The 72089-nt window shown below is 39.6% G+C and overlaps 3 protein-coding genes across 3 annotated transcripts; 1 reads left to right on the forward strand and 2 right to left on the reverse strand.

Annotated features, from left to right (window-relative positions):
* Positions 1-8440: 8440 nt before the first annotated feature.
* On the reverse strand, positions 8441-8977 carry LOC110779070 (uncharacterized mitochondrial protein AtMg00810-like). The gene has a single exon (XM_021983599.2). It carries the CDS (start codon positions 8975-8977, stop codon positions 8441-8443), a length of 537 nt encoding a protein of 178 aa, XP_021839291.2.
* A 4396-nt stretch (positions 8978-13373) lies between these two features.
* On the forward strand, positions 13374-19037 carry LOC110777021 (uncharacterized). Its single transcript, XM_056835845.1, has 6 exons — positions 13374-13379; positions 13768-14006; positions 15465-16018; positions 16280-17556; positions 17667-18015; positions 18199-19037. The coding sequence occupies exons 1-6, from the start codon at positions 13374-13376 to the stop codon at positions 18882-18884; spliced, it is 3111 nt and encodes a 1036-aa protein (XP_056691823.1). The 3' UTR covers positions 18885-19037.
* A 3545-nt stretch (positions 19038-22582) lies between these two features.
* Positions 22583-23437, reverse strand: LOC110780068 (uncharacterized). Its single transcript, XM_021984501.2, has one exon. The coding sequence runs from the start codon at positions 23435-23437 to the stop codon at positions 22583-22585; it is 855 nt and encodes a 284-aa protein (XP_021840193.2).
* Between the last annotated feature and the right edge of the window lie 48652 nt (positions 23438-72089).

Below are 72089 nucleotides of genomic sequence, written 5' to 3' on the forward strand. Positions count from 1 at the left end.
CCTAATTGAAAAAGCACCCCTGCACCAGAACTAAAGAAAAGCATAAAAATAATATCAATATAAGAAACTCATAGACAATAGCTATGGACTTAAATAATACATATCCCTGCATAGGACCAATAATCCATAGAAAAACCGTCTAACCCAAGTTATGATAGCTAATGGAATTAACCTTCATTAAAACTCTCTTTTTAACTAACCTTGATCTTATAACCTGATACTCTATCAAATATCCAACTTCAAGCCATAAGATATGACAAATACATTAGAAGGGATCTGAGACATAGGAAAATTTATGGTAAAAAAAGAGGGATTTGGAAATTCCTCCTCACATGGGCCAACAATTAAAACAGACTAACGCAGTAAGAAAACCGATTGTTATACAAATTAATGATCTGCATTTACCATATAGGAGCCTCCAAAAGACCAAAACTAGAGTAATTAGAAGTGGACAATTAGTTAATTACAATAATTAGTAAAGTTGGAATCTTGGTAACCAATAATACAGATAAAACTCAAATCAACCCAGCAAATACATTACTGATAAAGTAAGTGCCCAAGATTCAAATTTGCGTAAAAATGCAGAATAGAAAGAGATTAAAGGGAAAGTTGAATTTCATGCAAGAATAACAACAACGAAGACTTGTAACCTTTTTTCTATAACTTTTTGTGATTCTTATTTCTTCCAGCTATTTTTTAAACATTCACATGTTGCAGTTTCTTTGTGGTTAATATATCCGCATAATCAAGCCTTGCTGATATTTTCATTGATGTATCTGCATATCCAAACCTGAATGATCTTTTAAATGAATTTGTATAGGTTAACACATTAAAAGTGTGATTATGGCTTTGAAATTTATAAAGTTATATAAATCTTAACATTTTGTGTTGAATTGGCTTGGTCTCTTACAGAATTGTCCAAGTTTTGATTCTTCAAATACCGAGTTTTCCTAACCTTACAGCTAGATAACTTAGACTATTAGCCTAGACTTGACTCTTCCCAACCTTACATCTACAAAACTGATACTATTTGTCTAAATTTGTGGTATGGTGTATTACAGGTTTGAGTTTATTTCATTATTAGGTTTATTTTTCGCCTTAAGATCTTTATTACGTCCCTTTTAGTGTTAGTGTGTATATGTCGTCAACCCCTAAAAAACTAGTAAAAACCATAACGCGGTGTCTTTTAGTAAGAAAGAACAAGAAAACAGCAATCATAGACTGTTGTGTAGAAACTTTTTCAATGATGAAAAATAGCAGAACGAGATTGTTTCTTAGATTTAACAGAAAAGTTGGACATCAGTAAACTAAAGGACTTGCATACCTAATGCAATCACAGATCATCTATGCGAAGTATTATTTTGTAGAAAGCATAAAGAAAGATAGTACTAAGAAAGAAACTTGGAGAACAAATTAAATTAGGACATCATATCTTAAATTTTGCTGGTTTTCTTAAGACTGCCCATGGCCTTTTCTAGTGATAACTGACTATACATATACCTTTAAAAGATCACATTCAATGTATCTGCCACATCCATTTTAGGCCAGGAGGTAGATCTAACCACCAATCCCTAAGACTATATATTTTATGTTGCATAATAACCAACTAGTCAAATCAAGAAGAGGACATATGATAATGGATATGTAAGGTTTCGGGAAGGTAGATTGACCTCTGCAGAGTTCACTAGCTTGATTTTTGGGATAATATACTAACTTTGCCAATTGAGGATTTATAAAAAGCATTATAAAAGAAAAGAGAGAAATTAAGAATCACATGACAATGGTACAGGGGAAAGCAACATCCCCAAAATCCAGCCTTGAAATAAATTGAAGAAAAAAACTACTTCGATATCTGCAATTTACAGAAGTAAGTAAGTAACACACATAAGAATGTCAGTTCTTCTCGGTGGAGGCACCAAACATTAATTTACCAAAATTGTACTCTCAATAGATGAAATATGACTATGATATTCTCTTAAACCATTAATTTACCCAAATTCGAAAGTAAACCCTTAATACACAAATCTAAAATTAACAAGAATAGAAAAAAGTACAAAAATCAACAAAAATATTTGATTGATGTATTGGTCGAATTACCCAGCGCCAAACCAAACTTAGGAAACCAGATTTCGTTGAATGTAACTGGAATTTTTTATCGTTCACCCGATATTTCTCTACCAAGGAAGACGGTAAGTCAAGAATCAAGAAAAAAAATTCTAAAAATCGGCACAATAGAAACCCTAAACTCATATAAATAAGAAAAAACTAATTTATCGTCCACAGATTTCGAATTGAGTTGCTAGATATAACAACGCAGCAAGAAAAAGATAAAACCTGCAATTCGCGCAATGAAATAACAAAGAAAAAAGAGCAAATCGGATAAATTCAAGATCCAAAGAAGATAAGAAAAAACTATGATAAGAGAGCTTGAATAAAGAGAGAAATTAATACCTGAAAATTGAGTTAGAAATTTCAGCGTAGGACTACATATGTGTTCATGTCGATTTGAAGCAGAGAAATGTTTTTGATTATCTAAATCTGGAAGCGGGGAAGTAAGAGAGAGAGAGAGCGCGGTGTTTAGGGTTGAATGTCGACATTTTTTGCCCCAATATTTGGACTTGAGGGATGTATAGTATGACCACGTGCGTCTCACGTGGCTATTTAGTAAACTCTCGACGCCTATATTAGCCGAGCATATTAGAGGACGTAGAAAGGCGTCGAGACGACACACGAACTGTCAAGCAGTTCAACGCTCTCCTCTTGGCGTCGAGGTCACGGCGTCGTGATGCCACGATATTTGTAGTAGTGGACGGATCTCGGTTCCAGTGGGAGGTGAAATCGTCAAAAGGCAAAATAAAGAATACTCCAGAAATAATGATATAGTTCGTAGATGTTACAAGAAACAGAAACATAGTTCGTATCGGGAAATATTATCGGAAATCAAAATATTGCCAGAATCGGAAATATTGCCGGAGACGGAAATATTACCAGAATCAGAAATATTGTCGGAAAAGGAAATTATTTCCGGAATCGGAAATATTAACGGAAACGTAGATATTTGTTCGAAACGGAAATGGATTCCGGAATCGAAAAACGAATCAGAAGCTCGACGAGCGACAAGCAGGCAAGCGAGTCGGCCCATTGCTCGACAAGAAAGCGAGCAAGGCAGCAGCGCCAAAGGGCCGCGCCTAGAAAGCTAGCACAGCAGCAGCGCCAATGGGTCGCGCCAAGCCAGCGAGCAAGGCAGCAGCTCCATGGGCCGCGCCAAGACAGCGGGCAAGGCAACAGCTCATGGGTCGCGCCCTGCCAACAAGCAATACAGTGCAGGCCCGCCGAGGCAAGGCCACAACGCGCTGGGCCTTTGGCCAGCTGCGGCTGTGCCTGGCCGAGGCAGCACGCACACCAATGTGGCCCGTTGTGGGTGCATTGGGTTGTTTTGTATTGGGCTCCAAGAAAGGTCTGATTGCTTAATTCCCAAGTAACCTTGGATTAAGTATTCCTAGTCCTACTAGAATTGGTTTAATTAATGTTGCAATTTTAAATTGAATAAGAATTTCAATCCTAGTAGCGTTGGTAATTCTATTCCTAGTAAGACTCAAATTCCTTATTTCCTACCCTATAAATATGAGGCTAGGCCCTCATAATTATACACATCAATTGAATTGAAAATTATATTCTTTATTCCCATTGTGTTCAAGGGAGAACATAATACAGCCTAGCCGGAATGCATAAAACCTTAAGTAAAATCCTAGTTGGTTGAACCTAAGTTGAATTCGAACGTGCTGTGGACTTTCTACGGAGGGGTAACGTTTGGGGCTCTAAAGACTTGTTCTTGTTCGGTTCGGGAGCAGCTAGGGAAGTCAGGCATCACATTGTATGTCACCTAAAATATGATAATTGACTATGTGGAAATTAATTTGGATTCTGGCTTTATGGTTTTTCCGCATGAATTATATTATTGTATTATTCATAACCTAACAATGTTATTGTTAAATCACTGATCCAATGAAGATTCTATCATTCTCATCCATCATAATGTTTGAAATTGTTAAAAATATAAATAAAATCACGTACTCAATCCGTAGTATTAAATTACTTATGACTTATTACTACAAGAAGTACCTTTAAAAAAATATTGACATCGAGCATCCTTTTTTTTAACAGTGACAATCTAACAAGAGAAAATATACAGTATGACCAAAGAAATTAGGATTTTCATAATTTTTTTAATTAATTATTTATTTTTTAAACCAAAATAAAGATGAATAATATATACCACTATACCTCAAATAATTTCTAAAACTTTTATTTGACAATAAATATCACGTAGAAATTGGATAATATGGATGTTTTTAACAATTTTGTTAAATGTTCGATCAGACATTTGTGATGAGATCTTGCAATGGGTATTAAATAATTGATTTATAAACTGTCTCGAAAACCTTAGGGAAATAGAGTTGTGTATTGCCTTAGGGGAGAAGTTGATTTATTATGGAAAAGGTGTGAGAATGCCTTAAGGGCTACTCTTGGATTTTGATGGGAATAATTCAAAGTTTCCTTAAGAACCAATTTTTTCCCACCTTACCTGAAAAAGCAGAAAGCCCAAGAGTTCATTGAGATGAAGATGGATGGTTTTCTGCGACGAAGTATTATTCTAAGTTCATCGAGCTATCTAGGTTGCACCTGAAGTGGTGGAAAAGGAGGAGCTTAAGGCTCAAAGGTTTGAAAATGGATTGTCAAATGGATTTACAGTTGTTACTGTCTGGAGAGATCTTTACTTCTCTAGATACCCTCTATATGTAGAAAGGCCGCTCATCTATTTGCACTACAAGTGAGGAAGAACAAGGTTGGAAGTGGAACTGGCATAAAGAGAAAGAATATTGGAAACCAGATTCATTGAGGTGCCCTAATTATACCAACGTGTAGTATAGTAAGTACCAAGATTCATAAGAATGTGCCTTTGACCATAGCCAAAACTGTTTTCCTGTTTAACGTGATTGAGATTAAATTAGGAGAATTGGAGGTGATTTTAGTGATGGACTGGTTGGCCATGTTCAAAGACAATATTGATTGAGAAAAGAAGAAGGCTGATTTGAGATTTAGCTTAAGTAAAGTAGTATCTATCGTCGTTTTGGTAAGCCTAGAAACATAGGAATTATCACGGAAATGGAACTCTTTAAGCTGGTCAATAAATGGAATCCAGTTTTCTTATACAACGTGAGAGACCTCGATAAGGAAGTTAAGGATAAACCTGAGGACATTACATTTGTGAATGAATTTCTAGATGTGTTTCCGAAAGAGATCCCGGGAATACCTCCTAATCGACCTATTGCCTTTACCATAGACTTAGTACCTGGAACCACACCTATTTCGAAAGCTCCATATAGAATACTCCATAAGAAATGAGTAAGTTGAAGAGTAATTTAGAAGAATTGTTGGAGAAAAGTTATATTAGACCAAGTGCATCACCATGGGAGCACCAATTATGTTTATAAAAGAGAAGGATAAGAGTATGAGACACCGTATAGACTACATGGAACTCAATAAGGTCACAATCAAGACCAAGTATCCTTTGCCTAGGATATATGACCTATTTTGACCATTTTAAAGGAGTAGGAACCTTATCGAAGATAGATTTGTGATCTGGTTATCATCAATTGAGAATTGCAGATAACCATATACCAAAGACTGCATTTAGGATAAGATACGGTCATTTCGAATTCACTGTTATGCCATTTGGGTTGGCCAGTGGTACAATATTCATGAATTTATAGAATCGTGTGTTCCATGCACTTATGGATAAGTTTTTAGTGTTTTTCATTGGTAATATCTTGGTGTATTCGAAGAACAATAAAGAGCATGTTGAACATTTAGGATCTATGTTAAGTACATTTAGAGATAACTAGTTGTACGCCAAATCCTCGAGGTGTGAATTCTGGCTGGAGAAGGTTGCATTTTTAGGACATTTTGTATCTAAGGAAGGAGTTGCAGTGGATCCTGCAAAGATCAAAGCAATTAGTGAATGGAGTTTATCTCTCTTGAACAATATATGTAAATAATATGTTTTGATGTATATAAATTATGAGGGCTAGCCTCATATTTATAGGGTAGGAAATAAGAAATTTGAGTCTTACTAGGAAAAGCATTACCAACCCTACTAGGATTGAAATTCTTATCCAATTAGAATTGTAACAATAATTAAACTCTTAATTAATCCAATTCTAGTAGGACTAGGAAAACTAATACTTAATCTCAAAGTTACTTGGCAATCAGACTTTTCTTGGAGCCTAAGACGAAGCAACCAACGCAGCCACAATGGGCCACGCTGGCGCTCGTGCCTGCCTTGGCCCAACCGCAGCCGCAGCTGGCCAAAGGCCCAGCGCGCTGCAGTCTGGCCTTGGCGGGCAGCTGCTGCCTTGGCTTGCTGCTCATGGCTTGGCGGGCTGCTCGCTGCTGTTACCTTGACTTGCTGCTCGCGGCCCACAACGCTGCAGGCCCATCGGCTGGGATATGGCGCTGGGCTTCGTGCTAAGTGCTATGCAATCGGCCTTTTTCTTGTCGAGCGATGGGCCGACTCGCTTGTCGGCTTGTCGCTCATCGAGCTTCCGATTCATTTTCTGATTCCAGAATCCATTTCCGTTTCGAACAAATATTTACGTTTCCGTTAATATTTCCTATTCTGGAAATAATTTCATTTTCCAGAAATAATTTTCTTTTCCGAAAATATTTTCGATTCCGGTAATATTTCCGTTTCCGATACGAACCATGTTTCCGTTTCCGGCAACATCTACGACTTGGATAATATTTATATTTCCGTTATGAGCCATATGTCCGTTTCCGGCAATATCTTCATTTCTGGAGTATCTCTTTACTTTGCCTTTTGACGATTTCAGCTCCCACTGGAACCAAGATCCTCATTTCCGAATGATCATAAATTGAGTACTTAATGAATTATATATTCACTTAAATTCTTGATCCGTTCACGTAATATTTGTGTGACCCTACGGGTTCAGTCAAGAGTAAGTTGTGGATCAATATTATTAATTCCACTTGAACTGAAGCGATCTCTAGCTAGACATTCAGTTGACTTGATCTCACTGAATTATTAACTTGTTAATTAATACTAAACTGCATTTATTAGACTTAGCATTAAATGCAGACTTGGACCAAGGAAATTATTTCCTTCATTAATTTCGCGTGGTTCCATTCTGAAAATGACTGTTTAAAAAGGTAAAAATGATGACGTGTACTGTGAGTACTACATGCATGTCATGTGCCATTTAAAAAAAAAATCACCCGTTCATTTAAAAACCCACCCATCCCTTAAATTAAAAAGGCAGGCTTTTTCTTTCACTTTCTTCCCCGTTCTTTCATTTTCACTCTTCCACCATTTTTTTTCTCTATTATCTCATCATATCAACCTTTTTACCTCGGCAATTGGCAGATGCTAATAAAAAAGCAAAAAAAGAAACAAGATTAATTAGTATCAAATACTAAGAATTCGGATTTCAAGAAATTACATCCAAACTATTAAAATTACCAACAGCCAACGCTTCATTAATTAGCCAGAATCTCAGCATTATGAACACTATAAGAATCATCATTATCAAGATTTATCATCCATGTTAACTTACAGTTGAAGGAAAAAAATTCCTAAACGCAAAGCCAATTACTCCCTTCGTCTCTTTTTGTTCATAACGTTTGGTATTTTTCACGCGTTTTAACGAATAATTAATTTGCATTGAAAAAACAATTCCTCAATTTTTTATTTAAACGAGATAAATTACGTTTATTTATAATGTTTCCACTTTTATCAAGATTCTGATATTGGGAAATGAGAAAATTTTAACGTCCCAATGGAAAGGTGTGAGAGATTAAATGACCCAATGAATTTGATTGGTTAAAATAATAATTGGACACAAATTTTGATAGAATACTAAGTCATTTATGTGATAGTATAAAAAGAAATGTAAAGAACATTTTGAAATATCCAAACAGTAAAACGTAAATGTGAGAATGTCATTCCGTGAGGATTGTATTACTGATTCTTCTAATATATACAAGATACATTGAGAATATTATGCCACTAATTACGCTAAGGGATATTGCTAACTATGCTAAGCAATCTTTGACTTACGTACACCATATACAATCTAATCAAATACAATCAAATATAAATCAGAATATATATTTCCATATATATTCTAATACTCCCCCGCAGTCGAAACGGGAGGCTGACGAGCGTTGAGACTGTCCCGAAAATCCTCAAACAGAACCTGAGGAAGACCCTTAGTAAAAATATCAGCAATCTGATACCGAGACGGAACATGGAGGACTCAAACCTGTCCCCGCGCCACCTTCTCACGAACAAAGTGGATATCCATTTCAATGTGTTTGGTTCGCTGATGTTGGACCGGATTTCCCGAAAGATAGATGACACTTACATTATCACAATAAACCAAAGTAGCCTTACGAACCGGAAAATGGAGTTCCAAAAGTAGGTTTCGGATCTAACAAGACTCGGAGACAACATAGCCACTCCCCGATACACTGCTTCAGCACTAGACCGAGACAAAGTTGGTTGTCGCTTGGACGACCATGATATGAGATTATCTCCCAAGAAAACACAATAGCCCGATGTGGACCGTCGAGTGTCAGGGCATCCACCCCAATCAACATCAGTATAAGAGATAAGATCAGTAACCGAAGACGGGTATAGATGTAAACCATAATCAAGAGTACCCTGAATGTAACGGACAATTCTCTTAAGATTCTGCATATGATCATCTGTCGGAGAATGCATGTGTAAGCAAATTTGTTGTATCGCATAAGAAATGTCAGGTCTGGTGAACGTAAAGTATTGTAGGGCACCTGCCAAACTACGATAAAGTGTAGGATCCTCAAATGGAGCACCAGAATAAGCACTAACCTTTGATTTTGTGTCGACGGGAGTCGAAGATGGCTTACAAGATGACATACCAGCACGTTCAATGATCTCCTATGCGTACTTGCTTTGTGAAAGAAACAACCCACCCTTGGGACGTTTCACCGCAATACCAAGAAAATAATTCAAAGGACCCAGATCCTGCATAGCAAATTCCGAGCCGAGGAGGGCCATAATAGAACGATGGAGAACATGTGAGGAAGATGTGAGAATAATAACATCAACATATAATAAAATATAAGCCATGTCGTCACCCTTGTGAAAAATGAACAAAGAATTGTCAGATTTGCTATTCACAAAACTAATAGATCCCACAAAATCAGCAAACCTTTTGTACCAGGCCCGTGGAACTTGCTTAAGGCGATATAAAGACTTACGCAACAAACAAACATAATCCGGGTGAGACGGGTCCCGAAAACCCATAGGTTGATGCATGTATACCGTCTCCTTTAGTTCTCCATGAAGAAAAGCATTTTTGACATCCAACTGATGAATGGGCCAATTCTTTGACAAAGAGATACTAAGCACAGTACGAATAGTAGCCGTCTTTACTACCGGACTAAATGTATCACCACAATCAATGCCCACCTGTTGAGTTTTGCTATCACCTACAAGACGAGCTTTATGCCTCTCAAAATCACCATTAGGTTTTTCTTTATGAGTAAAAATCCACATAGAACGAATAACATTCACATTAGGTGGACGGGGTACCAAGTCCCACGTCGTATTTTTAATAAGAGCATCAAATTCAACATCTATAGCCATTTTCCAATTTGGGTCACGAAGGGCGGCCAACGGGTTACGAGGAAGAGGGGATTTTGTAACCGAGGTATGTAAGTTAAATGTGCGTTTGGGTTTAACAATACCACGTTGGCTTCTTGTAATCATTCGTGAGGGATTGGGCTGCTGCATAAGCTGAGGAGGGGTGGGACTGACCGGGCCAGTAGGCTGTTGGGCCGCAGGACTGGCCAGGTCCGTTGGCACTGCCAGGGGAGACTCAACTTGTTAGGCCAATGGAGAAGCAAGGGGCCCAGAAGAAGAGGGGGGGCTGATAGCATGAGCCAAGGGGGGGTTTGGGTGTTGGGCCACGGTACCAGGGGGTGTGGGCTGTTTGGAGTTGTGGGAGTGGACACTAGAGGAAAAAACCTCAAGTGCGGGCTCATTTTAAGGGGTTTAGTGCGGGCTTTTACATGTGCATTACATGGCCTGCCCGCACTTGATGTTTCTCAAGTGCTGCCAAAATATTGGCAGCACTTGATGTTTCAAGTGCTGCCAATTTAGAAAATGAGCCCGCACTTGACATATTTTGTGCTACCAATTTTAGAATATGAGCCCGCACTTGATATATTTGGTGCTGCCAATTTTGAAAATGAACCCGCACTTGACATATTTGGTGCTGCCAATATTGAAAATGAGCCCGCATTTGACATATTTGGTGCTGCCAAATTTAAAAATGAGCCCGCACTTGACATAGAAATGGGCAGCACAAGCATATAAATGAGCCGCACTTGATATATAAATAAGCCGCACTTGGCCTATAAATGAGCCGCACTTGATAGATTTGTTGTATAACCGATTTCCCTGCTACATATTACAATTGGACCACGCCACTGATTAACCTCCATACGTCATATAAAAAGTATCCAATTATATAGATAATTAAATTAAATAGTATATAATTGTAAATATAAAAGTCAATTACATTACAATCATATGAAAAAATAGCTAGTATCCATAATTTAACATTCAGTACAAGAAAATATCAAAGACAATCACTTGTAATGAAGTTTGCCAACATTTTCGAACTTCATCTATCTCCTAAAAGGTGAAAGACCGCTCCCTCGGATTATTGAATACCTTAAAAAGATGGACAATCAAAAAATATATATACACTTTAGTTATATTATAAATTGAATCGTACAATAAATTAAGACTTAATTTGTTCATAAAAAAGACATAATGAACCGAATAATAATAAAATTGGTTAATTTCGGTCCCAACTTTCAACTAATGAACTTAAATGAGTATTTTAAAGTCTTTCCATGTTTAATACACTTAGTTTTATGTTTCAAAGACTCATGAAGTTATGCACATTTAAGATTCGTTAGTTCATTATCGGTCACGTTTTGACTAAAATGGCTAATTTTGGTCCCAACTTTCAACTAATGAAATTAAATGAGTATTTGAAAAACGTTACATGTTTAATATGAGAGGTGCAGTTGCACCACCTTAACGGGATGACGTGGATCGATGCTGGGAACTTCACGGCAAACCGATCTTCGACTTCTTTCCGATCGCTTAAGCTCAACTTCGAGCTTTAGGTTGTTTACATGCTCAGCCATTGAAAAGATTAGTTGACAACAGTAAAAAGATGAGCGAGCAAGAGCGACTCGCGAGATGTCATGAGCTTTTTAGGATGGTTTCTTCTCCATCCAGTAGAATCGATAAGTTGTAAACACGTAAAGAGTGGTGATTTCCATTCTTCTCTTCTCCTGACTTTCCAATATCTATCAAAGCACTCGTAGTTACACGGCAAACTGTAGTCAGCAGAACATAAATAAGAACAGGGCAGATCAGTGGATGGCAGGCAGGCCTATATTTCTTTGTTTTAATAGGACTCCTTACGAGCGTTCTTGGGCCAAGCAAGAATCAAAGAGAGGGTACAACAATAAAGTGAAGTAGTAAAGCGGGTAAAAAGAAGCGCAGTCTGCCCGTGGCAAGCAGACTTCTTCTGTACCATCTCAGCCTTGCCCGCCCCAGAAAGGAACGTGCCCACGAGGGCACCACCAGCGAGATTGCAATGAGATGAGCACAAATTCCTTGAGCAGATTCATGCTTCTTAACAACATGAACCCGTTCTTGGGCTTAAGACTATGCGCGTCGCGTGCTCGATCTAGCAATCCCGGAATGTGAGCAAATATATCATGTCGATTGCTCAAACGGAACATAACCTCCGATACGATGAACAAAATAAAACCATACACTTAGGTTTATGTTTTAAATACTCATTCTCACCCACTTGGTGAAGTTATGCACATTTAAGCCTCGTTAGTTCATTATCGGTCATGTTTTGACTAAAATGGCTAATTTCGGTCCTAACTTTCAACTAATGAACTTAAATGAGTATTTTAAAGTCTTTCCATGTTTAATACACTTAGTTTTAGGTTTCAAAGACTGATTCTCACCATTTTGGTGAAGTTATGCACATTTAAGCTTCGTTAGTTCATTATCGGTCACGTTTTGACTAAAATGGCTAATTTCGGTCCTAACTTTCAACTAATGAACTTAAATGAGTATTTTAAAGTCTTTCCATGTTTAATACACTTATTTTTATGTTTCAAAGACTCATTCTCACCGATTTTAGTAAAGTTATACACATTTAAGGCTCGTTGGATCATTATAGGTCATAATTTGACTAAAATGGCTTATTTCGGTCTTAACTTTCAACTAATGAACGTAAATGATTATTTTAAACTATTTACATGTTTAATACACTTAGTTTTATGTTTCAAAGATTCATTATCACCCATTTTCGTCGAGTTCTTCATATTTAAGGCTCGTTTGATCTATCATAGGTCATATTTTGACTAAAATGGTTTATTTCGCTCCTAACTTTGAACTAATGAACCTAAATAAGTTTTTAAACTCTTACATGGTTAATACACTTTGTTTCATGTTTTAAAGACTCATTATCAACCATTTTGGTCAAATTATACACATTTAAGGTTCGTTTGATCATTATAGGTCATATTTTGACTAAAATGGCTTATTTCGATCCCAACTTTCAACTAATGAACCTAAATGAGTATTTTAAAGTCTTTACATGTTTAATACACTCGGTTTTACGTTTCAAAGACTCATTCTCACCTACTTTAGTCAAGTTATATACATTTAATGCTCGTTTGATCATTATAGTTCATATTTTGACTAAAATGACTTATTTCGCTTTTAACTTTCAACTAATGAACCTAAATAGGTGTTTTATACTCTTACATGTTTATAATAAATTAAATTTAACCCCGTAAACCAAATCAAATAAAGCAAAATTAACAGGAAAAACAAGAAATTGGCCGAATAGAGAAAACCAGAGCTTTGAATCATTGATACAAATGATACCCAACATGCATACTCATGGCTTTTTTACATGCATCTAATTGGGTAAGAGTAGTTAGCAAAATAGATTCCTAATGTTATTCTTATGCCCACATTGGATTTTACTAAAGAAAAAGATGGACATAAAAAATTGATAAGAGAAACAAGCTAGAACAAAGTGAAGTTTTAAGTACATTTCGTTTTAGTGTAGTTATAGATGAGCATAAAAAACAATTCATGAATGCATTATAAAATCTTATAATGTATGCAACTTAAGAAATAAGAACATGACTAACACAGATAAAAATCAAGCACATCTAGCATAAACTGAATGTAGATGAAGGTTCCTATGTTTTTGAACATATATAAGATGTAATTACACCTCTAAAAAAATCATCACAACTAATGTCACATAAAAAGTTTATTCTTTTAATAAATAAGTAGTTCTAAAAAACTTAGCCCATTGATCTCAAATCTCGTTGATTATACGAGGTGCATCCCTTGCCATGTACTCCTTCAAACAAAACATTAAGCATGATATTACTTAGCATGTAGCCTTTTTTTTGCTTGCTCTTGCACGATGGTCATATGAAAACAAAAAACTGCTAGAATTTTTCCAGTTTTAATTATGTAAATGGCTCAACAACAATTAATAACTGTTTTATCTATGCTTCATGCTCTTAGAATATGTATTTACATACACCAACACTAGAAACCCCTAATGTTTACAGGTAACGGTATTAAAGCTACAAAAGTTACCTGATTGGCTACCATCACATGAGACATTCTGCCATCGTGTCCCCTCTTATGGCACTTGGGGCGGGCACTGTACTTCTTTCCTGAAGTTGCGGGTTAATCCCTCTGACTACACCTCATTGGACTTGTGGATTTCAGGTGAGAAGCTAACTCTTGGGAAGTCAAATGTGCTTGACCATCTAGGGCAACAAAGGACTAAAGGTTCACAACCTTGGTACCTGCAAACTCAAATGATTGTCTCAATCAATTGACTAAACTCATTGGTCATCCACATACTTATTTAAAGCCCAGCTCACATGATTACAAATCAAATTATGCCGCCAATCCAACAAGGACCAAGAAGAACACAAACCACCATGGCTAAAAACACAATATCTATTATTTTTCTAGACTTATAAAACAGTACCAGTAATCCAGGCATTGAATTTACAATAGTTCTTTGCCTCGAATACTCAAATCAAAATAAACAACATTGACAAAAGTATTACCATTATCATATCTATGAGACAGTCTTAGTAAACACTGAAAATGATTTCAGGTAAACAGGACTACATGAGTATTAAAAAGAGAACTATCATATCTTTACCTCCCTTCATCTAGTATACAAACAAGGGGTGCTTCAAATTACTATGGAACTAAGAATCACAATCATTGAATGTTAACAAGGAAGGCAAGGTGAGAGCATAAGCAGTTTAAGCTCATTGTAAACAAAAAAAACTTTGACCTTATGCATCAAGTCCAGACATTCAGCAGGGTCTGTACCATATGGATGCACATAAACGTGAAACCAGAGGATGAATCTGCAAATATAGTTTTCTGTTCTCTCTGGAATGAACTATATAATTAACAAAATAAACTTGAAAATTATCAAATTAAGAAATTAAATAATTAAGAACTTCAAGTAATTACTTAAATAGTATGGAACAAGAAGAAAAATTGAATGATTTCAATTAGAATACGGATTTTTCACCAAATGCCCCTGAGGTTTACTTTAATGCACCAAATACCCCTAAACTTTCCAAAATGCACCAAACACCCCTGACGTATGCAATAATATCATTAAATGCCCTTTTGTCTGACGGACGTTAACCCTCCGTTACCATGTTTTTACCTTGTTGCCCTTACTTGTCCTTTCTGGCGCCATATCAAAAAGAAAAAAAAAAAAAAAAAAAAATTCAAAACCTAACTTCCCAACTTCTTCCTCGACATTTCTCTCTGTTCTCTTACACCATTAGAGAGCACTTGAGTACCAAACCAAAGAGAGAGAAAGATCGAAATTCGCTGGGATTTGTGTAAAACAACTCGCAATAGTTAGTCGAAGTAAATCCCCCCGAAAAGATCGACAATTTGGTCCAAAAATCTGCAGTTTTCGCGAGTCCTACAAAAGTGGGTGCAAGGAGAGCAAAAGACTGGAATTTGTGGCTTCAACTTCATCAAAATTGTGTCAAGGTTAGTTCACTCAATTCGTTTCTTGTTCTTGGTGCTATTTTTTGCGAATTTTGCTTTGATTAGGGTTAGGGTTTTGCTAAAATCGTGATTTTTCCATGAGATGGGTTAACTTGAATTTTGGGGTGTTAATGGTAAAACATAGTGTCTGGTTGTGCTTTGTTGTTTTGCCTAATGATTTAGTTCATTAATTTGAATTTTTGTGTTGTGTTTATTGTTTGTATAGGATGGTCGCAATTTTGTTGTTATGTCATTATAATGATCGGAATTTTGATGTGAGGGTACAAGATACTGATGAAACGAACTACATGGATTTGGTTGATGACTTGTTTGATGATTCTATTAAGCAAGATGTTCTGATTCCCGATTTATTTAGATTGTTTTATGTTAATCCTAGTACGAATAAAAGAGTAGAATTGTTGAATGATGTTGGTTTGATGGGCATGTGGGGTTTATTTAAGCGCACAGATACTGTGGAAATATGGATAGAGAAGGCAAATGAGAAGGAAACTTCAATCCAATTTAGGACTGCAGTTAAGAAAAGGAAGGATAGGAAGGAAAGGAAGGCTGCAGAACTTAGAAGGAAAGCTGAGGAGTTTGAGAGGGAGAGGGAAGAGGAAAGGAGAAGGTTAGAAAGGGAGGCTGAGATTCAAAGGGATTTGGAGGAGCAATTGGCAAACACAGTGGCAGTTGAGGTGCCTGTGTATGATGTTGAGGATTTAAGCGTAGAGTACGTACGTGTTTACAGCTCACAACATGCTGACTGCCTTTCCCCGGGAGGTTCCCAACCACCAAATACACAAAAAGAGCCTTCACCACCACCAAGAGAGCCCTCACCACCACCAAGAGAGCCCTCACCACCACCAAATAATCCATCACCACCACCAAGAAGTCCCTCACCACCACCAAATAATCCATCACCACCACCAAGAAGTCCCTCACCACCACCAACCTCACCACAGACACAACCACAGCAACAACAACAACAGACAGAACATCAGCAACAACAACAAACAGAACATCAACAACAACAACAAACAGAACAACAGCAACACCAACCCACAGAACAGCAGCAACAACATCAAACAGAACACCAGCCAGATCAGACACCCCCTCCTAACAGGGCTGAGTTAAACAAAGGGAGGGGTTTCAGAATTTCCAGAAGTCATGCTAAGAAGACGGGTGAGTTTGTTCCTAAGAAGAGGGGGGGAAGGCCTGCTGGTTCAAGGGTGAGGAAACCCACTGCATACAATGTGGAGGAAGAAGAGCAATGGGATGATGAAAGTGATGATGAAAATTTTGAGGAGAGTGAGAGTGATAGTGAAACTGGTTTCAACTCCTACGATTTCATTGACGAAGAAATTGAAGAAGATGAAGAACAAGATGTTCTTAAGGAGGTAATTTCTGAGAGAAGTTTTGAGGATCATTTAGATGGGAGTAATAAGCTGGATAATTTGTATGCAAATGGGAAAGTTGTGGGAAGCATGCCATGGGGGACTATCAAGTTGCAACCATGGATGATATTCCAAAGCAAGACACACTTCATGGAGGTCTTCAGAGACTTCTGTATTCAAGAGGGATTTGTTGTGAGTGTTGAAAAGGCTGATACAACCAGATTCACTGCAATGTATCTGGTTGAGTCATGCAATTGGAGGATCCATGCCTGTGTGTTGTTGGATGGGGTCAGTTGGGCCATTAAAACTCTTGTCAGTGAGCACAAGTCTTGTGGGAGACTTGAGGAGAATCCCATGGTGACATCTCAGTGGCTATGCACCAAACTACTTCCTGGCATTGAAGCAAATCCAGAAATCCCAATTAAGACACTTCAAAGAAAGGCATTGGGGATTTATAGGGTACAAGTGAAACAGAGGTTGATGTACAAGGTGAGAAGCCTCGGGAGGCAGCAAATTTATGGAGGTTTTGATGAGTCATATGCCCTTTTACCATCCTATGCTGAAATGATCAAATCTACCAATCCTGGGAGTTATGCCTTGGTCACTTGGACTGCAGATTCTGGTAACGTGACACCCCGTTTCAAGGCTTGCTTTTTCTCCTTTGCTGCACAAGTTAGGGGTTTCTTAAGAGGTTGTAGGCCTATCATAGGCATTGATGGTGCACATTTGAGTGGATACTATAAGGGAATTCTCCTCACTGCAGTTGCTATCGATGGGAATAATGAGATTTTTCCATTAGCCTATAGCATTGTGACTACGGAGAGTATGGACACATGGTCCTATTTTTTCAGAAGTTTGAAGGCTTTGTTTGTTCAACATGGGTGCCAGAGGGATGACTGGACTTTTATTAGTGACAGAATGAGGGTAATTACTCCTCCCTTTCTTGGTTTTTATTATTTGTAGTATTGTTTATATTTTTTTCAGTTTTCTGGTTCACTTCCCTAGTTATTGAAACTTGGAATTGTGTTATGCAGGGAGTAGAATCTGCTTTGTATGATGTTTTCCCCAAAGCAGTCAGGAGGGTCTGTGCTCAGCATCTGTATACCAACTGCAGACAAGCTGGATACAGTGGCACAGCCTTCCATGACTTGTTCTGGGTTGCTGCTGATGCATACAATCCATATGTCTTCAACAAAGCCATGGAAAAGATTGGCAAACTCATCCCAGAAGCAGTGGGATATCTTGACAAAGTGCCTGAACAGTGGTCCAGACACAAGTTTGATGTTGGGGTCACTTGTGATCACAACACCACCAACTTTGTGGAATCCTTCAACGCGTGTACCAAACCCTTTAGGGATCTTCCTGTTTTGTCACTTCTTGAAGGTAATCCTTTACATTTTATCCTATTTTTGTGTCATTGGAACTTATTTATTTAGGTTTGTATTCAAGTGTCCGAGTCGGGTTTGTGTTCAAGTGTCCGAGTCGGGTATGTGTTCAAGTTTCCGAGTCGGGTATTTATTTTGCATTAAAATGTGTGATGCCAATTATTGTATTCTGTTATGTTAGAAATAAGGTCTTGGTGCATGACGAAGATCGGGGCCAGATTTGATAAAGCTGTTGACATTGGACCCGATCAATTGACGCCATATGCTACTAAGGAGCTTGAAGAGAGGAGTGCTGACTCGAGGTTCTGTTATGCAACTAATGCTGGGGGGGGTGAATTTGAGGTTTTAGATGGTCATGTGAAGTTCCCTATTAGGCTTGCTGCTAGAGTTTGTGGTTGTGGGAAATGGCAAGGGTGTGGTATACCTTGCAAGCATGCTATTAGGGTAATATACCATCAAAGACTCAATCCTACAGATTTTGTTTCTCCTTACTTCAAAGGGGCAGCCTATAAGCTCACATACTCAGAGCATATTCACCCCATGCCTGACTCAACACAGTGGCCTACATTTGAGCTACCTAGGATTCTTCCCCCACTAATGAGAAGGGCAGCTGGCAGACCAGCCAAGCAGAGAAGAAGAGGTGCTCATGAGAAGAAGAGGGGGAAAAGAAACACCACTGTCAAGTGTGGGAAATGCAAGCAAATTGGGCATAACTCAAGAACCTGTAAAGGAGGTTCCACTGCAAAACAGAGGAAAGAATCTGCTGCAGCTGCTGCTGGTTCTGCTGGTGCATCAACATCTGGTGCTAGGAAGAGGAAGGCTCCAACATCTAATGCATCGAGCAGCAAGAAGTCCAAAGCTGCATAACTAGAAGTAAGCTTAGGATTCAGTTTAGTATTTCTGTTTTAAAGCTTAGGTTTATTTTGAAAAACAACTTAGGTTGTGGCACATTTTGGCATTTTTTTGTAAAGCTACCCACAACTTGATGTTCGGTTTATTTTGGAAACAAACTATTTCAGTTACGAGTTCAAAGACTTGCATATTATTGATAAATGAAATTCATGCGCTCGTGCCATTACAACCATCATTGTTTGTCTTGATTACTTCTTTACTACAAACATTAGACACAAAAACATTACAATTCCTATTTTAATTGCTGCAGCTTGGAATTTTTTGAGCTCTTTCACTCTTTTCTTCAGTTTCTTCAGTTCGTCACTTATATTGTCGTTGTCTTCCGATGTTCCCTCATACTCTATATTGCTCTGTTGCTGTTGGTGTTGTTGATTTTGGTGTAGAACACTTCCTTTGCACCATATAAAATGGTTACAAGGATCACACTTGTAATATAGCCTCTGTGGATTTTTGGATGTCTCGGAGCTTTTTATTGCACATTTTTTGGAACAAATAGGACAACATTTGTTTGGAACAAGTATGTATGAAAATAGATTGGATGATGATGTATTGGAACAAGAACTCATGCTGTGTTGTTGTTCTTGCTGCTCTGTTGTTGCTGCTTCTGTTGTTGATGCTTCTGTTGTTGCTGCTTCTGTTGTTTGTTATTATTGTTGTTGTGTTGTGTTGTTCTTGCTGCTGGTGTTGTCTATTCTTGTTGTTGCTGTGTTGTTCTTGCTGCTGGTGTTGTGCTGTGTTGAAGTCCTTGCTGCTGCTGCTATTGGTGTTTGTTCTTGTTGCTCTGCTGTCTTGTTATTCTTGTTGTTGCTGCTGCTGCTGTTGTTGTTTGTTCTTGCTGTTGCTGCTGCTGGTGTTGTAGGGTTCTGCTTGTTGTTGGTGCTCCTGTTGCAGTGTTCTGGTTGTGCAGGTGGGGGTTTGGGGTGGACTGTTTGTGCAGTTGGGGGGGATTGGGGTTTAGGGCAGTGTGGTGTTGTTGTTGGGTATGGTATATATAAGGGAAATTAGTGTATGGGTGACTGCAACGGCTATATTATTCAAATTCAACGGCTAGTTTTTGGAAAAAAAATTACCAAACCTCAGGGGTATTTGGTGCTTTTTACCAAACCTCAGGGGTATTCGGTGCATTATGTTTTAACGAACTAACTGCCTAACGGAGGGTTAACGTCCGTCAGACAAAAGGGCATTTAATGATATTATTGCATACGTCAGGGGTGTTTGGTGCATTTTGGAAAGTTTAGGGGTATTTGGTGCATTAAAGTAAACCTCAGGGGCATTTGGTGAAAAATCCGATTAGAATATGCACCCCAGAGAGAAAGAAGGTACCAACACTTACTAGAATTTTGATGTCATGGTCGCAATCGCCCAAGGAGAAAGAAGTAACAACGAATAAGCCCTAACTTCATATGAAAATCCGAACATTACAGTTAGTTTTCGCGAAATTGAGATTGAAACCCTAATTTTAATAAGAAACCCAAGTTCAAAAAGGGATTCACAAACAAATTTCGACAGAAATATGTAACGAATCGCCAAAATAAAAAACGAAAATAAAAAAATCGAAGAACGAACCTGAATTAATTCAATCTGGAAGAAGCTAGAAGTAAAACTAGGACGCAAAGAAACAGAGAGGGAAATGAGCAGCGGCGGTGGGGGAACAGCAGCGACGACGCGACGGTGGGGGAACAGCAGCGGCTACACCGCGGTGGGGAACAGCAGCGACGACTCGTTCGGTGTGTTGTGAGTGTTAAATTTTGAGCCCAGAGAATCAGAGAAGGGAAGGAGCAGAGAAACCAAAGAAGGAAAGAAGCAATAAGCAGGAAAATGCGAAAATGTAGAAATATTTTGTGCGGCTCTTTCGTAAAATAGCCCGCACTTGAACTCAAGTGCTGCCAATTTTCTAAAATGAGCCCGCACTTGTGAAAATATATATATTTTTTTTTTTTGCTCTCAAGTGCGGCCAATTTACCAAATGAGCCGCACTTGAAGAGAAACACATGACAATTTTTCCTCTAGTGGGAATGCCAATGATTGATCAACAGTGGGGAAATTCCCTCGTCCAAAAATTCATAATTATGATTATTTGTAATTTTGAAAGTGGAAAATGGAAATATTGTTTCATCAAAGGCCACATGACGACAAATTATGATCTTTTTGGAGGATAAATCATAGCATTTGTATCCACGGTGGTTCGAAGGATACCCCAAAAATACACAAGGTGTGGACCGAGCTTGCAATTTATGGATGGTAGTGAATGGAAATAAGGGATAACAAAGGCATCCAAACACCCGTAAATGAGAGTAAGATGGTTTCCGGTGATACAAGACTTGGAGTGGAGACTCATGACTCAATAATTTGCTTGGTAAAATGTTTAGTAGATATGTTGCCATGTGTAGTGCATGATGCCAAAATGACGGGGGAAGCGAGGCATGGGCAAGGAGAGTGCGGGTGATATTATTGATAGAGAGAATTTTTCTTTCGGCTTTCCCATTTTGTGAGGATGTATGAGGACATGAAAGGCGAAAAACCATCCCATTTGACTCACAAAAATTTCCAAAATGACCATTATCATACTCCCTCCCATTATCACATTGGACATTTTTAATATGACGCTCAAATTGAGTGTGAACATGAGCCTTAAATGCTAAGATTTTGGCATACACATCAGATTTCTTAGCTATAGGAAAAGTCCACAAATAATTCGAAAAATCATCCAAGAAGAGAACATAATATTTATGGCCCATAGTACTCAAAATCGGAGAACTCCACAAATTGCTATGAATAATATCAAATGGCAACAAAGTCATAGAATTTGACAACACAAACGGAAATTTAATGTGTTTACCAAGAATGCAAGAACGTAAAATGCTAGAACCACTAGCTTTATTACAATCAATTCTATTGTTGAGTCTAAGAGTATCTAAAATGGAAGTTCCCGGATGACCCAACCGATCGTGCCATAGGTTTTGAGAAATTGCAGCAAAAGTTGTTGGTGAGGTTGAGACATTTTTGTTGGTTGAAATTGGATAAAGATCACCCCGGCTTTCACATCTCATGAGTGCCATCTCCGTCCGGAAATCCTTCACAGAAAACCCATAAGGATCAATATCAACAGTCACAGAATTATCACTAGTGAACTTACGGACTGATATCAAATTTTTAATGAGTTTGGGAGCATGAAGGACATTTTTCAAACATAAAGGGGGGTTTGGGGGAGTCAAGTTAGTATCACCACAACAACGAGTTGGAATAGAATGGCCATTACCAACAACAATACCATTATTATGATTGCTCAAATTAAAATAAGACGCGAGCGTACCATTGGACGATGTCATATGAGAGGTGGCACCGGTATCCATGTACCAATTAGGATCGGGTTGATTCATGGTCATAGTGTGCATTGCCGACTCAATATCCGTAGGAACATACTGGACCGGAGTTGCTGCTGCTGCATATGCTTGTGGTGGGCGCTGGCCCAAAATTCCAGCCTGCTGGAATTGGCCCATGTGTCCTGCAGTTGGCTGAAAGCTAGGAGGTTGGACATATCCCCTTACTGGGCCTGACATTGTTGGGCGAGCCCAACCAGTAGTAGGGTAAGGGCATGGTGGTGGACATGGCATCCACCCCCATTGTGGATACGGTAGTTGGGGTGCCCACTGCTACTGCACCGGAAGCGCTGCCGGATTCCCGCCGTTGCCACGGCCACCACCGCCGCGGCCAGACTTGCCGCCGCCGTTACCACGACCACCACCACCGTTTTTCTTACCAGAATTGTGCCCTTTAGAGTGCTTGTTGCGTCCCTTATTATGACCCGAATGCTCACCATAAGAAGGGGAGTCATCAAACTCCCTCGAAGACGCAGCCACCATAGCGGACTGAGAGTCCTCGTACATCTCAGCCAACGCTTTTTCTTCCAGACGAAGACTTGAGCAAGATTCTGTAAAAGAGGGCAGTGGTTTGCTTTGTCTGATGTTGGTACCAACAGTCTTGTAGGCTTCGCTAAGACCCAAAACACGTTGCAGCACAAGACGGCTTCCAGAATCAGGAGCACCAATACTCTTTAACTGATCTGACAAGGACTTCAGGCGTTGACAATATGCCGGCACATTAGGGTAATCCCGCATTTTGACATGAGAGAAATCATGCTCAATAGCCAATGCGCAAGAGTTACAGTTGTCTTGAAACAATTCACGTAGCCTATCCCATGCTTCCATAGCCGTGGAGTCGGGTTCAATCACAGTGAGAAACAGACCAGTCGAGATTGTAACATAAATCCATTGGAGGACAATAGCATCAAGCGTGGACCACAATTCCTTCTCGTCCTTGGTCGTACGGGGTGGTTCTTTCCCATCTGCCGGAGGAATGATATGGGCAAGAACCCTATGTGATCGTGCATGAAGCTTAAATAACTCGACCCAGGCCTCGTAGTTGTCCGTTTCCATCTCAAGAACAATGGAGACGTGGTTCTTGATATTCGAGACGGCAAGAGCCGGATGGAATTTAGAGTCGGCCATGAAAACCAGTGAGAAAGGACGGAAAAACAGAAAAGAAAGCAGAAGAGAAAGGAGACTAATGCAGCGGAAGAGAAGAGGTGGGAGAGGAAAATTAAACCCTAGTATCTGATACCATGTGAGAATGTAATTTCGTAAGGATTGTATTACTGATTCTTCTAATATATACAAGATACATTGAGAATATTATGCCACTAATTACGCTAACTGATATTGCTAACTATGCTAAGCAATCTTTGTCTTACGTACACCATATACAATCTAATCAAATACAATCAAATATAAATCAGAATATATATTTACATATATATTCTAATAGTAAAAATCAAAAAGAGACGGAGGGAGTATTTTTTTTTCCTGGGAAATATGCAAAATCAAATTAAGATTAATAAGGTTTAAGTTAAAGATGGAGAATTATAGTGGATTGCAAAAAAATTGGAGAATAAATATCTTGAATTTGTGTGAATTACCTACGAATAATTTGGACAAAAACAAAGAGCAGCAACTAAGTTGATGAACCCGAATTAGATCCTAGCATCATTCAAACTTCTATCCTAGCATCGGTGCCAAGGTGGTGGATGGTCTGCTAGAAGATCGACGCAATATTGGTGGTGGACAAGTTGTTGTAGATTATGGGTGGGGAGTATGTGCTGGTTGGGATATTTCAGCGGGAAAGTGGGTTGTGGCGACGAGTGGGTAGGAGAAGATGTTGCAGATGGTGAAGGGAAGGAGGCTGGCCTGCGGGTGCGAGGAGCGCGAGTGGTGGCGGTAGTTGAGAGGGTACTTTTTTCCCAGAGGAGTAAATGGAAGAGGAAGAAGAAGGGTTAGGGGAGTAAATAGAGGGTGAGAAGGAGGAAAAACACGAAACTTTGTCAATTAAGCCATTAAATTCGGCAACAAAAACGTAAATTAAAAATATTCAACGCTTTTAACTTATTTAGCCAGTTACCGGTTAAAAGGCCCACACGAAGTTACCACCGCATATAGTTGAGACCTGCCAGTAATAAACCGTAGTTGGGCCCTTTTAAAGATGAACGTCTATAGTTGGGACTGCCCTTGTCAATTTTTCCGTTGAAGTTCTATGTTTATATATTCCAAAAATACGCTTCAATTGTGTTACGAGTATATGTTAGGCATATGAGCATTTTTAGTTGATCTCAGTTCATGATTTGGGTGCTCCATAGTAGAATTGGGAGGTATGCAACAAACATTCCAAAAAAATTGAGAACAGGAACATGTTGCAACATGTTCCCAGTCTTATTTCCCAGAATCGGAACCTGAACAACATGTTCCAGTTTTGATTCAGGGTACCCTGACTTTCTGCTCACCCCTAATAATATTACATTTAATTATGTAGTACTCTGTATTAAACAAACAAGTACATAAGCTCCGTTCTATTCGACTCATTTAGTCTGAACTTATCTTATCTTATCTTAACTAAACTTATTTTATCTGAAAAAAATTTATTTTGTCTGAAATAAACTTATTTGTGTTTGAAAATGTTGGAAAAAAATTTAAGAACTTATCTGAACTTATTTTTTCTGAAATAAGCCGAACAAAACAAACACTTGCTGCCGATTTGGCAGCCGACCATAAATGGTGTCAACGATAATGAATTTGTATGTAAATTTGTAAGGGAAATCAATATCCATTCCCATGATAATGCTAGTTCACTCATATCGATATCTTTTAATTTCTTTAAAATCCACTACTAATTGGAGAGTGATATTAGGTTGGATTGCAAATTTATGAATAATAACATCAAGTTTGAGACAAAATTTAATTACCATGGACATCATGATGTTATTTGGTTGTCAAATAACACTTAGATTTATTCTCATTGCCACCATTTATTACCGGCTACCAAACTTGGCGTTGGTGTATTTAATCCAAGTCAAGTTATATAACTCCTTCATGCTGCTATGAGAACCTTTTATTGGACCGGAAGTCCTAGTGGCTTGAGATACTTTATGACCTCCCAAAATCTCATTTGTCTTAAACTCTGGAACGGAGTGGCAATTTGTAAGTGAGGAAAATTATTCAAGCTACTGAGTATCTGACGGATATTATAGCTAGTTTCTCCATAAGCAAGCGTTACCATACATGGAGAGGACCAGTTGTAAAAATTCCATGGAACTATGGAAGAGGATGATATGCAATAATACTGCTCCTATAAAATGCATTTTTATTACCTTGCGGGCACTTTATAGGGGAAGGATTGTAACTTGAAAATTGGAATTGTTTGTGACCCTGCATGTATTGTTTATGCTTTAGAGAAAATGAGTACGTCTCTTGAACATTTGTTTTTTCAGTGTGATTTTGGAGCTCAAATTTGGCATCATGTCCTTCAATGGGATGGCATTCAGAGAGGTATTATGGCTTGGCAACAGGAAGTCAGGAAGTCCTAATTCTTAATCAAATGCATACAAATTCTGCTACACACCAACTGTATAGATTGATGGTTGTTTACAGTATACCTAATCTGGAGGGTGAGGAACGTTATATAGGAGATTTCAACATGATCTCGCTACTCTCCTTAAACAGATTCAGGTGCTCATTTGTTCATGCAGACAACGAAACTTGAAGGTCTTATATATTCCTTAAGTTGGTCAATCATGAATTGACCAAATTCATAACTGGGAACATGTTGCAACCCTACCTGAATCGACCGAATTCATAATCAATCATGGCCGAATTTTAGTAAAACAGGTAACCTGGACCCGACCTGTACCCGACCCGAAAAAACCGATAACCGAATTTATCCCGATGATGTATGACTCGAACCTGACATCCGACCGAAAGATGACCGATAATCGAACTGATCCGACCCGACAATTATCCAAACCTGATTCGATACCCGACCAATTATCAACTCGAAACCGATTATAACTCGATGAAACCTACTAATGACCCGACCTGTGACTATCCGACACCCTCTTTACCGACCTTTCACTGACACGACCAAATAATAACCTATGTCATTGTCAACACAAGTCATCGGGTCGGGTCGGGTCCGGGTCCGGTCATCCAAAAGACACTACTACAAAAATGGGCAAAGAGACCCTTCTAAAATGCCATAAGAGACAGCCGCACAACTTTTTTCTTTCTCTTCTCCGGCTCTCTCCTCCAAACTCTAGCCTCCATTGATAATTTTTGAGGGGCTTCCTGAAGGAAATAATGCCCTTGGTCCAAGTATGCATTCTATGTTAAGTCTAATAAATGCGGTTCAGTATTAATTAACAAGTTAATAATTCAGTGAGATCAAGTGAGCTGAATGCCTAGCTAGAGGCCGCTTCAGTTCAAGTGGAATTAATGATATTAATCCACAGCTTACTCTTGACTGAACCCGTAGGGTCACACAAATAGTACGTAAACGGATCAAGTATTTAATGGCATTAGATACTCCATCTATGGATATTCGGAATCGACGGATCTTGGTTTCAGTGGGAGCTGAGATCGTCACAGGCAAGAAATGAATACTCCGGAAACGATGATATTGCCGGAAACGGAAATATGGATCGTATCGGAAATATAAATATTATCCAAGTCGTAGATGTTGCTGGAAACAGAAATATGGTACGTATCGGAAAATATTATCGGAAATGGAAATATTGCCAGAATCGGAAATATTGCCGGAAACGGAAATATTGTCAGAATCGGAAATATTATCGGAATCGGAAAATAATTCCGGAAACGAAAATATTAAATATTTGTTCGAAACGGAAATTGATTCCGGAATCGAAAATATTAAATATTGTTCGTATCGGAAATGAATTCCGGAACCGGGAATTTAATCGGAAGCGTATCGTACGAATTAGCATCGTACGAGGCCTGCCGGACGAAGGCCCAGCACGAAGTCGGGCCATCGCCCAGCAAGCCAAACGCGCGCCACAAGCCCAGCCAAGGCAGCGCCCAGGCCCACCGCAAGGCAGGCCCAGCGCGCGCCAAGGCCACGGCTGCGTGGGCCTCGTGGCGTGGGCTGCTGCTCGCACGCACGCGCATGGGCGGCCCTCGTGGCTGCCGCATGTGTGTGTGTGTTTGTGTTCATGCACGATTCCTAAAGCTATTAGAATTAGTATATGATTAAATTCCTATTCCTAAAAGGATAAATTAATTAATTAGAGTTCTTGTAGGATTCTAAGTTTAATTAATTCGTATCCTACTAGGATTCCAATTCCCTTTCCATAACTCTATAAATACGTGCCTAGGGTCACATATTTTCAGAGATTAATTCAACTATTCAAAGTGAGTTTTGAGAGAAAAATTCAGTCATATTTCTTACCTAAGAGTGCCGAAAATTCTAGTACCTTAAGGGCGATTCTAGTTGGTCAATCTTAAGGCGGATCCGGACGTGCTGTGGACTATCTACGGAGGGACGACACTTGGAGTCCTAAAGACTTGTTCTTGTTCGGTTCTGGCGCAGCTAGGGAAGGCACGCAACAAAGAGTATGCATCTAAACTATGCTATATGATTATGTGTAAATAATATGTATTCCTGGCTAAATGGTTGTTTCCGCATGATTTATGAATTGTCATATGTATCATAACCTAACAGTGGTATCACGAGCCTCTTATTATTTTCATAATCTAAATTGCATGAACATGGTTAAGTATTACAAATTTGCAAGAATTAAAAGGGGTGATTAATTTTCGTAATTGTTAATTAATTGCAAATTGCGTTTATTTAATTATATGTACGCAGTTTTTCGGCAGTTTCTTCGTTACTCATCCAAATCGAGTGATTTTTGTGTCAATTCCGCATGTAAAATTCGAACCCAGAATTCTCAAATTCGAAGCCTAACTATGACTTTTCGAAGGTTTTAGTTTTTCGAATGCAAAATTTCGTAAATTTAAGATGTTAAATTAAATATTTGCGATTCTTGTTGATAAATCTTGAATTTTTGATTGACCTACTGTATATGTTCAACAAGTTTGAATGCCTAGCCTTGTTAATTATGCAATCTAATTTGTAATTATGATTAATTAGTTGAAAATTAGAATAATTTAGAATTAATTTGATTTTCATAATTAATTATAATTTAATTAGAAACCTATGATTAAAAACCACCATAAAAAATTGTAAATTTATGATAAATTTTAAATTTTTATGACCTAGGCTTGAATCCATGATAATCGGAAATCAATTGAATAATAAATTTTCGATTTTTCGCCCTAAAATTGTGAAATTAATATTAATTTATTAATTTGTCATTAATTTTAAATATAAATTTTAAATTTTTATGCGATTCGTTCATATATCTTGCACGCACAAAGCAATGGACGCTTCGTGTTACCCTTAAGGGGTGTTGTATAGTGCGGGCATGCGACGACGAGCAAGGGAGCTCGTCGCCCGTGCGGCACGAATGCAATGAGCAAGGGCATGGTGCACGAGCACAAGGCAGCAGCCCTGCCTTGTGTCGTGGGCCACGAGCTATGAACAAATGGGCATGGGCGAAAGGCAAGCCAAGGCAGTCGCGTGTGGGCAGCAAGCGAGCTGCGCCACGACGCGCATTGCCTCGCGCAAGCGCGCGCAGCCTCGCCCGCAGCGAGCGCAAGCTCGCGTGCCACGAGCGCTGCGCCCAGCGATTGATCGCGCGCAATTGCTCGCGCGCACAGCGAGCGATGGCTCGCGCGCACAGCGAGCAATGGCTCGCGCGCACAGCGAGCGATGGCTCACGCGCAGCGAGCGCTGGCGAGCGCGCACAGCGAGCGATGGCTCGCGTGCGTCGAGCGCTGGCGCGCACGCAGCGAGCACCATATCGTGCGATGGCTTGCGATGGAAGATGCAGCAGCTATGCGACGAGCGCATGGGCTGCGCGCACATGGCCAGCGATGGCTGTGTGCGTGCGGCCCATGGGCGTGCAATGCGTAGGGTGTTTGCGTTGCGATTAGATCGTTTTGAATGTTTAATTTGAAATTTTTCAGTTTACGTAATTTTAATTAATTTTAAAATTAATAATTTAAATTATTTTCTTGGATTTTAATTTTGAATATTGTAATTATAATAAATTTTATTTATTCTAATTATTTTACTAAAATTAAAATCATGAATTAATTTAAATACGACTGAAATTAAATTAAACTTTTTGGATTCAATTATAAATTTATATGAGCTTTAAATGTTAAATAAATTTGTATGTTTCCGGTTAGACTTGAAATACATTTTTATGTTTAAAATTAGTAAAGCATATGAATTTATTGGTTTAAGTGGGAGCCCTTTTAGTCATAAAACTCTTGATTAGGTCTACAAATCCTTAAGGTTAAAACAACTTGATTAGAATTAATAAGGACTGAATAATTGGTAGATTATTGGTGCCCTTGATTAATTGCTGCAAATGTTTACGTGATGCATAATGTGTTTTACTAACCAGCTATGTGGGCCATTCATGATAATGAATGGGTGAATGGTATATATTGTATATGTACTGTTTTGCAGGTTATGAAGTGACTAGTATGGCCCAAATAGGATAGAAAATATGGTCTGCGTACCATTAATTTGAATGTAATTGGTCTAAAGTACCAAAGTTATTTTTCAATTCAAATATGGTCTGCGTACAATCAAATAGTTGTAATTAGTTTTAATTATAGCTTATCCTATTTGAAGATAAATGGTGCCTCCCACGGAGATTTTCAAGACGGACTTTGAAGTTAAAGCTTCAAGATGAAGTCGGGCCATACTAGATCACATTTATCTTATGCATGCTTTAAGTTATTTATTGCTTTAAATATGTCTTAATTATGCATAAGATTGTGGCTTGATTATGTTGCATGATTAAGGATTTTAGTTCACTTAAAATCTAACCAACATAGTAAGAGCCTTAAGTTCCAAACTTAAAAATTGAGTTAAAAGGTGCCATGCCAAAATATACACTTGCTTGGATATCCTTTACATCAATCTAGTAATAGTTTTCGCTCAGCGAGGTGTTACTTATTGGTCCTAAAGGGGCAAGGTACACAAATAATTGTGAGTACATGTTAGTTTTGGTGAAACTCAACGATATAAGTAAGGAGTCCTTTTATGTCGTGGCAAAATCGATAGGTTTACCTAATAAGTTCTTAGACGTACCTATCAACCAAGAGTAGTTTCTAGACTATTAGCAAAAGGCTTTTGCTTACCTAAAATGTTTTAGAATTGAGTCGACAAACTGTGCTTAATTCTTCAATGGTTTTAGGGTCTTGGAATCATTTTATTCACACCTGCTGGAACACATAATTCGAATAAAATGCTAATAACTTGTTTGAATTGCATGGTTGCTTTAATTTCAAGTTATTATTCATGATAAATGTTTAGACTTTGCATGCTTCAATGTATGTTTTAATTATTGTTTATAATTAAATATCTTGCACTGCAATAAATCCTTTTAGAAAGGTAACAGTAAATTTCCTCGATTGGTAGTGAATCCAAGAACGATTCACGGAAAAGAGAGAAAGTGAGCAATTTAAAATGTACGTTTCTTATATCGACTTTTATGGTTGTTTTCGAATATCAAAATCGAATGGCAAACCAATTGGTGCTTGTGAATTCAAAATACAATGTAGTTTTGAGATCATAAAGCATTGAGTTTAATACGCTCAGCTTTACCAATGGTTAACAACCTAATATCTTTGTCCATTTAATTCTCTTATGAGTCTAGTCCCTAGACATTCGAATAGATCGATGCTTAGAAGAACTTTAGAAACTTCTAGTAAGATCATCTAGTTGAAACAAAATATTCAACATAAATTAAAATGGTAAAGAACCTTGTTGGTGACATTGGACATGTCTAACAAAGTATAAAAGTCAACACTATAGAATTCAATTCTTAAGACTATAAGAAAGGGTACAAGAAATAGGAAAACAAGGATCAAATGAAAGGAATTTACGATTCCGTTCCTACCTATAAGTTTATGTTTAAAGAGAAGTGACCTAGCAATCAAACTTCCTTGGTATCATATACCGCTTGAGGTTCTTACTTCGGTAATAACTCAAATAATGGAAGCTAGGCTGCACTAATGGCCTACAAGTGGGAAATGAAGCATGGCAATGCTACATTAGCTGTAGGGTCATCTAGTTTGTTTTAAGTCCTTTCAAGGCTGGAACTAAATGGCTATTTTGTTCCATAATCAGCATGCCTAAATTTCTGTTTTCAAACACAGAAAGACTCACATTCAGAAGAACAAAAACAATGCTTGTTTGTTTGTTTATTTGAATGAAATGGTCATTTACGGGTTGAGTCAATATGCTTGATTAAAACAAACAACTCTTTAAAGAACTTTACTAGGTTCAAATCAACCCCTTGATTTGAGTTCCACTAATCTTTGGCATTGTTGCTTAGACCATATCAACAAGTTAACATTCAAAAGCTCTATTTTGATGGACTTTTAGAGTTGATTGATTTCTAGATCATTTTAAGACAAGCTAGTCTTACTTGTTGAAAGTAACAAAGAATATGAACTATTGTTAGAACGCCTAGACGATAGAGTTCAAAGCTAAAGAAAGGTTTTATGACTTAATTATTTCACATGGATTTGAGTGAATATAGGTTTATTTACTCAAATGTGATATAAGTTGAATCTGTTTGGCTAGTTCAAAGATTCAGAAGTATAAAATCCACTTGGCAAGAAATCATAAAGATCTAGGTTAGATCATGTTGATGATTACTTGAGACCAAATATGATCATCAATGATTGTGTGTTGTAATTTCACAATCTAGCTCCATAAGATATGGCATATCTACGTTGGAATGATCGAAGTCAATTAGTACTTGATTCGATCAATGATGAATCATAAAGACTTTTCCTATAATTTCTAAAACAAAATGCTCAACTACCACCAAACTAAACCAAATTCGTTAAAGCTATTGAAAAGTAATTTCAGGTTATCTTTTCAATTATATATATTTAAAGAGTTGCTAAACTCAGTGGGAGCTTAGTGTTTGTTATTCAACAAACTAAGGCCCAAGTCTAGATATATGTTTCATTGTGATTTATTCAAATGAGACACAAGGGTATTGTTTCTACCACGAATTTTTGAGAACATAATGTTTGTTTGCTCGAAATAATGTCCTTTTGGAGATTCGTTTCCAAAATGACAAGTGGGAGAAAATAGACCTCGAAAGTCTTCAAGGCGAACAACAAACATAAACGGACATTCCGGAGGCTTTTCGAAGTTCTTTAGAAAATCCGAACACGTATTCTTTAAGGACTTTAGAAGTGGCTTTAAAGAATAGACATCTCTTAGAAGACTTTACAAGTGCTTCAAGGAGAACAGAATATTCAAAGGACTTTTAAGTGGCTATTGATATTCTATTTGTTTGATGTTCTATACCCAAAGTAGGCATAGAGTTCAAGTCACTGGAACTATGATATTCTTCTATTGGATAGTGAAGAAACATGGAGTTCAGGTCACTAAAGCTATGCGATTCTTCTATTAGATAGTGAAGAAACCTACAACTTACAGTCAAACTATTATCATGTAGATTAATTAGTTTGTGACCTGTAAGAAAGCTATGATGAAACCCAGATTCCCTAAAATGGTTAGAGGCCATATATAGACTATATGTTTATTTGGTTAAAGGCCATAAAACATACTCAGTGTTTTGATGACAAAATTGAAATTTTGTTGATTTGCAAGAATAGTTTCACACCTATTGGTTGCAAAGTTTGTTTTAAGGATAAAAACCATCAAACATGAAATTGTGTTCACACACAAAGCTAGATTAGTTGCTAAAGGTTACAAGAAAATTCACGATGTGGATTGTGTTGAAACCTCGTGCAAAATCGTAATGCTTAAGTCTATAATTCAAGCAATGATTGCATATTGGTACATATGGCAATTGGATGACAAAACATCTTCCTCAGTCAAATGTTGGAAGAAACTATGTACATGGTATGTCATAGGATTTGTAGATCCAAATAAATGCTTGAAAAGGAAAGCTAGCTTATAAAATCTAAGTACAGATTTAAGCAAGCAATTGGGAATTAGAAATGTATTTTAGTGAAGCTAATAAGTATTTTAGTTTCATAAAATGTACATGATTCTTATAGATATATAAGAAGTTTAGTGGGAGTACATAAAAACTTAATTGGTCCTATGTGTATCACACACATATCTCTCTATTGTAAAATAACATTCAAATGCTAATGACTTAGATTTGAGATTATTCATCAATGATGGACCATGGCGAAACTTAGTACATACTGGGTATTAAGATCTATTTACAAAGATCTTATGATATTGTTTTGGATTAAGTAATGGCATTTACTAAATCAAACACGAAAGTCTCCATTGGAGATATTCGACCCATGTGAATAAATCTAAGTAAAAGATGTTTGAACTATGTATAAGCATTTACTAAGTTAAACATCAAAGAGTCTAAATGAGATTCTTAACCTATATTATATGTCAAAGAATTTAGCTGAATTTAGTATCTACTGAAACTAGATAAGCTAAAGTTACATGAATAGAATTCAATTGGGAATTATTCTGCAAAAGAATTTATCATGTATGATATAATATGAGGATTGCCAAAAACGTATCGTATGACTTTAGCCATGACGAACATATACCAATCTCTATTGATCTAAGTAAAGATCAACTAGATTGAGATCAAGAATACTTATGGTACTTGAAAAGGTACATAGGAATAGTTCTTGATTCAAGGAAATAAAGATATGCTAAATATTGATGCTACACGCATAAACACTGGCAAAGGATCAAGCAAGACCCTTTGGAGTTAACCATTGATAAGGACGAGCTATAGAGCATCGTGTTTGGAAAATGGCAACATGGGTTGGAGACCATGAGTTGTTGTGTGGGAAATTAAAATAATAATTTCTATGTTCTAAGATATAGTTGGAGAGTCTTCCACATATCTATAAACTGCTTGGATAGGTAAATCCAAACAAAGCATCACTAGCAACCTATACAGTTGAAGTAAAAGTAATTATTGCCTAAGAAGCAATAAAACAGGGTTGTTTAAAGTTCTTCACTGAACTTGGGTAGATCACCTATCTGCTGGCTTGATGGTTCTTCATTGAAAAATGAGTAGAACCACTCTTGAAGCAAGAAAAACGTCTGCTAACTTGATGGTTCTTCATTGCAAAATGAGTAAAACCACCATCGAAGTAAGAAAGACTAGATCACATAATAAACAAACTCGAAAAGATCTTATCATCATATCTCGAAGAACATTCGATGAAAAGGATATTAAGATTGGCAAAGCATGATAACTAAACCTATGCAACAAGTGAGAAGCAACACTCACGTTGTAGCACTGGAAATCAAGCATAGCTTTGAATTCCATGAAATGTTTTAAAGATGGGTTAGAGGCCCATGGTTGTAAAACATTAGGGGTTGAACATTTATCATATATGAAATGTATTTTCATATTCCATTTAATCTTGGTTTAGTATTAAATGATGAGTCCCTTCAATTTGACAATATATTCAAGATAGACTGTCAGGACCAGTCCTGTGACTAAGAAATGTCTATCAAGTGAACTTGAATGTCAAAGGTTGAAAATGGTCCCTAGTCGGAGTTTTCTATAAAATTGGACTTTAGAAAACGTTAGACGATTAGAATGCAAGATGACTAGTAGTTCTGTTTCTTGAACTATGTGGACATGGCAATGTCATAATCATTTGCATAGATACTTACTTTGGGAAGACTAGTATCGGACAAGACCTATGAAACTTTGCTGTAAGAGATGAAAATCTGTCATAAGTAAATTTCATTAAAATTATTAGACACTAAATCCTCAATACCTGAGTGATTTGAGATTACTTGTTTGAGAACTGGTTACTTTGACGTTGACCAACCGTCGCACCGTAAAAGGAGGCTATAAAGGCAACGCTCAGGTAATCACCTATCAAACGAAGTCTAATCTCAAGATCGCAAGATTGGGATTGTCCTCCCATAAATCGGGATGAGATGCTTAAAAGTTGTACAAGGCCACTCGGAGAGCTAGAAACTGTGAAATGCATGGCCGTGCTCGGATGAATCATAGGCTATGATTATCTGTTTATTTGATCAGTTGAACTCTGAAACCGAGGAACACCTCTGGACATAATAAGGATGACAACTCTTACCTTATGTTCAAGAGCAAGCATCGAGCGACAAAGGAATTAGGAAATGCACACTTGTCCCTAAGGACAAGTGGGAGACTGAAGGAAATAATGCCCTTGGTCCAAGTATGCATTCTATGTTAAGTCTAATAAATGCGGTTCAGTATTAATTAACAAGTTAATAATTCAGTGAGATCAAGTGAGCTGAATGCCTAGCTAGAGGCCGCTTCAGTTCAAGTGGAATTAATGATATTAATCCACAGCTTACTCTTGACTGAACCCGTAGGGTCACACAAATAGTACGTAAACGGATCAAGTATTTAATGGCATTAGATACTCCATCTATGGATATTCGGAATCGACGGATCTTGGTTTCAGTGGGAGCTGAGATCGTCACAGGCAAGAAATGAATACTCCGGAAACGATGATATTGCCGGAAACGGAAATATGGATCGTATCGGAAATATAAATATTATCCAAGTCGTAGATGTTGCCGGAAACAGAAACATGGTACGTATCGGAAAATATTATCGGAAATGGAAATATTGCCAGAATCGGAAATATTGCCGGAAACGGAAATATTGTCAGAATCGGAAATATTATCGGAATCGGAAAATAGTTCCGGAAACGGAAATATTAAATATTTGTTCGAAACGGAAATTGATTCCGGAATCGGAAATATTAAATATTGTTCGTATCGGAAATGAATTCCGGAACCGGGAATTTAATCGGAAGCGTATCGTACGAATTAGCATCGGACGAGGCCTGCCGGACGAAGGCCCAGCACGAAGTCGGGCCATCGCCCAACAAGCCAAACGCGCGCCACAAGCCCAGCCAAGGCAGCGCCCAGGCCCACCGCAAGGCAGGCCCAGCGCGCGCCAAGGCCACGGCTGCGTGGGCCTCGTGGCGTGGGCTGCTGCTCGCACGCACGCGCATGGGCGGCCCTCGTGGCTGCCGCGTGTGTGTGTGTGTGTGTTTGTGTTCATGCACGATTCCTAAAGCTATTAGAATTAGTATATGATTAAATTCCTATTCCTAAAAGGATAAATTAATTAATTAGAGTTCTTGTAGGATTCTAAGTTTAATTAATTCGTATCCTACTAGGATTCCAATTCCCTTTCCATAACTCTATAAATACGTGCCTAGGGTCACATATTTTCAGAGATTAATTCAAGTATTCAAAGTGAGTTTTGAGAGAAAAATTCAGTCATATTTCTTACCTAAGAGTGCCGAATATTCTAGTACCTTAAGGGCGATTCTAGTTGGTCAATCTTAAGGCGGATCCGGACGTGCTGTGGACTATCTACGGAGGGACGACACTTGGAGTCCTAAAGACTTGTTCTTGTTCGGTTCGGGCGCAGCTAGGGAAGGCACGCAACAAAGAGTATGCATCTAAACTATGCTATACGATTATGTGTAAATAATATGTATTCCTGGCTAAATGGTTGTTTCCGCATGATTTATGAATTGTCATATGTATCATAACCTAACACTTCCATCGGTTTTATACATGATGGGTCTCTTTTCATTTGTAATTTTTTTTAAAAATCGATAATAGCAGGTAAAAACCTATAAAATTTTCTTAATAATTCCATAATAATCTATATTATTACCGAAAAAAATATATTTCCCATAAATAATGCTCAAAACGCAAAATCTTTACATTGTAATTTCCATAAACGTGAAAGCTTTACATCATAATTTCAAAAAACGTAAAAGAAAAAGTTCTAAATCTAATCATTCACACCAAATTACTGATAATTGGAACCGAAACTCATGGAGTTATTTCCATACCATCAACTTTTTTTTCTTCATGTGCTTCTTGCTTGAGCAAATACTCGACCCATATGGCTCTAACCTCATCAACATTTTCCGATGAATAAGTTTCTTGAAAAAACTATAAATAAGTAACATACTGAGTATTTAAGAAAATGCATAGTCTTGTGGTATTGAAAGGATATAAAACTCAAATTCCAACATTGCCACCAGTTTGAATGGAAAATGTAGTGCTTCAATCTAGAAATAAGTGGCACGATAGCTTTGATGATCAACCAGATTTTTTGGATAATAATAATTTCTAGCTGAAACAAGAATATTAGATGACAGAAATTGAGCCGCCTTCTGAAGATAAAAGGCGTGATGAGATTGGAAGGAAAAGACCTCGAATTTCAGAGGAAAGAATGAAGTTTATATAGCCTTATAGTGGTCATTAATCATGCCACACAATAAACAATGTCTGATCATGGAATTATTGCAATGTATGTTCAGAAAGGAAAGAGGAACAGTAGGACAAAGAAGAATCAGAAAAATTATTCCGACGACGAAGATAATTCTCCTGGCCTTAATTAGCAGAACCCAAGTAGCAGTTCTGAAGAGGAGTCTCGGGTGAAAGGAAATCATTACTACTACTGTCATCTTAAATGGCAAAACAAGAGCTAGCATGCATGGGTGCTGCAACAGACCCTAAAAGTCGCTACGCGAGGATAAGCATTTCAATCGTACAATATCAATACCAATGGATGTAGCTAGGTATTTTGTTTGATCATTGATCATTGATTATTGGTTTCATTTAAATGTTCTGTAGAAAAGGAGAGAGTGGATAAATGAACGACTAAGAATCCTGCAAAATCAAAATAGATTGTTCGTAAATTTCCAGTGTACATTTTCTAGATGATAGAACTTTTAAAATAACTTCATTTACCTACATCTACTGAATTCATTGAAATTGAAACATTACAAGAAATTTTAACAAACCTGAAATAACATCAAATTTTAACAAATAACTAGATTATTACTAGCCCATAATAACCATCAAACTCTCAACCTAAACCAAATTATCTCTGTTAAACACACTATATTTTGTACCTGTTTTTACTTTTGCCAAATGTAGCAAGCAGCAGCGATGACGGCGACCAGAACACTAGCAGAAATAGCTCCAATAACAGGTAATTGACTCTTCAATCCTTTGAATTCGTTATCGCTTTGCTTCTCCTCAACAATAGCTTCTGGAATAACAGCTTCTCTCTTTGAAACTTTCTCCATCAATTCGCCGATCAATTTATCAGATTCTGTCGATTTCTTCACCAATTCATCCATTTTCTCATCCATTTGCTTCACCTTATGCTCGGATTCTTTCAATAAAGCCTTAATATCCCCAATGGACTCTTCAACTTCATCCTTTTAGCTTCAGTATCCACCTTCATTACCTTCCGAAATTCCCAGTAATCTATTGGGCGGCTGTTAAGGAAAGTACCACTATTTTTTTAGCAGGACTCTGATCTTATGAAAAATAAGGACAGCTTTCATTTCTTCATAGTTAAAAGATGCAAAGTTTGAATAGTTTTTCAGTGACCAGAATAAAAAAGAAAAACAGGATGTAAACTCCCAAGTTAACAATCTCCAATATGCAAATATCGCATAATATAATGTTATATTATTATCTGTAGACACCTACTTTTGTCCCCATTCCCGAAAGGGAAGGTTCGATGATGAAAACGTAAATCTCCACTTGACAACGCATCTCCTATAAAATAACGAATCTCAATTCCCCTTTTCATTTCACCCAAAACCTACTATTTATAGAAACCTGCTATTTATGGAAACCTGCTAAAAATAGTAACTGCCGTAATGGGTAGTTATTAAAAGTGGCAAGTCATAAAAGATGGAAACCTGTCAGAATTAGGTGTTGCACTCCAACATAAATCCTAAATGAGATAGAAATTGCGAGAGAATCCTATTCCTAATACGATTCGAAAATAAGAATTACGTATTAATTAAAATCCTAACGAGGCTAGAGTTCGTAACGGGCCCAGACGCATCCCGTCACAAGGTTAATACGCACTAAAAGACTCAATTAAATCTCAAATACTCCGGATTCTAGGAATCCGAATCTGACTAAGAAAAACAGCCCAGATCCTATTTTCAACGCCTGGCTCTGGGCGCCGAAATCTTCGGCGCCCAGGCCTGGGCGCTGAAAATACCTGGTACGTGTTTTTTCCTAATTCCTCGTGGATTAGAGTTCTGCAATTCTATCTTTCCACGAACTCTTTTCTATAAATAGGGCCTTAAGTTCGACGTGAAAAGAACACACAACACACAATTATATTCTGAGTATTGACTCTAAACCCCTGAGCCTAAGCCTCACGCTGCAAAACTGATCACGCGTTCTGTCGCAATCGATCCATAAATCGAACAGAACGTATCCCGTCCCATAATTTGAGATTCGTTAAATAAAAGGAGAAATAACAAAGTCAAAGTGGTTAGTTTTCTGAGAACCGTGACGCACTTCTCAAGGGTGCGTCGTAATGTGTCCCTTTTCCATGGTTTAATTGCTTTCCTCGCCCTTTTATGAACTGTTAAACTAACTAAAATCTGATTGTTCGATCACGCTTAATAAATATGATATTTTTGGGAAATTGGATTATCATGCTAGGTCCCTTAAAACAATCTAAATCAGATAATCGCGCTCGATCTAGTACTATATGTTGCATATTATTAAAATCAACTCAGATTAGTTTAATAGTTAACGCATGTCCCTTCAATTATTTATGCTGAGCTAGTAAGGATATCCTGCCTCTGGAGTTATCGAAGAGCGAGTACTCCTCTCGGTAGTTACAGTCCCCCGAACCCTCAATCTCTACCCTGCGGGTGTACGTTGAGCGATCCCCACCACCAGGGATCACAAGGGAACCTACGGCCGTCGTGGTCAAACATAATTGCACTCCCTTTATGTCACGATAACCGGGTTTTGTCAGTTTTTCTCATTGTCGTTAAAAACTGAATGGCGACTCCTATATTAATAGTCAATTGGGTGTAAACTCACAGGAAATCCAATTACACTTGATTTGACAAAAAGAAGCGTCACACCCACGAGGGACGAGGTCACGCATTAGCCTCGTGCTTTTTCGACCCCCTCACAGTGGCGACTCCACTTGGGATAGTGAAGGAAATACTCGTGCTTGTAGGTAATCAAAATAGCCGAAGGGTGAAACGATCCTACCCCGCGTTTATTTCCCCATCAAGTTGGGACGACCTGAAAATCAACATATTAATGTCACTAGTAGAAAAAACCCCTGTTGCAGCCCCCTTGTTGCAGCGTACATGTATAAATACGCTTCAACAACCAGTCGGTCAACGCGGGTCAAACCCTTTAAAGGGTTATCGCAGCGTACATTTTAGTTGTTCGCAGCAAATGTGTTTGTTGCAGCGTACAAAATAAAAGCCCGCAGCAACAACCCGACTTTATTGCAGCGTACATGTTATTGCCCGCTGCAACAAGTCCGCGTTTCAAAATTTTTTACTTTCCTAGGTTGCAACAAACCGCGCTCAAACGAGCGGGCTCAAACGTACGTTCCTTCTCTTCTAGCTCCAAGCTTTTTCCCTTAAACAAATATCCAAGAAGCCGTCGAACTCAGCCCTGCGTCGCCGTCGAACTCAGCCCAACGTCGCCGTCGAACCCAAGCGTTGCTCAGCCCTGCTCGGCGTCGTGGTTCCGGTGGTTTCGCTATGGTGTGTTCAATTTCTATTTTCGTTTTTTATTTTCGTTTTCAGATTAGGGTTCAATTTTAGTTTTTGATTTTCGTTTTCAGATTAGGGTTCAATTTTAGGTTTATGATTGACAAAATCACATAGTTTTGAGTTCGATGATTTATGGGTTTCTTAGGGTTTGTTCAAATGATGTTTATGGGTTTTTAATCATTCATTACTTCATACAAAATCTTGATTTGTGCGAAATGTTGGATATTTAGGGTTTAGTTTAAGAATATCCTGCAGCACATCAGATTAAAAGGATTTTCAACTTGTTTCCTTGTCCAGCAAGGATTTTATCCTTCTTTATCCGACTTGATGAATATTGATTTTTGCATATATTTGGCTCCTGAGTACTTCCAGCACGGGAAAGTATCGGATAAAACAGATGTTTATGCCTTTGGAGTTGTTCTTATAGAGCTAATAACAGGCTGAAAGCCAATTGAATCACTAAGGCCATCCAGAGAAGAGAACTTGGTTCAATTGGTATGCTACTGTTTTGATCTTGTATTTCTTTCATCAAGTACCTGTGACCATACGAGCTGAATTTGTGGTAGTTGACTAGTTTTAGTAAAAACTTAAGATGATATGGTCCTCTTTGGATATTTCTGAAACCAAATGGTGCACCATTAACATTGATAAGGCCCAGAAGCCGATTTGGCTTGATTCATTGATTGAGTACTGGACCGGAAGAGTTGCAACTGTGGTAGTTGACTAGTTCTTGGTTAAGATAAAGTGGTCCATTGCTCTTTTCTATTTTCCTGAATACAAGTGTGCACTAGGAGGGCTATAATTAGTTTCAGTAATGTTGACTAACGCTAACTGCCTGTACGGTGTATAATTAGTTTGACAAAGATATGCCTCATTAGTTCTTTTACATTTATATATTTGACAAATAGATGTATTCTCTGTTTTTCTGTCAAAAATTCCTTGACATTCCTTCATAATGGCCTACCATATTTATATAAATATGAAGCTCTAAAGGCAATAACATAATCCATAAATGCTCAAGTTGGATGATTTTGATCGAAAATGGTGCTAATGATGTATCAAAAAATGACCAAGAAACTTGTGGGAGTATCAAAACTGAGATTTCATTAACTGTAAGTAGTAAAAAGTTGAGGAATCATTTAATGGCCATTGATTTGTGTGCAGATGTTGGAAATATTTTCTGGAAACTAATCCTGTATTTTGTCTTCTGTTGCAGAAACTGCTACGGAGACAGAATAGCTTACAGACAACAGGAGAATCCATATCCCCTCTAATGAATCACATCCTCATGTTGCTCAAATTTTATGCTAAAGGTAGTAACCACATTTTAGCTTTGTCATATAAGATCTGTTTGTCTTCCAGTTAGTTGTTTAGTTTGTTTTTAAGCTAGTTGTTTACAGTGAATTCTGTATTTTCACATGGGCTCCGTTTGGTATGGTGTAAAATTCTTTTCATGAAAAATTATTTAAGGCTTGTTTGGTCGTTATAGGTCATATTAGGCTAAAATGAGGCTTTTTTGCTCCCAAATATGAAATAAAGAACCTTAGGACTCATTTTAAACATATTAAATGTTTTATATGATTAGTTTTAACTTTACAAGACTTAATCCAATCTATTTATGCACATTCATGACTTCTTTGGCCGTTATAGGTCATATTTAGGCTAAAATGACATTTTCGCTCCCAACTTTGATCTAAAGAACTTAAAAACTAATTTCAAACTTATTACATGATTCATATGATTATTTTTAACTTTGTAGGACTCATTCCAATCCATTTATGCACATTTAAGGCTCATTGTGTCGTTATAGGTCATATTTAGGCTAAAATGACATTTTCGCTCCCAACTTTGAACTTAAGAACCTAATGACTCATTTTAAACTTATTATATGATAAATATGCTTAGTTTTAAGTTTCTAAGACTTATTCTAATCTATTTATGCACATTTAATGCTTGTTTTATCGTTATAGGTCATATTTAGGATAAAATAAGGCATTTTCGATCCCAACTTTAAAATAAAGAACCTAAGGACTTATTTTAAACTTATTACATGATTAATATGCTTAGTTTTAAGTTTCTAAGACTTAATCTAACTACTTATACACATTTAAGGCTTGTTTGGTCGTTATAGGACATATTTAGGCTAAAATGACATTTTCGCTCCCAACTATGAACCAAAGAACCTAAGGACTCATTTTAAACTTACTAAATGTTTTATATGCTTATTTTTAACTTTCTAGGACTCATTCCAATCCATTTATGCACATTTAAGGCTCATTGTGTCGTTATAGGTCATATTTAGGCTAAAATGACATTTTCGCTCCCAACTTTGAACTTAAGAACCTAATGGCTCATTTTAAACTTATTATATGATAAATATGCTTAGTTTTATGTTTCTAAGACTTATTCTAATCTACTTATACCCATTTAATGCTTGTTTGATAGTTATAGGTCATATTTAGGCTAAAATGAGGCATTTTCGCTCCTAACTTTAAAATAAAGAACCTAAGCACTCATTTTAAACTTAATACATGTTTAATATGCATAATTTTAACTTTATAAGACTCGTTCCAATCTATTTATGCACCTTTAAGGCTCATTAGGTCGTTGTAGGTCATATTTAGGCTAAAATGACATTTTCGCTCCCAACTATGAACTAAAGAACCTAAGGACTCATTTTAAACCTACTAAATGTTTTATATTCTAGTTTTAACTTTCTAGGACTTATTCCAATCCATTTATGCACATTTAAGGCTCATTGTGTCGTTATAGGTCATATTTAGGCTAAAATGACATTTTCGCTCCCAACTTTGAACTTAAGAACCTAATGACTCATTTTAAACTTATTATATGATAAATATGCTTAGTTTAAGTTTCTAAGACTTATTCTAATCTGTTTATGCACATTTAATGCTTGTTTGATAGTTATAGGTCATATTTAGGCTAAAATGAGGCATTTTCGCTCCTAACTTTAAAATAAAGAACCTAAGCACGCATTTTGAACTTAATACATGTTTCATATGCATAATTTTAACTTTATAAGACTCGTTCCAATCCATTTATATATGCATATTTAAGGCTCATTGTGTCGTTTTAGGTCATATTTAGGCTAAAATGACATTTTCGCTCCCAACTTTGAACTTAAGAACCTAAGGACTCATTTTTAAATTATTATATGATTAATAAGCTTAGTTTTGAGTTTCTAGGACTTATTCTAATCTACTTATACCCATTTAATGCTTGTTTGATCGTTATAGGTCATATCTAGGCTAAAATAAGGCATTTTCGCTCCCAACTTTAAAATAAAGAACCTAAGGACTCATTTAAAACTTATTACATGTTTAATATGCATAATTTTAACGATCTAAGACTCGTTCCAATCTATTTATGCACCTATAGGCTCATTGGGTCGTTATAGGTCATATTTAGGCTAAAATGACATTTTCGCTCCCAACTTTGAACTAAAGAACCTAAGGACTCATTTTAGACTATTAGGACATTGTCATTAGTTTCTTGAATGTTAAAATGTGATATTTAATTTGTATTTAATCTAATGTTTAATTTAAATTTCTGTTTTTGTAAAGGTCTACACTCCGAGGATTGCGCCTTATGCGAGGAATTTGATGTGGTTCGTGAGTAATGGGCTAAGTTTTTTACCAACAAGTATTTATTATTGGCTTTAGCGCGCTTGATCGAATTGGTTTAGTTGTTATAGAATAAATTTTATATTAAAATGTATGTTTATGTTGAAATTGGAACATATATTTAAATGTAATATGTGCATGACATGTTATTATTGCCTCATGATGGAATGTTAGTTATGTGTAGCGAAATATATGATTGTGTGTGACAAACTATCCTAAAAAAAAACAACGACCTTAAAAATTACCCAAACATTCATAAACCAATTTGCCAAAGAGTTATACCGAAATACGTGTTCTGCAAACCCGAACGATCGCCACAAAAATAAGCGACGCTCGGGATGGCCTATAACGAATCCCACAAACGCTACACAACGCGTAAAGGACGTTATTAGGCAAGCACGCAAAATCGAAGTCGCATAAACAAAAGTAGACGCAAACAGAAAACGAGAACCAGCCAGGGACGCATTTTCAACGCCCCTGGCTGGGCGCCAGAACTTCTCACGCCCTACGCTGGGCGCTGATGTTGCTGCTTGGCCTTATGGTCAGGCGCAGCAGCCTCGGTGCCCGCGCAAAAGGAAAATCCGTAGCAAAAAAACTGTTCGTAAAAAGAATTGCTACGAGGGCGTAAGAAAAGCACTCGATTCTAAAAAGTGACTCATAAAAAATAAATAACTCTTTGTGTCGTTGTTAGGCCTCCTACGACGACAATGTTCGACACCAAAACCGAACATGCTAGTAACTATGAATGTCACACGGGCAAAGATTTTCGAAAATATAAAGAGTTCAAAGTGCACACATAGCAGTCCAAATATACTAGTTCGACTTAAGGGTAGTCATAAAATGTCAAAAAACCCGACTCACGAAACAAACTAATGTGTCTCCTACTCCACAACAATAATGCAGGGCCCCTGAATACCTACCTGTGATAGCCATCAAGGAATGCGATGGAAGAAGCATATCCCGAACATCTATACCTAGAGGTCGCACAAACCCAAGAGATGCATGCTCTGGAACACGACCCTTTACGTTCTTAAAGGCCACTCGCCTCAAAGAATCGTGCTATGCCAAAAATGCTCCCCAACTCACATGCTTTCGGGCTATTGTTTGGGTTAGAAAAGAAAAGAGCGAAGAATTAAACAGAAATTATGGCATTAGCTCTTCAAGATGAATTGGTCCATCCTACTAAATTGATCGCTCCATCACCCTCAAAAGATGGCCAATCCAACGAGGGTGGCGCAAGACTTTCAAATGGATTATGCTCGTGGGATGAAGTTCAAGATATCTGCGGGAGAGGGTCCGATGTACGAAGAATTAGAGTCTGAATCCGAGTCTGACTCCGAGTCCGAACCTAGCGAAATTGTAACCCCTCTCAAAAATAGTTTAGACCCGGAAATATCTACTCCGGGAGATCTTTTTGATGTAATGCTTCATGACTTTAATAAGATAAACAAAAATTTTGAGTATATGCCGCTCAAAAATCCGAGTAATAATGCAGAATGTCTCGCCACTAATGAGCGCGAAAAAGAGCCAGAAGAGGAATATACCGAACTAATAAAAGCTGTAAATGAACAAGAACTCAAAACTCCTATAATTGAGGACACATAATCGGTAAATATTAGAACAGAAGAAAATCCTAAAATCATTAAAATTGGCCTCACCTTAATTCCCACTGAAAAGGCCGATCTAATCTCCACTTTGCGGGAATTCGAGGGTGTGTTTGCTTGGTCCTACAAAGATATGCCAGGAATAGATCGAGAAATCGCTGAGCATAAAATTCCGCTAGATCCCAAAATGACGCCAGTAAAACAAAAGCTACGGCGGCTCAAACCAAAGATAGCCTTGAAAATAAAAGAAGAAGTCACTAAACAACTAGACGCCGGCTTCATAAAAGTCTCCAACTACCCAGAATGGGTGGCCAATATTGTCCCCGTAGCTAAAAAAGATGGACGAGTGCGAATGTGCGTAGACTTCCGAGACCTCAACAAAGCCAGTCCCAAAGATGACTTCCCTCTACCTCACATTGACATACTAGTAGACAACACCGCAGAACACGCGCTTCTCTCCTTTATGGACGGGTACGCCGGATATAACCAAATACTTATGGCAGAAGAAGACATGGAAAAAATAACTTTCATTACCCCTTGGGGTACATATTGTTACACTGTAATGCCTTTTGGTTTGAAAAACGCGGAGGCCACCTATCAAAGAACAGCCACCATGTTACTCCATGACATGATACACAAAGAAATCGAGGTCTATGTAGACGACATGATCGTCAAATCTAAAGACCGGCACGGTCACCTCCCGGCACTTAGAAAGTTCTTCACCCGAATCTTGAAATATAACATGAGACTAAATCCACAAAAATGTGTGTTCGGGGTAACCTCTGGAAAGTTGCTAGGATATGTTGTTAGTACGCGAGGAATCGAGATTGACCCATCCAAGATCAAAGGCATTACCGAAATGCCCTCACCGAAAACTGAAAAACAGATAAGGGGCTTCCTAGGAAAGCTGCAATACATTAGTAGGTTCATTTCCAATCTTACTATGACTTGCGAGCCAATATTAAAAAAATTAAGAAAAGAAGAAAAGGCCGAATGGGATGAACAATGTCAAATTGCCTTCGATAAAATCAAAGAATATCTAAGCAAACACCCGTCCTTTCCCCGCCTTTGCCCGGGATCCCTTTACGCCTATACCTAACCGTCACGGATACTGCAGCAGGAGCTATGCTCTCAGAGTGTATACATGGATCCGAGCGAGCCATTTACTACTTGAGCAAGAAGTTCATACAGTACGAGACGAGATACACGGAACTTGAGAAAACCTGCCTCGCCCTCGTCTGGGCATCCAAAAAACTCAGACATTACTTATTGGCCCACACTGTTCATATAGTGTCACAACTAGACCCCTTAAAATATATGTTCGAAAAGCCCGCCCTAAATGGTCGCCTGTCCAGGTGGCTAGTCATGCCCTCAGAGTTAGACCTAAAATTCATGCCAGAAAAAACAATCAAAGGAAGAGCGGTAGCCGAGTTCCTGGCCGAGCATGCCACGAATGAGGAAACCACGGAAGCTTACCTCCTCCCCGACGAGGAACTTCTAATGATACGAGACAACTATTGGACACTATACTTCGATGGCGCGTCCAATCAGAAGGGATGCGGCGTCGGAGTTCTCCTAGTGAGTCCCGAAGGGGCCCATATACCAATTTCCGTCAAACTTGACTTCGAGGCCACAAACAACGCCGCCGAATATGAAGCCTGCATAGTTGGGCTAGAGGCCGCAGTTAGCCTCGGAGTCAAACATCTACAAGTCTTCGGGGATTCTTCCCTAATAATCAACCATATATCCAAAAGATGGAAGGTCCGAAGCACTAGTCTCTCAAAATATCAAGCTCACTTAGACCAAATAGTCGAGCAATTTGAAAAAATCAAGTATACGTACTTACCAAGAGACGACAACCAATTCGCGGATGCACTAGCGAAGCTAGCTTCAATGCTCAACATCCCGAATGAATGGGACGGAATGACCCTTCGGGTCGAGCGAAGGAAAGAGTCGGCTTACTGCTGTGCCATAGACTCCGAACCTGAAAACACCGAAGAAGAACCATGGTATACGGACATCCTTCGTTACAAAACAAGTGGGGAATTCCCCCCAAACACCTCCCCGCGAGCACAAAAGGCCCTACGCCTCCTCGCTTCACAATATAGCATAATTCTGGGAGAACTGTACAAATACACGCCGTATAAAATCAAGTTACTTTGTGTCCACCAAAACCAAGCCCAGAGACTAATGGAAGAATACCATAACGGCGTGTGCGGACCCCATATGAACGAAAAAATGCTATCCCGAAAAATATCCCGCTCAGGGTACTATTGGACCACTATGGAAACCGATTGCCATCACTTTGTAAAAACTTGCCCAAAATGCCAAATCTTCAGTAACCTTAACCACTTGCCTCCCTCAGAACTATACACCTTCACTTCTCCATGGCCCTTTTCCACCTAGGGTATAGATATAATCGGCAAGGTAACACCAACAAGCGTAGGGGGACACGAGTACGTTTTAGTCGCAATTGATTACTTCACTAAATGGGTAGAGGCAGTCTCCTATGCAAAATTAACGGCCAAACATGTCGCTCGATTCCTAGAAAAGAACATATTCTGTCGATACGGGGTTCCACATGAAATCATAAGTGACCAAGGTTCCCACTTTAGGGCCGAAGTCCAAGACCTGCTCGAAAAATATCATGTCAAACATCATAAATCCTCTCCCTACAGGCCGCAAATGAACGGCGCGGTAGAGGCGGCCAACAAAAATATTAAAGTCATAATCGAAAAAATGGCCGAAAATTATAAGGATTGGCCCAACAAATTTCGCTAGGTTCGCTATCACCAACTCCGACGCCGGCACGCCAGTCCTCGAGTGGACCCTCCACGACTCGCCTATGGAGCGAGTAGACAGCATGGTCGCAGGCGGAGGCTTAGGCACCAAAAAAGCCCCGACCGTCTGCATACGTACCCGCTCTCCCAGGTACCAGACAGGGTCGCTGCGGCCAACGAACAAGACCCGCATCTGGCTCAGGGCATAACTATCCCTGACCGAAGCATAAGTACCCCTAAAGGAGAGCCATGGGGTCCAAACCACCTGTTTTGTACAAACACGGTCAGATCTCGCACATAGAAAATAAAAAGAATGGCGAAATACGAGATAGAGGATAAGATTCTGCACATGCTCAGGGTTCCCATCCCGAATCAGATCCCACACGGTATCGGGCGGTGGACGCACAGTCAGCTTCTTCTTCCAACCCCAACGACGACCGACAGGGTACTCCAAAGGCCTCTGCCCCTTTCCGGGAGCCAGCCAAGGCAAGTGCTCAAAAGCCCACAGCTACAAAAGGAAAAGACAATAATAGGTCAAAAAGGAAGAGGCCTGGTAAAAGCGAGAAAAATAAAAGAAAGGCTAGGCACATACCTCGATCAAACGCGGCACTCCCGCCAATGTATTGACAAAGTGACGTCTACTCGAGTCCGAGTCGCGCACCGCCAAACTCATCTGGCCGACGAGCGTCGCATAGCCCAAATCGCCCCAGCAATAGTCACCTAGTGTAGACACGACCTCCACCATGCCTATCCACCTCGGGTCAAAGGTGTCAGTCGGACCCGATAGAAAAGTGGAAGTAATGAAATGGAGGTAGAACAGCCAAGTCTGTCTCAAGACGACTCCTCTACCCCATGCTCCAAGGCCCACATCATGTCAGCGAAAGGTATCCCACGGGGCTGGTACAAAGGCAATCTCATGCCCATCCACGAGCCCAGGAGCCTGGTACCCTCAGCAACGGTCGGCGGTGGGCCATCCGACCTCAGACAAACGGGGCTCCCTGTAAAGGTCAAGCCCATCAAAGCCGTGTAATCCTCGGGAGTGATCGTCATCTCACCCCAAGGAAAATGGAAAGTGTTGGTGGTATCCCACCACCACCTCATGAACGACCGCAGAAAGGACAGGGAGATGTTAAGCCACAGTATCTCCCAGAAGGTCTCGACCACCGGAAACAGTGAGCTCGCCCTCACCAAAGCCTGGGCGTCCGAGCTTAGGAAACCAAAAACAGTCTCGCTCGTCGCTGCACCGTAGCCGCGAACCGTAGTCGGGTGGTCACGTGGTGCTCTAGGTCGTAGTGCAGGTCCCGACCGTCGTAGAGCTCAGGACCCACCCATAGGGGTCCCGCGCCAGTAGACTGACGCGTCATGCCACGCTCCTCGTGGCCACCAGAAGGAGGTGACGACTCGTCAGGCATGCTGATCAATAATACAACAAGGCATTATACCTTTAACAAAATTGGCACTCACACCAATCACTAAAGGAGTGCATTCCACTCATAAAATGGAGTCATACAATTTTTGTTCCCTAAAACATGATACTAAGTTCATATTGAGCAAAAATTCCCTAAGTAAAAAAATTAATTAACTTCAACAAAATGAAAATTCTTCCATAATTTGTCATTCATGAATTGTGAGGAACGCAAGCAATATACCAAAAACACCTACATTGTAAGAAAACACTAGAGTCGTAGGTATACTTGGGGGCCAGTATAAAAATGCCCAAAATCAACAAGAATCAACATACTTGCGAAAATTAACATGCACAAACTAATTAACATGTTATGTAGAACATTTCCAACTATCTAATTGAAGGAAAGGGGCACAAAATCAAAAACCCCCAAATCAATTTCATGCATAAAAATACTTGACAAAAATATTGAAATTGACAAAAAAAGCTAAAAATTACTGAAAATTACTTACATTGGGAAGATTAGGAAGTGATTTGGAGTAGAATTCGTGAAGAAAAGTGAAGAAAACGAGCCAAATAAGTTGAATGGAATGAAGAGTAAGAACGAAAATGGCGGAAATGGGAAGAAGAAGAAGAAGACGGTCGCGTCTTTTAAAGACCGTTCTGCCCTTCGCATTTTCAACGCCCAGCACTGGGCGTTAGAAATTCTCGCGCCCAGAGCTGGGCGCTGAAAGTGCTTCCCGGACAGCAAATATTCGCTGTCGGGCACGCACAATCCCCTATTTGTGTAAAATATCCGTTATCTTGATATTTCTTTCCCAAAAACGGTACTTTGCAATATCGTTAACAAAAAAATATATACACAGTGTGGACCCACTTGTAGGACACACCTAATCGGGAAATATTACGATCCACCAAAAGGTTGTAATCACAAAAGCCCTTCTACATAGGCAAAATAAAGAAAGTAAGAAATTCAATGGGCTCGCCCACCCTCAGCGGGCGGGGTCTGCGTCACTAGCCGCGCAGGTGTAGACACCTACTTTTGTCCCCATTCCCGAAAGGGAAGGTTCGATGATGAAAGCGTAAATGTCCACTTGACAACGCATCTCCTATAAAATAAGAAATCTCAATTCCCCTTTTCATTTCACCCAAAACCTGCTATTTATAGAAACCTGCTATTTATGGAAACCTGCTAAAAATAGTAACTGTCGTAAAGGGTAGTTTCTAAAAGTGGCAAGTCATAAAAGATAGAAACCTGTCAAAATTAGGTGTTGCACTCCAACATAAATCCTAAATGAGGTATAAAACTGCGAGAATCCTATTCCTAATATGATTCGGAAATAAAGAGTTACGTATTAATTAAAATCCTAACGAGCCTAGAGTTCGTAACGGGTACGCACCAAAAGACTCGATTAATTCTCAAACACTACGGATTTCAGGAATCTGAATCTGACTAAGAAATCCTATTCCTAGACCCTATTTTCAACGCCTGGTTCTGGGCGCCGAAATCTTCGGCGCCCAGGCCTGGGCGCTGAAAATACCTGGGTACGTGTTTTTTCCTAATTCTTTGTGGATTAGAACTCTGCAATTCTATCTTTCCACAAACTCTTTTCTATAAATAGGGCCTTAAGTTCGACGTGAAAAGAACAACACACAATTCATATTCTGAGTATTGACTCCAACCCTTAGCCTAAGCCTCACGCTGCGAAATTGTTCACGCGTTCTGTCGCAATCGATCCATAAATCGAACAGAACGTGTCCTGTCCCATAATTTGAGATTCGTTAAATAAAAAGGAGAAATAGCAAAGTCAAAGTGGTTAGTTTTCTGAGAACCGTGACGCACCTCTCAAGGGTGCGTCGTAATGTGTCCCTTTTCTATGATTTAATTGCTTTCCTCGCCCTTTTTATGAACTGTTAAACTAACTAAATCTGATTGTTCTACCACGCCTAACAAATATAATATTTTTGAGAAATTGGATTATCATGCTAGGTCCCTTAATGCTATTTAAAACAGATAATCGCGATCAATCTAGTATTATATGTTGCATATTGCTAAAATCAACTCAGATTAGTTTAATAGTTAACGCATGTCCCTTCAATTATTTATGCTGAGCTAGTAAGGATATCCCGCCTCTAGAGCTATCGACGAGCGAGTACTCCTCTCGGTAGTTACAGTCCCCTGAACCCTCAATCTCTACCTTGCGGGTGTATGTTGAGAGATCCCCACACCTGGGATCACAAGGGAACCTACGGCCGTCGTGGTCAAACATAATTGCACTCCCTTTATGTCACGATAACCGGGTTTTGTCAATTTTTCTCATTGTCGTTAAAAACTGAATGGCGACTCCTATATTACTAGTCAATTGGGTGTAAACTCACAGGAAATCCAATTACACTTGATTGAATAAAAAGAATCGTCACACCCACGAGGGACGAGGTCACGCATTAGCCTCGTGCTTTTTCGACCCCCTCACAGTGGCGACTCTGCTGGGGATAGTGAAGGAAATACTCGTGCTTGTAGGTAATCAAAATAGCCGAAGGGTGAAACGATCCTACCCCGCATTTATTTCCCCATCAAGTTGGGACGACCTAAAAATCAACATATTAATGTGAACGGGCAGAACCGCATAACGAATCTCGGCTCCCTCGGGAGTTAGGACTAAGGATACCTTTTTTCGCCAATAGGGGGGTGCATACGCCGCGCATGTTGCCCACTCGGTACTTGTGCAGGTAGTACACCTATCCCGAACCCAATCCCTCGCTCATTAGGTCCCTCTCGCCTTCATGCCCCCTTGGCTTGCACTTGCGCGTTGGCCTCTTGAGCGAAATTCGTCTGTTGAAGACACTACCTCGATCGGGGCATGTGTTGGATCTACGATAGAAGCGGTACCAAGCCAGGTGCAAATACTACCCATAGAAGCCTATCATAAACTACGTGACATATTTAATTTTCAAATCCATGTTTGTAATGTAGTTATGTGTAGCGAACTATGTGACTATGTTATGATTGTGCGTACGAATAATGCTAGACAAACAATGTTAGCAAACCAACGACCTTAAAAAAATTGCCCAAACATTCATAGACTAATTTGCCAAAGAGTTATACCGAAATACGTGTTCCGCAAACCCGAATGATCGCCACAAAAATAAGCGACGCTCGGGATGGCCTGTAACGAGTCCCACAAACGCTGCACAACGCGTAAAGGACGTTATTAGGCAAGCACGCAAATCGAAGTCGCATAAACAGAAGTAGACGCAAACAGAAAACGAGAACCGGCCAGGGACGCATTTTCAACGCCCCTGGCTGGGCGCCAGAATTTCTCACGCCCCTCGCTGGGCGCTGAAGTTGCTGCTTGGCCTTCTGGTCAGGCGCAGCAGCCTCGGTGCCCGCGCAAAAGGAAAATACGTAGCACAAAAAATGTTCGTAAAAAGAATTGCTACGAGGGCGTAAGAAGAGCACTCGATTTCAAAAGCGACTCGTAAAAAATTAATAACTCTTTGCGTCGTTGTTAGGCCTCCTACGACGACAATGCTCGGCACTAAAAACCGAACATGCTAACAATTATGAATGTCACACGGACAAGTGTTTCGAAAATCCAAAGAATGACCAAAAGAAAAAAAAAACTAAAAAGTGTACCAACAAAAGAAAGAGTGAAAAACCAATAGAGAGAGTCGAAGTCTAGACCATGTAATGCTTGAAACTTTGGGAACCTAAACTTTAGCTTATCTTATGCCTAGCTAGGTCTGGTCCTGCCACTTGGTGCCGATCTGGGAATCAACGGTTAGTGCGTCTCGAAGATACACCGCCAACATCAGGTTTAGTGACTCCAAGCTCCGTCCGTCATCCCTCATTTCAAAGATCTCCGCTTCCCCAACCTCGATTCTGAAGGAAATATGTCCTTCACCCAAGGTGTATTAAGTCTAATACCAAGGTTCAGATTAATTGCGAACAATTAATTCAGTGAGATCAAGTGATCAGAACAGCTAGCTGGAGCAATGCTTCCGATTAGTGAGTTCTAATGGATATTGAACTCACAACTTACTCTTGACTGAACCTACAAGGTCACACCAATGACACGTAACATATCACCGGATAAATGAATCGGAAATTCATTTAATAGCTTTTCGGGATTTAAGTTGGAAACGTATTATACGATACGACCTTGCATCGGAATAGTATATCGTATCGCGAATATTCGTAAGCTAGGCGAAACCAATAAATCGTATCGTACGACGGTGACTCGTCGTATACGAAACGATAAATAATATATCGGAAATATATTAAACGCGAATACGAAGGGCGGCCCACGAGCCGAGTGTGCGAAGCACTCGAGGCCCATGGGCGCGCTAGGCGAGCAAAAGGCCAAGGCAACACGGCAGCGCTAGGCCCATGGCCGAGCATGGCTGTGCATGTGCGCGCGGGCCTGTGCAGCGACACAGCCACAGCAAGCGAGGCCCATGACCCAGCGCGCTGTGCTTGTCGCACGCACGGCTTGCTGGCCGGCCTTGCCTACGGGCTTGGTCGGTTCATTAAGGTTATGTAAATAAACCTTATGACCTAATTTCTAACTACTGCAATCACAATTCAGATTACACACAACCCTAGGAGAAAACAGAGAACCCTAATTCTCTCTGTGACTCCATAGTGTGTTCATCCCAAATAGCAAATCTCTTGATCGATTGTCTAAGCTACGATAATCAAGACGGATCTGATCGTGTCGGTGAACCAAGTAGAGGAACGACAAGTGGAGTTCTTTGTTCGTGTTCGTTGACGGATTATTGTGGAAAACACGCTTCGAATGTAAGTTTGCTTAATCTGTGCTTTATACATGTTTCCTGGCTTTGGGGATTGTTCCGCACATGTTATTATGTTTAACTGTATTCCCCAACAGTGGTATCATGAGCCTTATGTATTCAAAGCATGAATTAGCATGATTATTATTGTTTTTGCATTTTTTGTTGATTTTTCGGAATTTTTTCGAATTATGGGATTAATTGCGAAATTGGCAGTTCCGAAATAAAAAATATTCGCTTTTTCGATTTTTAAAACCCTAATCTGATGGAAAACGATGTTCTAAGATAATCTAATGAGAATAGAATTGCGAAAACAGGCCTCGAAGCATCAGTTATTTGGCGTTTTTGTTAATTTTTCATTAAAAATTAAATGTGTCGGACAGTAACTCAATTAAAAGGTCGACCTAAACTACTTGGAATTGCTTGAAATTTTGACACATTGTTTCAGGGTAAATTCTTGATCTATAGTAAAAATTTAAGATTTTTCCGATAAGTATAAACCCTAATTTTTCCTTTCCCCAATTCGTAAAATTTACAACCCTAATTGATTTTTAATTAATTATGGATTAATAATTCGGTTAATTGGGAAAGGGGGTATAATTTCATGGGTCAGTGGCTAATTTTAAAAATTATTGGATTAAAATTTTGAAAGGTTTTCGTTAATTTTAATCGCACTTAAACCAATTTATTAATAATCTGAAATTTAATTGTTTATGAACGATGTAGAAATTTCGGATTTTATTAATTAAAGGTTCAATTTTAAAGTTGATTCGATCGTTCTTAAAAGTTTGAATATTGTTAGCCCTTGATTTATTAATTTTACGAAATTGGATTGTCGTTAAAGTTTATTAAATCGTTAATAATCGTCGTTTTTCGAAAAATTAAATCGTAACTTTTTTGAAAAATAAAATTAATGCAAGTTCGTGAATTAAAATTTAATTTTAATTAGGTTGGTCCTTTTTACGAACCAAAAACACGAACATAGGCATGATGGAAGTATGGCTCGTCGAGCCATACGAGGCCGTTATGCGGAGCCGTGCCATGCGACACGGGCAGCAGCACGAGCTGCGTGCCTCGTGCGCGCTAGGCAAGGCAGGGGCGGGCGATGCCTGCGGGGCTGCGACGAAGCAAAGCGCGATGCTTGCGACGTCGAGCGCCCACGATGCACAACACACACGCAACGCAGGGCAGCTAGGCTGCGGGTACGCGATGCGCATGCGCAAGGCATGGCGCGCGACGCGTGTGGGCGAGGCATGGCGCGCGAACGATGGGCGAGCGATGGCATGCCATGCGGTGCGATGGGCTGGGCGCGCGCGGGCAATGCTCGTGTGCTCTTGGGCCTTTCGCACGACGAGCTGGGCGCAAGCTTAGGCCGTTTGATTAATTTTTTTTTTTAATCGTTTAATTAGTTGTGCTTCCTGTATTTGCATTAATTTGGGCTAACGGGATTTTTAATTTAATATTTTATTTTCTTGGGCCGGGCCGCGAGTTTTAATTTAATATTTCATAATTAATTATCCGGAATAATTATTGGTTTGAGTGGGAGCCACTAAATGAAATTGAAATGAAATAATTATTTTAATTATGTCGTAGGTCGCATTATTTTAATTAAATTCAATTTTAATTAGAATAAAGTCTAAGGATTAATAATTTGGAAATTGATTAATCTTTTAGGACGCGTTTATGTGAACGTGAATTTTAATTAATTCACGTAAATACTTGCATATTAACATGGGCCATTCGTTTTAGCATACGAATGGGTGAATGCGTAGAATATATATTTTATGCAATGCAGGTACTCCAAGTGACTAGTATGGCCAAATTTAGGATAGTTAAATACGGTCTGCGCACCGTTCCATCTTTGAATGTAAAGTTTTAAATATGGTCTGCGTACCATGGAAATTTTAATGTAATTTATTATTTTCAAGTATTCCTAAGTTTAGAACTTTAAGTTAGCATTTGAACGAAGATTCAAGACGATGTCAAGCTAACAAGGAGGTGATGAAGATTGGATGCTTCAAGACAAGAAGTTTTGGGCCATACTAGATCACCAATTATTTATGCAATTTTAATATATATATATTATGCATGAATGTATGAATGTATATATGCTTTGCATGAACAGGTTGTTTCCTATGAATCGATTAGTTTTAAGTTCACTAAATAATCGAACCAACATAGAAACAACTAGGTCCAAGTAATATTGAGTTTCAAAATTGCCTTCCAAATCAACACTTACAAAAATCTAGGGATCTAAGATAGTAGGTTTACGCTAAAGCAAGGTGCTATTTTAGTTGACTTAGATGGTAAGGCGTCCTAAAGGAGCAGGTTGATTGTGGTTATAACTCAAACAACAATGGCATTAAGTTGTGGCAATGGGATAAATTATGGCATTAATTTATTAACCAAGAGTAATTTGGAGATTACTAGCAATAGGTTTTGCTTACCTAAAATCTTAAAATACTTAAGCCATGCTAAAGCTGCTTAAGGATTTAGGACTTTTGGGGTCTTGGAATCGTTTCATTCATTTCGGACCATGTTTTTGCCTTTTTGCATGAATGAAATGTTTTAATAGCTTTAATGATTGCATGTTTTGCTTTTATTTTAAAGTTATTGAATTGTATCAATGGTTATTTATTGCAAATTCTCTTCGATTGTAGTAATCAAAATGGTCGCAAACATAACAACAAGCATATCATCTGAAATTCTGGATGTCGAGTTAGACTTGACTAATTTTCTTGAATAGAAAGGGAAACTTGTTGAAGTTTTGAAAGTTAATGGCATACATTATGTCATTGAACAACCTTTCCCTAGCTATGATGCGCGAGGCATGACTCCTGAAAGGTACAGAAGTTGGGCACATCACAAGTACCTTGTCACGGAATTCATCCTTAAGTCTATCCCTGAGAGTTGGAGAGGGAGGTTCATTACTTTTGAACCTCAAGCTCTCCTAAGTAGCCTCGAGGATAAGTGTGCGGGTTTTCGACCCTTGTGCCAAACTGGTGGCAATGGGGTTGACGAATTGGCTAATTTGATGAGCAATCTCAAGCTCATAAACTCACGCAAGTCGTGCCTAGAAGTCGAACTTCTAGAGGCACAAAGGCGCATCTACTCTGTCAAGATGGACAAAAACACATCAATTCGGTCTCATGTGGATATGATGTCTGCATTATTTTTCACAATTGAGAGACTTGGTGGTTCCATCAAAGAGTCGGTAGCTATTGCACTAGTGCTGAATTCTCTTCATAAGGATTATGAGGGTTTTAAGATGCACTATCTCTTTCATCAGAAAGAGAGCACATTCTCTGAACTTGTAGAATTACTCATGAAATGCGAGAAAATCCTTAAGTTCAATCAAGACCCTTTGAATGTGAGGTGCACTAAATTCAAGAAAATAGGCAAGGGGAAGAAAAGCAAGGTTGCATCTTTGTCCACTCCCGGAGGGCATCTGGCGCCTTCTAAGAGCAAGATGAAGAAGAATTCTTCTCCTTCCACATCGCAATGCTTCAATTGTAATGAAATTGGTCATTACAAGCGAGATTGCCCCAAACTAAAGGAAGAGAAGAAGGACGGAAACGTTGCTTCTCCTTCAGGTATGTATGTTATACATTGTAATCTAGCAAATTCTACTTCTTGGGTATTAGATACTGGTTGTGGCTCACACTTATGTTCCAATCCACAGGGACTAAGGAGAAGTAGAAAGTTGGATAAACGCGAGATGGATCTACGCGTGGGAAATGGAGCACGGATTGCTGCATTAGCCGTAGGATCTTATTTCTTTGCCTAGTGGGTTTGTTTTGGAACTAGAAAACTGTTACTATGTTCCTAGTATCACCAGAAACATCAATTCCGTTTCAAGTTTGGATTCTAAAGGTTTTAGTTTTCAATTTAAAGACAATAGTTGCTCCTTTGCTTTGAATGGAATGTTTTATGGTTCAGCACAACAAGAAAACGGTCTTTACGTGCTAGATACGAGCAAACACATTTATAACATAAATACCAAAAAGGCTAAAACTGGTGATTCGAATCTCACATTTCTGTGGCATTGTCGATTAGGCCATATAAACATAAAGCGCATGGAATTACTTCAACGGAAAGGAATTCTAGAATCATTCGACTTAGAGAAGATTGATCAATGCGAATCTTGTTTACTTGGCAAAATGACAAAGCAACCTTTCTCTAAGGTGGGAGAAAGAGAAAGCGAACTACTAGGGCTAATACATACGGACGTATGTGGGCCTATGAGTACGAAATCTAGAGGTGAGTTCAGCTATTTCATAACGTTTACGGACGACTTCAGTAGATATGGCTATATTTACTTAATGAAGCACAAGTCTGAATCGTTTGAGAAATTCCGAGAATTTCAAAATGAAGTAGAGAATCAACATGGCAACAAATTCAAAGCTCTAAGATCGGATCGAGGAGGTGAATATCTTAGCCACGAGTTTGATGACCATCTAAAAGAATGCGGTATTCTTTCTGAATTGACTGCTCCGGGGACACCTCAATGGAATGGAGTGTCGGAACGGAGAAACAGGACCTTACTCGATATGGTCAGGTCAATGATGGGTCAGGCCAAACTTCCTTTACAGTTCTGGGGACATGCGTTGCAAACTGCAGCACTCACACTGAATCGTGCTCCGTCAAAAGCTGTTGAAAAGACTCCATACGAATTATGGACTGGGAAACTTCCAAAGTTGTCTTTTCAGAAGATTTGGGGTTGCGAAGCATATGTCAAGCGATTAATTTCGGACAAGCTACAACCTAAATCTGACAAATGTTTCTTCGTTGGGTATCCAAAAGAAACTATGGGGTATTACTTCTACAACAAGTCAGACAACAAGGTATTCGTTGCTCGTGACGGTGTCTTTTTGGAAAGAAATCATTATTTCCAAATTGACAAGTGGGAGAATATAGACCTCGAAGAGATTCGAGACGAACAACGAACTCAGAACTATTTAGAAGCAGTTCAAGTTCATGAACCTCCAAGGTCTTTAGAAGAGCCAGTGGGAGTAGTTCCTCAAAACGTTGTTGCCCCTCGTAGGTCAAATAGAACTATTTTTCAGCCGGACAGATGGACAGGCGTCCTCTTGACTAAAAACTTAGACGTTCTCATATTGGATAGTGATGAACCTTTGACTTACAAGCAATCTATGACGAGCCCAAGCTCCATTAAATGGTTAGAGGCCATGCAATCTGAAATAGACTCCATGTCTGAAAATCAAGTCTGGGATTTGGTTGACTTTCCGGATAGGTTCACACCTATCGGATGCAAATGGGTCTTCAAATTGAAGAAAGACAAAGATGGAATTGTATACATATACAAGGCTAGATTGGTAGCAAAAGGTTACAGGCAAGTTCACGGCGTTGACTACGATGAAACCTTTTCTCCAGTCGCGATGCTTAAGTCTATTCGGATAATCCTTGCGATTGCCGCTTTTCATGACTATGAAATATGGCAAATGGATGTCAAAACTGCCTTCTTGAACGGTGTTCTTGAAGAGACTGTGTTCATGACACAGCCGGAGGGTTTTGTCGATCAAAAGAACCAAGGAAAGGTATGCAAGCTTAAGAAGTCCATCTATGGACTAAAGCAGGCATCAAGGAGTTGGAATAAGCGATTTGATGAAGCAGTCAATAAGTTTGGCTTCATCAAGAATCAGGACGAATCTTGTGTATACAAGAAGGTCAGTGGGAGTAAAAATGCATTCCTAGTCTTGTATGTTGACGACATACTGCTTATTGGAAACGACATTCCTATGTTGGAGTCTGTAAAGACTTGGCTCGGGAAGTGTTTCTCAATGAAGGACTTAGGAGAGGCACAGTACATATTGGGCATCAAGATCTATAGGGATAGATCTAAGAGGATGATTGGACTAAGCCAAAGCACTTACATTGACAAAGTGCTAGCTAGGTTCAATATGATGGAAGCCAAGAGAGGCCATCTACCCATGTCACATGGCGTATATCTAAGCAAGAATCAGTGTCCCAAAACATCTGATGAGCGTAGAAAGATGAGTGGAATTCCATACGCTTCGGCTATTGGATCCATCATGTATTCTATGATTTGTACAAGGCCGGATGTTTCGTTCGCACTCAGTGCAACGAGCAGGTACCAGTCAGAACCAGGTGAGGCGCATTGGACTGCTGCCCAGAACATCCTAAAGTACCTGAAAAGGACTAAGGATCAGTTTCTGGTTTATGGTGGTACAGATGAGTTCATTGTTAAGGGCTATACGGACGCAAGCTTTCAAACCGACAAAGATGATTTCAGATCACATTCTGGGTTGTCGTTCTGCCTCAACGGCGGAGCAGTAAGCTGGAAAAGTGCTAAGCAAAGCACTATTGCGGATTCTACAACTGAAGACGAGTACATTGCTGCCTCAGAAGCAGCAAAGGAAGCTGTTTGGATTCAGAAGTTCATCGATGAACTTGGTGGTGTCCCCTCCATTAAAGGAGCCTAGGAGCCACCAGAAGTCCAAGCACGTACTGCGGCGATTTCATGTACTTCGAGAGATCGTTGAAAGAAAGGAAATCGAGATTTGCAAGGTTGGAACTGACGACAACTTCGCGGATCCATTGACTAAACCGTTGCCACAAGTGAAACACAACGCACATGTAGCAACCATGGGAATCAAGCATGTTGGAGAATGGCTTTGATTTTCTAAGTATTGTTTTAGAACATCTGTTAGATCTATGTTTAAAACAATTGGTTTAACCATTTCATATTTATGAAATTTATTATTTCATATTCATTTAATTGTGGTTTAGAATTAAATGATAAGTCCATGTGATTCAAATCATTCAAATGGGATATCAAGATGGATTCTTTGGCAAAGAAACACCCATAAGTGAACTTGAATATTGAAGTCACAAAGGATCCCTAATCCAGGTCATTGAAAGGTGGACGACCAATGACTAATGAAGATTAGATTGCAAGTAGATTACTTAGTTCTGTTTCTTGAACTAGAGTGACTGGATGTCAGAATCTTTTGTATAGATACTTATTGGATCTTGTATCGGATTGACCATGAGAACGCTTTAAGAGATTAAAGTCATGTCATAGGTAGTTCTCATTAATGGTGATTAGAAACCGTTCCTCAGAACATGAGCGATTATGTCTGCTCGTTTGAGAATTAGTTCGCTTTGATACTAGCTAAACGTCGCACCGTAAAAGGAGGCTATAAAAGCAGTTATTGGGCGTACTATGAATCAAAGTGAGTGTTCATAGATTGCAAGAATGGATTGTCCTCCTATCTTTGATAGGATATGGTGTTGTTGTGTAACAAGGCCTCTCGGAGAGTTAGATACTGTAAAATGCATGGCCGTGCTCAGAATGGTTAGGCTTAACCTTCTGCAAAAGTTTAACAGTTGAACTCCGTAATCCGAGAAACACTTCTGGACCTAATAAGGACGACTTGGATCTTACCTTATGTTCAGTAAGTAACACTAAGCGACAAAGGAATATGGATGCACACTTGTCTGAATGACAAGTGGGAGATTGAAGGAAATATTTCCTTCACCCAAGGTGCATTAAGTCTAATACCAAGGTTCAGATTAATTGCGAACAATAAATTCAGTGAGATCAAGTGATCGGAACAGCTAGCTGGAGCAATGCTTCCGATCAGTAAGTTCTAATGGATATTGAACTCACAACTTACTCTTGACTGAACCAACAAGGTCACACCAATGACACGTAACAGATCACCGGATTAAATGAATCGGAAATTCATTTAATAGCTTTTCGGGATTTAAGTTGGAAACGTATTATACGATACGACCTTGCATTGGAATCGTATATCGTATCGCGAATTTGTAAGCTAGGCGAAACGAATAAATCCTATCGTACGACGGTGATTCGTCGTATACGAAACGATAAATAATATATCGGAAATATATTAAACGTGAATACAAAGGGCGGCCCACGAGCCGAGTGGGCGAAGTACTCGAGGCCCATGGGCGCGCTAGGCGAGCGAGCAAAAGGCCAAGGCAACACGGCAGCGCTAGGCCCATGGGCGCGCTAGGCGAGCGAGCAAAAGGCCAAGGCAACACGGCAGCGCTAGGCCCATGGCCGAGCATGGCTGTGCGTGTGCGCGCGGGCCTGTGCAGCGACACAGCCACAGCAAGCGAGGCCCATGGCCCAGCGCGCTGTGCTTGTCGCACGCACGGCTTGCTGGTCGGCCTTGCCTACGGGCTTGGTCGGTTCATTAAGGTTATGTAAATAAAACTTATGACCTAATTTCCAACTACTTCAATCACAATTCAGATTACACACAACCCTAGGAGAAAACAGAGAACCCTAATTCTCTCTGTGCCTCCATAGTGTGTTCATCCCAAAAAGCAAATCTCTTGATCGATTTTCTAAGCTACGATAATCAAGACGGATCTGATCGTGTCGGTGAACCAAGTAGAGGAACGACAAGTGGAGTTCTTTGTTCGTGTTCGTTGACGGATTATTGTGGAAAACACGCTTCGAATGTAAGTTTGCTTAATCTGTGCTTTATACATGTTTCCTGGCTTTGGGGATTGTTTCGCACATGTTATTATGTTTAACTATATTCCCCAACAGATTCGCACCTTCAAACATGTCCATCGAAGATTTGCGAGACCAGATGGTCCAAATGACCCAACTTATGGGCCAATTGAAAATGGAAAATGAAGCTTTAGCGGCTGCACAAGCCAAAAATGACCTCGATAACGAGAAGAGGATTGAAAAAATGGTCCTACAGCAAACCATGGGGAGCAGATACTTCTCCCTCGATCCTGAACCTTTTCCTGGCAAACTACCAGAAAAGTTCAGTTCATCTGACTTACCAAAGTTCAAGGCCACGGACAATCCCCGTGATCATCTACTGAGCTTTGTGAATGTCATGAACTTGAAAGGCGTGGACAAGTCCATGTATTTACCTGCCTTTCCTTTGTCCTTGGAACCTGTGCCGCTCAAATGGTACTATCACCAGGACCCTAAGCTCTTCCCCACTTGGGAAGACTTTGTCAATGTCTTCATCAAGCAATACTCGTCGAACATGGATTTCCAAGTCACCATGCGCGAGCTGGAAGTTCTCTTCCAAAAGAAAAATAAGGGTTTCACAACCTACTTTGCTAGATGGAGGGACCAGGCGGCCCAGCTAATCAATAGGCCTCCTGAAATAGAATTGTTCCAAAAATTCATTGACAACCTTGACCCGGCTTACAGACAACACCTTAGGTACCTGGGACTTGACACTTTCAAAAGAGTTTATGATGTGGGAATAAAGATCGAGGAGGATCTCGCCAAGACCATACAAAGCAAACCCACATATAAAAACAACACCTATAATCGGGGTAACACATCCCAAGCCCAAGAAGTCCATGCTGTAGAAGAGACTCCCGCCCGAAGAAGCCCTGGAAGATGGGTCCGAGACCGAAAGTTTGCCCCGCTCGGGTCGACTTTGGTACAAGCCTTTGAAAGATTAACCAAACAAGGAAAGTTGAGACCTATAGTCCCCACCCGTGACCCTCCTGTCAAAAGCAAATATTGGGTCGAAGGTACTTACTGCAAATTCCATCAAGGAAATGGGCATGACACTGAAAACTGCTGGAACCTAAAGAATACCATCCAGGACATGATAGAGGATGAAGTGATACCTCTCCCTAATGTTGGCAAACCCAACAACAACAAGAGCCCACTCGGCTCTTGTCACATCTCTCTCGACCAACCAGAAAATGAGAACTTCGACCCTACGGTGTACATTACACCTCAAGGTGCACCACTCGTTGTGGTCCCTATGGATCGAATCGAGAGAGAAATGTGCGGTGTGTGGGATGATGATGCCGAAGATATCTACCTATCTCAAGTGTCGGGTCAGGACCTCTTTACTGAAACTTGGCCCGGGTATGCTCTCATCGACACCACCACTCAAGAACCCGAAGTCGACAACCTCACCAGATCAGGAAGAATATACCAGCCTGACATTCGCCCACCTCCTATGGACGATATCCCAGTCATACAAGCTCCTGAGAATGGACGGCACACCACCGTCGCAGAAGTCATTGAAAATCCTCTTTTGAAACAATTGAAAAGAACCAAGGCCGAAATTACCATCTGGGATCTCATGTGTACCTCAAAAGAACATCGCGAAAATCTTATTCGCTCACTTGACCTCATCTCAGTGCCTACAGATATCACACCTGACTCATTGGTTAACCACGTCACGAGAGATGCTGGAGAAAAGGCCATAGTTTTCACTGACAAAGATTTACCCAGAGAGGGGGGTGCCCATAACAAAGCCCTCTATCTAGTAGTTGGATGCAAAGGGCAAAACATCCCCCTAGCGCTCGTAGATAACGGTTCGTCGGTTAACGTTTGTCCGTTGCGAACCGCCCATTGCTTGGGACTAGGAAGCGATGACTTCCAAACCTCCACACAAGGGGTACGAGCCTATGATAACTCCCGAAGGCCTGTGTTGGGAAAAATCAACCTTAGCATATAAACCGGGCTTGTGGCACGCACCACGGAGTTTCAAATAATCGACATCAAGCCCACTTTCAACCTCCTATTGGGGCGACCTTGGCTCCATGACTTAGGAGGTGTGGCTTCTACCCTGCACCAAATGGTTAAACTTAACCATAACGGGGTGATACTAGAAATCTGCGCCCCTCCTCTCGACATCAGTTGTACTATGGTTGGAACGGCCGAAACTGCAGACGACCTTTATGGGTTTCAAATGGAAGAAGCAATCCAGTTCATTGAAGACTATGATCCAGCATTCCTAGACCCGCATGCATCCCGGGTCATCCCTAGAATTCTTCTAGCTCAAGGTTATTTCCCAGGAACCCCATTGGGCATAAGGAAGAAGGAATGCACATTCCATCCTTTACCCAACAAATCTACTCCCTTTGGCTTAGGCTATGAACCGACGGAGGAAGATATTGCAGACCGCCTGTCTAGGCTACGCCTTAACTGTAATACCCAATATTTTATAATTTTATAAAATATATTTTATTGTCAAAAATGTATTTATTTCCGTTTTTAGTTAGTCTCTTTTAATATTTTCAGAAAGTTTAAAAACGTTATTTTAAAATTAGTAGGACTCTTATTACGAGCACCTATATATATTCCGTTAACCCTAATTATTTTTAGAAAACCTTAGTGCAGCCGTTTTACATTGTAATCGTGGAGTTGCGTATAAATTAAGAACCCATAATCATCTCTTTTTTTTTGTATTTTTGTTCGGTAATTTGTGGAAAGTCAAACTCCAAATTTAGTGACCACATATTGAACCTCATAGGAAGATCATCATGTACGTACCTTCGTCAAAGATCAAAACAATATGTTGCGTGAATCCCTATCACCATATACCAACCATGATCTTTTAGCTTATGGATTTAAATTGATACGTTGTCGTCGAGATGTAGTGGGTAGGCGAGTCTTTATTGTTCTAATGCACGGTCTCGAATCTTCGAAAGGTAATCACGCACACTTAGTCTCTTTAAATTATTCGTAATTAAGTATTGATTATTATATATAATCATGTATAGGTCTTTGGAGTTGTTTGTTATATATAGTATAAATTTTATGTCTAATTATAAGTGAATAATGTGATAACGTGTATTAGATAAATGCTCAACTCATGGATAATATTGTTGAGTTAGATTTCTTATTATATTAATTACTATTATTTTGTATATGTGTAGATATCTAAGGGTCTAGTTTATTTGTGGATTGATATTGGAAATTTGGATTGGGTCAATCTATATATTCTAGAGTTTTAGATCGTTATAGAGTTTCTTGGCTTTATTAATTAATAGTTAGTAATCACGCTTAGTCTCTTCTAATTGTTCGTGTATATTATTAGTTGTAATCACACGCACCTAGTCTATTTAGTTATTTATATATATTAATTACTGAGTTATTTATATATATTAATTATTATGTGTACTCTCGTAATGTTAGAAGTATTTACATATATTATATGTGAAGTTTGCTTAATTGATTTATCAATGAGATCTTTGTACATGACTTAGATTATTTTGCCTTTGATATATACTTATATGGGTTACAGCTGCATTGTTTATATGTTAACTTCTAATACTTGATAAAGTGAATTAGCATAGTAGCCATATAAGATTGAGACTGTAATGCTACAAGTGTTTTATATTGTACCATACGTCTAATTCTATTAGTCTCCGAGCTTAACGCTATACAACATTATTTTTATGGAAGTTTAGATTAATCATTTTGGGATGATAATTGATCATCTTGTAGTACAATTTCTCTTAAGATAATATATGAACCGGTTGGAAAGCACATTGTGCTTTATTATTTGGTCGGAGCCATAAGCACGACCCTAGGCTTAATCTACTCTATTGAGTTAAAAACACTCAATGGGGGGTGTGCACACTTAAAGACTAAGACATGTTTGGTGGTTACATCCAATAGTCCAATACTATTGGGTGGTGGACTAGATTCACATTTTTCTGGTGGTTACATCCAATAGTTTAATATATACTAATGGGTGGTGGACGCGATCCACATCTCTCTGGTGGTTACATCCAATAGTTCAATATATACTATTGGGTGGTGGACTCGATCCACATTACTCAAATGGTGAACTTATAAGAAATTAAAAATAAACCCTTATTACTTATGGTTATATGTACTAGTTTTATAAGAATTGTTTATCAATTTGTACTTATGTGTTTGTTAAATTATTATTATTATTATTATTATTATTATTATTATTATTATTATTATACCACACGATTTCATGTCATTAAGAGCATTAAGCCAAACTTCTACCACATGAGAAAGTTATCTTATATCCCACGTTCAAAGACCACCGTTATTATTATTATTATTATTATTATAAAAAATAATAATAATAATAATAATAATAATAAGCTACAAAGATCAAATGAACTACAAGAAGTTGGAGGGGAGCCGAGATACAATCTGGGCCCCCACTCCTCTAGCTATGGCGAACCCGATCCTGCTGAAAATGTGGGCAGCTGCCCGTGCCCCAATGTCTTGAGCCCTGGAGTACGCCTGGACCCGCTTCAGCAAAGAAACAGCCCCTTTCTCTAATTCCCCAAAAGAAGAGAAGGAAAAAGGGAAGAAACCGTAACCCAAAGCCCTACAACGTGCCCCATACTTATTCTGCTTCCGCTGCGCTGCAACCGCCACAACCCGACCCGGAACGAAGCCTGACAACCCAGATTGCGTCATAGGGGAAGACCCAGTCAAGTCAACACACACATCTAGACCACCATCCCATGAGTAAAGCAGTATATCTGCAGGACGAAGAGCTCCATCACTCTCACTAGTCAGCCCAACATCAACCTCCTTGCGAGCAGAAATCCCCGACCGATAGCAAATATCCAAAAGGGTATCACGAACAACATTATGCCGATGTTTGATACCCACAATCCCAGCACAAGACACGGCATGATCCCCATAAATGTCCCCGTCGAAAACCCGAGAGCAAGCAGAACACGGCGTCGAATAAGAGAACAACGGAATACCCAACCGATAGCAAAGAACCGAACGATAAGTCTTACCGTTCATAGTCTGGCCTAACACCGAGATGGGGACTGCCCGCAACCAAGCCGAGGAGTGATCCCCCTGCTGTGATTTCCATAGGGCAACAAGACGCGAAGATAAGGAGAAGGCGGATTCCGCATCAGCAGTAACCTTCGTGAAATATATGTCTGCCAATTTCTTCATGAGTCTGGGGGCAGCGATCTCACTAGGGCTACGCATAAGGTCGGTCTCCACGGTCCTATTGAAAAGACCAAGAGCATCGTCAAAGGCCGGTCCCGGACCATCAACACCTGAAAGCCGAAGAAGCGAATCCTGCAAACCAGAAGACTGCAAACGGGATGTAAGAAAAGCATAATGCCGAACATCACCAGCTGAATAAACACCCAATCCTCCATAAGAATAAGGCAAGGTGGAAAGGCGCCATTGCCAGTCACCGAAACCAGGTCCCGAAGCAGTCACGATGCGCTCTAAAGAAGCCCGCAAAGCCACATCAAAGGATAATTGGGCCGCTTCGAAAAGATGAGGCGGACAAGTGCGCATAGCAAAGTAGAGTTTAGAAACTCCAGTACACGCACGAAGAAGCAACAACTCACACTGGGGATCATTAAGCTTGGCTACAGCATCCATCAATACAATAGCCTTCGACACACGCTGCGAAACCAACTCCTTACAAAAAGAGGAATCCGTACTGACTGGGCCACCAAGCAACTTAACACCAAGCGCAGGACGAGCAATATCCGTAGGAAAGACACCCTCTAGACGACTGCGGGGGTCCTCCGAAGGCCAGAAAACCTCCGTCTTCTCAACATTAACATGGAGACCTAAATGAGGACCCTCCTCCAAAATCAACTCCAAGACCTGTCCAACCACCAAAGTGTCACCAACGATAGTGTCATCGTCCAAGTACCAAGCCTGAAGAGATAGATCAAATGAGTCTCTGATTCGACACACCAATGGATGTAGAACCAGAGAAAAAAGCAAAGGGCCGAGAGGATCCCCTTGCTGTACACCCTGACAAGACCACAAGGTATGCTCCCCAAAATACAGCCGCGCTGGAGAAGAGTAGCAGAATTCAACCCAACGCGAAAGAGCAGGACAATGAAGCCGTACCTCACGCAACAAAGCCGAACGATCAACTAAATTGAACGCATTCCGAAAATCCACCAATAACATAGAGAGGCCAACATCAGCCCCACGAGCCTCAACCAACCGATTGACAGCATGGAGAATGGCCTCACCACCAGCTGGAACCCCAACTCCAAACTGAAGACCTCCAAAGTAGTTTCCTAAACGCGGACCAATCAAAGCTGCCCCGACCTTAGAAACAAGGCGCCTCCAAATAGTGCCCACGGCAATAGGCCGAATACCCCCACCAGGCTTAATAAGTGGCGTAAGAGGAGCACTAGCAATGTATCCTCCAAGCTCAGCGGGACACTTTCCAGCAAGAAAGAGATTAACAACCTGAGTGATAGCATCCACCAACTCATCAGAAACAGCTACAGCAGCACCACCCAAGCAATCCAAAAGGTGTTGAGCACGCAAGCCATCTCTACCGCACGAAGTACCACGCGGAAAGCCCATAATCTGCTCCAAAACAACAGCGGAGGAAGCAATAAGGTGGTGATCAACAGGGATATCCGGTAAGGTAGGGACCGGAACGGAAGGGTGCTTTGCTTGCAAATCTGCAAGAGTAGCATCATTGTAAGGGGCAAGACCTGAGGAAGAAAGAACCCTAACGGCAGCAGTGTAGTGACCGTCAGAAATCTTTCTCTTGCATTGCTTAATATTACGCTCCGCCAAACCATGGTCGTCGTCAACATCCAATAGAGGGGGAGACACACTAGCCAATGTGTCTATGACAAGTTGCTCAGAACCACCAGGCACACCCCAAGAACGAATAGCAGAGGTGATACTCTCTTCCTGTTGCCGCCGCCTAACACCGGAGGAACACTCACGATTACTTCGTGGAGAAAAAGTCTTGAGGACACAAAGAGGTAACACGAGCAACTGAACCCAACAAGCGATGTCATCTGGCCTGCAAATCACCTTATCAAGCGCCCCTTTCAGAACTCGCGAAAAACCCAAACGACATTTGGGAGGGATGGATTTCACAGAACGCAGCCGCTTGGACCATAAAGTGTTTAGAAGAGCAACATCAAAAGAAAAATGATGTTCTCGAGGCGCAACAGAAGTAGACAGCTCGGAAGCAGGAGCTTGCGGTTTTTGAATACCGTAGAGAGTAAAACGAATAGTACCATCCCCAGAATCAGGTGGGTCCACAAAAACCGTACTAGAAGCACTGCCATGACGACACCTAATACGATGAGTATGCGTCTTGAAACAATCTCCACATAACCAAATTCCCATACGACGAAAGGTCACCTCAGCCGTAGTAAAAACCTGCAAATTGGTAGTAAGGGAATGACGGGTTACATCCCGCACACCAGTGCAACAATGTCGATCACGTAAGTGAGTGATCAGAGAACTCCTCACCAAACCACGCCCACCTCCATCCTGGCACCCGCTAAGACCCACAAAAGGGCAATGAAACTTCTCTACGGAAGCCGCCATAACAAAGCACTTCAACCAAAAAGTAACTTCAACCAACGAACACCAACGAACACCACACAGCAAACCCAAGAGGACAAATCACCCAAGAGAACACACTCACGGTTGTTGCACACTCACGATCAAAACACCCAAGTGAACAAAACACTCACGAACAACAATCACGGTTGTTGCACACAAGAGAAGATCAAAACGCCCAAGAGAACCCCAAAATGAAGCTGAGCACCAAACTGAAACCCACGACTGAAACAGAACCCCAAAGTGATCTCCAAATTGCCGGGAAATGATCGAAACACAAACTGCAACACCAAAAACATAAACTGCAACACCAAAACCAAAACGCAACACCAACCTGCGAACCAGACTGAAACGGAACAACCCACGAACTTACGAACAAACGCACTTGAAACTCTCGAACGGAACTGAAACCCAGACTGAAACCCAAACCACCGAACAACTGAAAAGCCACCGGAAATGTTTGAAAACCCAAAATGAAACCCAAACTGAAACTGCCGAACTGCCGAACTGACGAACCCACGAACCTGAAACTGAAGCCGCGCTAAACCACCGGAAATGCCTGAAAACCGCCGACACATAAGCCCCCTGAAAACCACCGGAAATGCCTGCTTAACCACCGGAAAAGGCTGTGAAAATCGTTGCTAACAACCTGCGAAAACCCCCACGAAACCGCCTGGAAACCGCCTGAACGCCGTCGCCTGACACCTGACCGCCCTCGCCAGACCCCGGCACACCGACGCCGACGCCGGAGATCCCTG

Source organism: Spinacia oleracea, chromosome 2 (genome assembly GCF_020520425.1).
Source record: "Spinacia oleracea cultivar Varoflay chromosome 2, BTI_SOV_V1, whole genome shotgun sequence".
NCBI classification, from domain to species: domain Eukaryota; kingdom Viridiplantae; phylum Streptophyta; class Magnoliopsida; order Caryophyllales; family Amaranthaceae; genus Spinacia; species Spinacia oleracea.

Excerpts from the sequence above, each read along its gene's own strand:
- LOC110779070 (XM_021983599.2), bottom strand. The coding sequence starts at position 8,977 with ATGTCATCTTGTAAGCCATCTTCGACTCCCGTCGACACAAAATCAAAG.
- LOC110777021 (XM_056835845.1), top strand. Across the intron at positions 16,019-16,279 it reads TGACTGCCTTTCCCCGGGAG|AACAACAGCAACACCAACCC; the intron begins GTTCCCAACCAC and ends AACAACAAACAG. Across the intron at positions 18,016-18,198 it reads TGTTTTGTCACTTCTTGAAG|AAATAAGGTCTTGGTGCATG; the intron begins GTAATCCTTTAC and ends CTGTTATGTTAG.
- LOC110780068 (XM_021984501.2), bottom strand. The coding sequence starts at position 23,437 with ATGGCCGACTCTAAATTCCATCCGGCTCTTGCCGTCTCGAATATCAAG.